Source organism: Phalacrocorax aristotelis, chromosome 1 (genome assembly GCF_949628215.1).
Source record: "Phalacrocorax aristotelis chromosome 1, bGulAri2.1, whole genome shotgun sequence".
In the NCBI taxonomy this organism is placed as follows: domain Eukaryota; kingdom Metazoa; phylum Chordata; class Aves; order Suliformes; family Phalacrocoracidae; genus Phalacrocorax; species Phalacrocorax aristotelis.
In genome coordinates, this window is record NC_134276.1 from 143,153,472 (window position 1) to 143,212,972 (window position 59,501).

General features: G+C 41.3%; 1 protein-coding gene across 2 annotated transcripts; it reads right to left on the reverse strand.

Moving 5' to 3' along the window:
* Window positions 1-3,220: 3,220 nt before the first annotated feature.
* Window positions 3,221-54,012, reverse strand: STK38L (serine/threonine kinase 38 like). Of its 2 annotated transcripts, none has more exons than XM_075113469.1 (14): window positions 53,859-54,012; window positions 25,008-25,152; window positions 23,147-23,198; window positions 21,716-21,838; window positions 21,039-21,122; window positions 18,256-18,379; window positions 17,554-17,708; window positions 16,596-16,698; window positions 15,778-15,839; window positions 13,965-14,082; window positions 13,422-13,545; window positions 10,636-10,731; window positions 8,896-8,987; window positions 3,221-7,389 (listed from the first exon to the last, which is right to left on the reverse strand). In XM_075113469.1, exons 2-14 carry the CDS (start codon window positions 25,139-25,141, stop codon window positions 7,262-7,264), a joined length of 1,395 nt encoding a protein of 464 aa, XP_074969570.1. In that variant the 5' UTR covers window positions 25,142-25,152; window positions 53,859-54,012; the 3' UTR covers window positions 3,221-7,261. The 2 variants fall into 2 exon arrangements, with proteins under 2 accessions (XP_074969570.1, XP_074969579.1); XM_075113478.1 differs by lacking the exon at window positions 53,859-54,012 and adding an exon at window positions 30,954-31,263.
* Window positions 54,013-59,501: the final 5,489 nt, after the last annotated feature.

Sequence of the window (59,501 nt, forward strand, 5' to 3'; positions counted from 1 at the left end):
TTTCTCCAAGGACACACCACCTTTTCCTGGGTTTGCACACAGCCAGCGTGTGAACCTCCAAGCTGCAATCAGCTCATCCGTCTTGCCTGCAAAGGGCCTGACAACACATTACATCACTGTCTGAAAGTCTTCTCCTTCATTAAAGCAGACTTGTGCACCCACACTACAGATTCCTGATCTTTGTATGTGTTAAGAGCCTCATGTTAAGCAGCTGGTATAGGAACAATGCAACGATACAGAAACACAAACCACCACCTTAAACCTGGGCTGGTAAGTTAAGTTGAGGCAGAGTTAACTGAAAAGAGAAACCAACCGACTGTTGCACAGAGTGGGCCCACGCGTGCGTCTAACGTCACTCAGCAGAACTGTGCCGACTGAATGCAACACGTGCGTTGTTCGCTGCCTGTGAACATCACAAATCAAGAAGCCGTGGTGATCTCTGCTTCCTAGAACGTGAGAAAGCCATACCGGGGCCCAGTTTGGGTCAAATCCCACAATGACGTACTATGCTATTTCAGAAAATTGCATTTAAACAAATTGTACATTTTGCAAAGCTTCCCTGAGGCATTAGTTTAATTTTATCAAACAAAATGGGTAATATTTTCTTCCTTAACAGCAGAAGCACCCTGCAAGTTTGTCACCTTTGCATTTGAAGCTGCACGACATCCTCTTCGCGTACTGCTTTTCAACCAACTGAATTCCACAAATAATAAAATCTTTTTGTCTCATTTGTAGCAAATGTAAAAGCACTGTGTCAGCAAGCAGCTTGCTTTTGAGACCACACTTATTGGCTGCTTTCTTTGGGCTTCAGATAGGGATCTTTTGCTGACGTCAGTGGGAGCTGGATGAGACCTCAAAGGCAGCCCGCTGGGCTGAAAATCTTGAGGTGTGTGTCTAGTTTACCAGTGATTCACTCCGTCGTGATCAAAAAGTCACTGGACTTCTTATCTGATAATTTTTATTGTTAAATAACTACGTTGAAGTCAGAAGTAGACTTTATAGGGAAATTAAGTGTCCAGTACTAGCAGAGCTATTGCAATTTTTGAGTACTAGAGAGATGTATGTTCAAACAAGTGCTCCCATTTTGAGTATCAAAGTTTTGCGGATGACCACATGTGCACGGACATGGCCCAAGGGAGTGTCTTGGCACCTGCTTCCCATTGGAACTCCATTACCTTCATATTCCAGCCGGTACATCCACACTGAGGGGCAGCTTCTGCCTAAATCCCTGGAAGGAGACATGGTGTTATATAGACTCGGTGTATATGTAAACTTGCGATCTGTTGCTGCCGCCTGTTTTGTCAAAATGTGGAGCAAAGGCTGTGGTAACGCTTTTACACAACAGCTTCAACATCACAGCTCTTACTCTGCTGATAAGCTGCCCTCTCAACATCATTTAGTTTCACAGGGAGGACATGTAGAGGCAAGAACACAGATTTTGTCTTTGGATGGGGGAGGACAGGCAGACACCAGTGGGGGAAGGAACTGCTACCGATGGAAGATCGACTGCCTGGGGACGGCACATATAAAGAGCACGTATTCCTAGAGGAGAGAGAAGCAGCAGCAGATGGTGGCTCACTAGAAACAGATTAAAGCAGCTGGTACAGAAACAAGATGTGGCATCAAGGGTCAGTTCAAATCAGAAACAAACTGTTCCTAGCAGAGTTCTAACTTGACTGGGAAATGAGAAGCCTGGGTTAGTTTCCCTCCTCAGCATGAGGAGGTTCAAGCCTACATGCCACATTTCCCCAGAGAAGAGTAACCTCCCCGCTATCAGATAATCTGAAGAGAGGTGGTAGGAGGAGTAGAGGGCGGAGAGACAAACATTCTCTGCATGTATAAAGATTCATTTCCCCTCACACCTACTGTAGAAGTGTTCCTGTCTGATAAAGTGTACAAATCCTGGTGCTGTTATTATTGACAGAAAACAAGCTCATTGTATTACATAGCCACTAGTTTGCCATCAACTGTCCAAATAGTTAACATACCCGGTATCTGTCAGACAACAACTTCTTTTAGGCAGAATGGCATTCTGTGGAGCAGAGCCTAGCACTGCTGAACCCAGCAGGGCTGACAGGTTGCAGTCTACTGGCACCCAGTTAAAACCTGCTTTCATCTTTGAAATTCAGCTATGGGATAGGGGTTTTAGAACCTCTCTGCTATTTAAAACTAACATGCATGTTAAATAAGATTACCTTAAGGAAGTACATTAAGCGCTGCCTGAACTGCAAATACATCCTTGTCTAGTCCAGAGCTGGGAACTGCTATTGTCATCACTCCCAACAGCCAGGGACAAACTCTTCCGAATACTCTTCCATCCTCTTTCATAGGAAAGATTGTCAGAAAAGTCATTTTATCATCCAAAGCATAGTTGTTTTGCTTAGGTACATGGCACACTTTGTACGAGAATAAAGACATGGAAAATGCACAACAGATATTTGTAGTATGCTTTATAAACACTAAACTATAGATAGTATTTTAAAGTGGTTGATTTAAAAAAAATTTTCTGCACATGCTGAAAGCATAGGCTTTATATTTGTCATTAAAGTGTTGTACTTTTGAGGAATACTGAATTTGGTAATGCAAAGAGATAAAGAACTAAGCCTGCATTTCCTTATGATATGTAGCTCTGAGGTATCATCTGGTTACTGGGAGAAAAGCATAATCCCATTAAATAGAATTTGTAAAATTCTGTTAAAGTTGTATAATTTACTGAGAGCAGCAGTTCTCAAGTGGAAGGCTGTTATTCTCTGGAGGGCTTCAGAGAAGGCCAGTCACCAGCTGCTAGCTCCTCTTTGCTTTCAGCTGCTCAACTCTGTAATAATTTCTTTACGTGACTATTTCACAACTGCATCTGCTGCCACTGCTCTAAACTCAGCAAGGAAGAGGGAACGGTAGGACAAAATTGTTTCTGTAGTGCATTGAAGGACACAACTGCCTGTGGAAGCCTTTCCTGAATAAATTATGGTCTAGAGGGAAGAAGGTAGTCTTTTGTGAAAAGCAATAACCCTTGTAGAAGTAGCTTCATGTGACTGCAGCTGGTACAAGTTGAGCAATTTTTGTGATCTCTATTTTCTGATTCAGAGTAGCGACCCCGGGGTTTTAACTGTCTATGGAATTCAAGATGAGAATACACAGAATAGTGTCTCAATTCCTTAGTGCCCCCCATTCTGGAAGAGAAAAATCCAGTACACTGGTGTGAAAAAATAAAAACAGCAACTTTACAAAAAGAATGCTACTTTTATTTTCAAATGCTGTAAAAAGCCTCATATAAATTTTTATAATGCTTCTATGTAACTTTCCCAACCACAGCTAATGAAACAGTCTAGGAAAAATATAGCAGTTGCCATTTCGACTCCGAGAACGAGCTGCTGTAATATCAATATTAAAAGGACACGGTACAGTATGTTACAATGCTTGTAATTGCTCGTATTATTGAAAAAGTGAGAGCACTTCCTAAGCATTAGAGTACAAGTGGGCTAAACTGCAGTATTCCCTACTTGCTGTTGCAGAGGAGGAAAGTCACCTCTTCAGAAGGAGCCGACACAACACCCTTTGTACTGCTTATGCCCATTTATCTTAGTCATGTGGAGAGCTTTCAGCAAGCCCCTTTGCACTTTGGTGAATTCACCCACGTCAGATGCTATTATTCCATACTGTATCCAGCGGCTCAGGTGTTTAACAATTGACCTATAAAAATAACACTTATATAACTCTCCAGCAAGGCAAATTTAACAGTGCAAATGCAGTATCAACAATATTTGATTTCTGAATGCTGGCAATTTTTTAAACTCCTTTTGCACATGAAACAACCTCTGCTGATGTCCTGTACCTAAGGCCACTCACTCACGCTGACTGGAGATGGAACAAAGTGCAAAAGCTCAGCTGCATTTCCCAATCCAAGCTTCCTTCCCCAGTTTCAGGGTATTCAGATCCAGAATTTGGATTCAGGCTCACCACTTCCATTGACACACTCAAGTTTTCCCTGCTGGAATAGGTTAACTTCCCAGCAAACCTCTGATAACAATTTGCATACACAATTCCACATTTTAACAAAAGTTAACAAAACATACTTCCAGAAAATAAATTTTCACATGGATGCAATCATCAAGCCATTTCAGGATCTTTGGTACTCCAAGAATAAGAAAAATAAATGGCACAGTGACAAACATCGCTGAAGGAAAACACAACTGTCCGAAGGAATAAAACAAAAACAAGACAAAAAGATATGTCGCACTTCCGTTTTTGAAAGCCAGTGTAGATTAACCTTCTTCTGTTCTCTTTAATCCATTACAGTGTCACAGTTTTACCTTTAAAAAAAATTCTATCATCCTAAAAGCAGTAGTTACTATTTTGTTTAACTTGACTTACTGATTAAAATAATGCTATGTTTAAAAAAACAAAAATCAACTACCACAATACAGGATTTTATGCTAAATAGGCTGCAGGCTGTTTCCCTATGGATATAACTCCTATGTGAGCACTGATATGATTAATCATCCGCAATTTTAAATGAGTATTATCTTTAGTGTTACAAATATAAGGGTTGAGCTTTTGCCCAAGTTTGTAAACCAGTGAGTATGTACAGACATAGTTGTTTGATAGTTTTAAATTAAGTGTATATTTCCCCTCCCCCAAACCCCCCAGGAAAAGAAAAAATTACCACTATTATTGAGCATTTGCAGTTTCCATGAAACTTATCTTGTCTTAGCAAGTTCAGGCAGAGACTTCTTTTTCTATTACACAAATAGGGTTACTGTGGTCTATTGAAATGTGTTGTTTGCAGGAATTCCACTTCTGGTGCACATAGTACCCCATGAATGAGACTGGAAATGAAAACTAATAGAAATTATCTTTTGAATAGCAGTGTCCTTTCAGGCCAAGTTTGCATCTTGGATATTTCCTACCCAAGCTAATCTGCCTCAGTAGAATGGATTGAGGGCCTCAGAAAAGGAATTTCCTTTCCTGAGGAGCCTCACAAGCTGCTAGGGCACTGGCAGAATGAAGTCTGAAAGCATAAAGGTGGATTTAAGTGAGTCACTGTTTTTGGACAGTCTTTGGAGGGATACAGGTTGAGCTTCACTACATTGACAGGAGTAAGAATAATATTGGAAAATTTCTGAGGGATCTTGCCCCAGCAGCAGTAAAAGGGTGTTAATTAGCATAAGGTCTGGGAAAAAAAAACCTAGGAGATCAAAATGAGCTGCTCCCACACAAGTCCAGCATTTGGGCAAATGTTTAGCTCAGCCATGTTCTGATATAACACTATAGATTGGGTGGGCCCTGAGGCACTGGCTACTCCTCTGCAATGAGCTGAAGGCTAAAATTTTTTGAAAAAATGCAGTATAAATATCAGATTAGATGCTTGAAGGGAGACAAAATATTTGAGGGAAAGACATCACTAAAGTCCTTGAGAAACCTAGTAGCTGTTGGATTGGGGAAGACTATGTGCACATCAGTAAGCCACTGAGGCACAGAAATCTTGCTGGTAAATGGTCTTTTATATAGCAGATGAACACCTCAGTGTGTTTGTTTTTAAAGCATACAAATAATTCAGCAGCTAATACCATGGTGCCTAACAGCAATAAATATTTCGGTAATGGCTTAATAAATAGTAACTTCCACTTTGCTGCAAAAGCCAGCCTAATGGAGTCTCTCCTACTGTATGCCAAAACATCCTGTGCTTCATTCCAATGGGCGTTGCAAAGGTTTTAGAGTGCCTTTCACTTGCATTCAGAGGAGGAAGACAGCCACAGTGACTCTGCTTGTTCAGTTACTGGGGAATTGTTCATTGCTGTAAACCCCTTTTGTAACCAGAAAATGACATCAAAGATCTCTATCGTAATAGATTCAAAGTACTGCAGATAATACGCTAGTACAGGCAGAGATACAGATAAATTTGCCAGCAATCAGATAATTGCAAACTGTTGGAGAAGTGCAGTTCAGTCCTGAACTGCTGCTGGGCTCAGAAGCAAAGCCATCCCTGCACACGGAAGGATTTCTGCTTTAGTTTCCTTGACCTAGGAGAAGGAGACCTGTCTCTGCTGTCAGTTAGTCGCCATCCTGCAGACTGGGGTGAATAGCGTTTAGATGCTCTGCCCAATTCAGTCATGGTTGGTTCCTGGAAACCAGGCTGCAAACTCAGCTGATCCTTTGTAATTCTGTGGTCCACATTAGATGGAGATACTAGAAGATGATGGAGCCCACAGAGGAGTAGGGCACTCCATTTCCTCTAGCTTGGCAGAGGCTGCTATGGGGTATTCTGGAAAGAAAAGGCTAAAGCACGATCCCTTCTGCATGGAATTTCTTAGGGGGACAAAAAAGAAAAAGCAGCAGTTTGATCACTTTTCTAGAATACATTTTGCACAGACATAAACGGCTATTTGAATTATAGCAAAAAGATGATCTGCTTTACAGCAGAGGCAGGACTGCAGTCCCGGAAACTCTGCCATCTCTTCAGACCTTGGTAACAGAAAGTTTCCCTTCCATTAAAAATCTTTATAATTTTTATTCATATTCGTTTTTTCTTCTGAAGTTGCCAACAGGCATCATCATCTTAAGCAGTAATACCCATCAACTATCATTTAAAGCAGAAATACCACTAAAAGGATCAGAGACTGTCTCGCCACCACACACAGTGGAAAAAGGAAGAAAGAAGGGATGATCAGCTGATAAAGCCCTCCAGTGGGGAGAAGCAAGGGTAGGCAGGGTACAAGTAGGCCCACAGGACACTGCTGTTTAAAATAGTTCAGTGTTGCCACACTCATGGGGTATCTGCAGACCACACATGGAACACCCTTGAGCAACTGCTCAGAGAATTTTGCAAGTGTGGGCAATGGTTTTTTTATACTGCGTATCTAAAACCCACCAGGTAAGCAGTAGAACAGCAATGCTGCATAAAATAGTATGTTTTACTCCTGGGTGGATTAGATGGTTTACAGTACAAACAAAGCCACAGTACAGAGAGGCATAATTAACCATTATACACACATAGGCAGTGCAGTTAAAGGGATGTACGTTCCTTTTATTCCAGTACCTTTGTATAATAAAGTTAACAAAAATATTCAAATATTAAAAAAAAAGCCAGCTGGCACTGCCAACTAATTCCTGTAGTAGTCTTAGAAATCCTAATCCTGTAGAATTTCCTTGTGAAATTGATGCGCACCAGAGTCAATGTATTGATAACTAATGCCAAGCGGGTCTGGTGATGCAGCTACCTGAGGTTTGTATTTTTATTTCTTTTGTGGGTTCGTGTTTTGTTTCACAGCTTCCCAGCTTTCATGTAGGAAGGGATTGAGCCACGCTGTGTGAGCCCTTCAAACCTCTTGTAGGTATAATTGAGGAAAACCCAGTCTTTGGATTTGTAGTCAGGTTCTGTTGTGTTTGGCACTAGAATTCGGAGACAAAAGAAAAAACAAACCAAAACAATTAAAACCAGCGCTGCTTCTGAGAGGACTTTTCACACAGCACTGACATAAACAGCCCTGAATTCTTATTTCCCTAGTCAGCAGAAATTCCTTGAAGAAATGCTGTTTCTAATCAGGTCAGCTGCCTTTTATCAATGGTCTGAGAAGAGTTACAGTTTCAACATATCTCTCTGAACCAGAAAAAAGGATATTTGTTGGTTTGGGATTTAGTATGTCTACACACACTAACAGGTTCCCATACCTTGACAGGAACCTCTAACACACCCACAGGATACAGAATTATAAAAAGCACAACATTTAGGATGTTCCATGCACAAATACATGTATGCCTATCATGTTATCCTCATCACAAACAGAAGAAAAAGATATATCCACATTCTCCCAAGAGAACTACACATATGACACACATTACTCTCCTGGGACTTCCTCCCTGCTTATAGCTTCAGCGAGGCTTGTACAGCCTCCTTATATTTTATGAACAGCCCACGTGGCTGGCGTGCTGCGCACAGACATTCACTGCAGTGAGCTTGTATATTTAGCTCTCTGGTTGCTGCTTTAGAGTTCTACAACAGAAATTTCAACTCAAGATGCCAAACACACCGATATCAAAGTTTGTATTCTGTTTTTGTATACTGTTTGTACAGTAGCATTTTCACTGGGTCTGAGATGCCAAAAGATATTCAAATGTACTTGACATTATCCAAATATGGACTCAAACAGCTTAACCTAGGCACTGGAGATCAATTGCTTTTGCATTAAAAGGACACACTTCCTTGCCATTAAATAAAAGGCATTTCATAACAAAACCCGCAGCTTTATGGTAATTCTGATGGTTGTTAGCACACCTACACTTATATGTCATAAATTAATCATTGCTGTATATCTGCTATCTTTAAGCCATTAATAATTACTTGAGAACAGTGGGAACTTGGAGAATTTGGCATGCCAGAGAATCAAGCCTTTTCCTTATAAAAATCTCCTACTACTTGTCAATAGAAATCAACAGTTTAAAAAAGCCTAAATGATTTGCAGGGCCACTCAGGTTCATAAATCACTATATTAAAATCATCTGTCTGAAAATTTTTTCCCACAAATACACTCACATTTATGTTTGGCATGAAACTCAAAAGTCATTACAGAACAAAAGCAAATCAGTGCAGAATTTAGTTAGACTGTGTGGTAGAAAAAGGAACTGTTTTCTGCTCTCGTTATATATGCAAACCATTTTTACTAATAGATTTAACTGTTAAAACCTGTGGGCTTTTTTTTTTTTTCTCCAAAGTTCTGAGGAAGTAGAAGCCATGAGGTGTCATAGGTTTACATTTATATTTTAAATAAACTCTCTAGGTCAGGTCTGTACATTACCTTGATATCAGAGAAATAAATATAAACAAAAACAACAAAAAAATCTGTGGAGTATTCTGGCATGTCATAGATGGAAATTTGGAATTTACAATGGCAGTGTTACCTGGCTGTAAGATATCAGATTCAGGAAATTCATCGAAGTTGGAAGTATCATCAATACTTTTGATTTCTATAGGGATTGCAGCTGGTCTTTCCCTGTAAATAGAAATAAATGGCAGAATAGTGAATACTATGAAAAGATACATTAAGTTCCAGTTTTGTTTAACTTAGCTTTTTAGTTACATCTCTGATGGACTCAGTGGAACCTTTATGCTTTAATTTAAAGGGATGTTGTATCTGACTCGCCTGTTTGCTGACATGACAGGGAAATTTATTGGTTTCCTATCTAGCATTAGTATCTTCTTGGCAAAGTTGGAGAAAACAATTTTCCCCATTAACTGAAATAGCATTCCAAGCTTATCTGCGGTATCGCTACGATCTTCGTTGTCACCAAGAACCACTGTGGTTACCTTCGTTTCATAAACCCAGTCAAGCAGGATTTTACTTGCATTTGGAGCCATCAAATGTGTTGCTTTACAGTTCCAGCGCTCATCAGCCTGGACTTCATCCAAATACCTTTCTACTGTAGCTCCTATTTCTGACACTCAGTCCCCAATATCTCTCATGCAAAATGAGTTGGCTCTGACATGTTAACTGCTGTAGTAGTTCAACAATTAGGCAGCCCTTTAAGAAGTTTTAAGGTGGCTTTCAAAGTTGCTTAAGTGATCTGTCCCACGAAAGCATTCAAACTGGAACACAGCACTGTGGGAAAGTCATTAATTTACACCTGTAAGCTTATTACAGCTGTAATTATTACAATTAAATCCACTTCTGGGTGGAACGGGGAAGCCATTCTGCCAGGTTACCAAATGTGGCATGAACAGATATGTTACTGCTCTTGCTGCTTATTAATGCCTCCCACACTGAAAAGATAAGTTAAATGAGGCTTTCTGCACCAGAGGAAATGAGATGTTCAAGAGCTGGACAGTCACACGCCCACACTATAAATTTTCATGTAGGAAACTGCAGTATTACTGAAAGGGCAGACTACCTCAAACCTTAAAGAGAGCTGAACAGCAACCATCATTTCAACTGAAAATATCTGTGGGGCCACCAAAGTCTGCTCTAAAGGTGTTACCACTTTGGGTACACGCAGATGCAACTTAGCATCTGCCAGCACAAGCTTGGGCTGGAACTGGTATGGCTGCATCGGCCAGGCCCTCTACCCAGGCTTTGCCCAGCAGAATTTGGCCACAGAGGCTGCGACTCTGAGTTGAGTCAGCGCCTCTGCCCAGTGCTCTGTAGACATACCGGTTCACTCAGGTATGGTATCTGCAGCGTGAAGTAAAGACATGCCCTGTGCTTTTCTTCTACTTGCTGCCTCTCCTCTTAATCCATCTATTTCCCCTGCAATTTTGGAATAGAGTTTGCTTTTCTCATACTCCTATTACCAAAAAAAGCCAATTATAGCAGTAGCTGCAGAGCCCATCACTACTGATGAGGAGCTCTCTGCTGATACCAAGGCATATACATCTGGAATAATGCAGCCACCCTACCACAATTTCTTTCCACCCTGGGCACTCTGGAGTAATCTGAGGCATCTGAAGACAAACTCTGATCAGATCTATGAATGTCAGCAAGGCCTGAAAACCTTCGCTGTCACCCACTTGCTCCCAGTAGCTGCTTTTCAAAATAAAAGATGAATTGGCAATAATTATCCTTGACATCATAGTACATAAAATTCTTGCTTTCAGGGCTTTCATTCTCTCTATGAAGTGTGTAAAATATATAGACACACACATACCTGATATGCCCCCAGTCCACTCCTTCAAAAAACGGATGACTTTTTATTTCCTCTACTCCATTACTACCAATTCTATTTTCTGAGTCTGTACAAAATCTGAAACGCGGAAAAAATAAAGGGAATGTTACAATAAATGCAGCAGAAGCAACAGCAAGTAAAACTGCTGTGTATCCTGTATCAGGAAGTTGAGGAAGTTCTTTCAAATTGTTCCATCATTTGGGGTAATGTAAAAGCAGTGCATACTGTTAGTCCCAAAACAAAAAGCTACAATGACAGTGGCTTAGACCTTTTCTAAACTGTTGCGTCCCCATCTTCAAGGTTTGTGAAAGTTGTTGCAAGTTCTAGCCCTGTAGGATTAGTTCGGAAAGGAGGCTGGAGTCCTCACCACTGAAAACTCCTCTGCATGTTCTCACCTATTTAAAATCCATGTTTCAAAGTCAGACTAAAAGGAACAGATACACTTGGTAAAATAGGACTACTCTCTGATGTCACATTTTGGAATGACAAGGAGTCAGACACATTCAAAACATGCCATGTCCCTATTCTCCCTATCACCCCCTCTTCCCTCTCTTTAAAGGTCCAGGTGCTGGTGGTACAAAGACCCAAGGCCTGTTTTTGATATGGCCCAGCTGCATAACCTCAGCTCAGACCCCAAAAGAAATTGTCAATTTATAAGAAGCAGCTGTGAGAAAGTCCATAGAGTCAAGTAAGAAGAAAAAGGTGAAATTGGAGACAGATGGGGACTATTACCTGCTCAAGTAGGCAGGAGGAAGAACACCAACAAGAAAAAGTATAAAATCCTAAAGAAAAAAAATAGGGAGGTAGAAGCTTTCTGACAGCAACTCAGTGACATCAAGGATTTGTTCCAGGGAGAAGGAGAGGCTGACCCTCTCCTCTGGACTGGCGCCTGCCTGGACTGATGCCTAGCTGGCTGGAAAAGACTCATCAAGGAGATGGTGAGCATATCAATGCTCAGCCTAGGAGCTCATTAAATCCTAGCCATCTTTTGTATGTGTTAGCAAAGATAGAGCTGGTTTATGTTTTTATGCAGTCCTTGCAGTCTCTTTGAGGATGGCAAAAGGTGTCAGCAGTGACGCAAAGAGGGAGGTTTGCAGCAACAGGAAAACACGCCCATGTCAAACAAAAAGCTTGGTCTTGCCAAGCATGGAGTCACCTGATGAACCCCTGGGAATGGGGAGTACTTGGTAGCATGGGGATGTGGGTCTCCTGTTGCTCTACGAGTCAGCTGGACATTGTTTAATGAAATCCTGTTTGCATAGATGAGCAAAGCCTCTGGTTGTTAATTTAGTTATCCTGAACTCAATCTCTCCACAAGGTCACATCATCCAGATTCACAAAGCACTTTGCATATCCACGCACTGCTATACAAAAAAGGTCACCTTCTCAATAGTTAGTGAAATTTTCAGCATGTAATTTAGTAGCATAGCAAGTTTATAGTTTAACTTTCTCCAATTATAGACTGCAATGTTCTTTTATTTGTAAGTTGAGCATCACTTCGGGGGTGGGGGGCGGGGGGGGGAAGCACAAACCTGCTTTTATTTTTACTGCAATCCAGCCAGTTGGTTGATGCCAAGTACTAATAATAGACCTCAAACCTTGCAACAACAGTTAGCCAAACCGGGTCTCGGGATTTGTCACGCTTTGTCTGAAATTGAGCTTATTTTAGTTTGGTTTTATCTATCTCCATAAAAATAAAGAAACTTCAGCTTTGTCTGCAACTTCCTTATAGTTGAAATATATGTTGTTTAACTTGTCCGAGCTGTAATGGACAGAGTACCCAATGGCCAGGTGTTTGTTGCCTAACCTATTGTTTTGACCTCAAGATGTTTTACCCTTATTTAACTCCTTTCGTATGTGGGGAAAAACTAATAAATTCAAGTAGTCATTGTATAAGTAAATTAATGAGCAAGACATGTTACAAAAACTGCCTGAAATACCTAAAAATGCCCCAAACATAGCCAAGACTGAGGAAGAAGAAATTCTCAGCAGCAACACTGCACTCTTTCCAGCAAAGAGCTCAGATGCTGACATACACAGGAGAGATTAAGCAGAACACTAGAGACAGATACTGAAAACTTAATAAAACTGTTATACACAAACTTATTAATGAGGATTAGCAATAATTAAATAATTTGAACTGTCAGTATCACTCTAAGTGGATTAAGAAAAACTGCTTGTTTTATTATGTTTGTGGTATGCTACTGGAGCACTGCTTGGACTCATAATAAATTCTAGTTCTTGGGTCTGCCTATGAAGTACGTTCCTCTTTTTGCTTGTAATAAAATTGTGTAAGCTTGCAATGGTATCTTTGTGGGAGGTGGAGGGGTGGGTGTATCAAAGCAAAAAAAAAAAAACCACAACACATCTCCCCCAAACCTTGCAGGACGAGAAAGCATTTCTGCCTAACATTGACACCAAAATCCCTCGCAAAAACTTCAGTGCAAACTGAATGGATTAAAAACTGTCATTTTGGAAAAAGTGAGTAAATCCAAAACATCTAAAGATTTCTGTTCCATGCATCAGATGCTGGAGAGTGGTTATTTTCTAGTTCCCTCTGAGAAGAGAGAAATGGTGTGTTATTCCTTCACATTAAACAAATGGCAATGGGAAAAAGACTAAAAAAAAAAAAACATCCATCAAGGATGGCAACTAAGAAACCAACTTCCCTTCCAATCTAAAGCTTCCTTCCTGCAGAATGAAAAGGTAACCTAATGGAAGATGACTATGCCTGAGTAAGCAGCCAGAAGTGCGCTTTTGTTACTGACCTTAGAATTAAATCCTTTGCTTTCTCTGAAATGGGCACCTCTGGAGGAAATACCAACGTTTCTTTCCAGTTCATAACTTTCCTGTAAGTCTCTTGTGGTGTTTCTGAGCAGAAAGGTGGATACCCTGCACAAACAAACAGAAAAATTAACAAGCTTTTCCCAGAAGAGGGAAGCGACCTGAGCCTCTGCTTTTGCCACTATGGCTCCCAAATCTAACAAGCAGTACTAGCCAGAAGTTCTCTCTTTTGTAGCGCAACAGTAAAAAGGTTCTTTTGTTACTTCCAAATAACGAGACTGGACCTCAAAAACATTTAACAGTCAATGGTTATTCACTGAAACAACTGAGGCATCATCTCTTTCTGTCTTCTTGGAAAGGTGGGAAGACTTCAGAGTTTTCTGGAAGCTGAATTTGGGGCTTACTTCAGGTAGAAGTGAATGAGATTCTGGTACCTCCACTATGCCAGGGATCAGACTTGGTTAACTAATGGACCCTATTACCTTTGAACTCTCTGAATTATTCCTAAGTTGGGGTCTTTATCATACCTATTAGCATTTCATACATAATCACTCCCAAAGACCACCAATCACACAGCTTGTTGTACCCAGTCTGCATAAATACTTCTGGTGCAATATAGTCTGGGGTTCCAACAGTAGAATATGCCTGGAAAAAAAAAAAGAATAAATGCTTTAAAAGATAAATACTATGTTTTTACACTTCACGAAACCTTTTCCTGGGCATTCACATATAGGATCTTGTTATTTGGATGGACAAGAATGCTTAATTTGAGAAGCCACAGCATCTAAACTCCCAAGAACATTATTCTTTTACATAACTAAGCACAGAGAGAACTTGGAAAGTAAATGGAAGTCATCCTCCTAAATGTGACAAAACCATAGAATATTCCCACTGCGATATCAGAAGGCCATCTTAGCTAAAGTTTCAGGTAGCTGCATTACTAAAATACCCAAGAAGTTCAGTTGTTGTTGTTGCTGTAGTTTTGGGCATTTGTTTGTTTTTGTTAAAAGGGATAACCAGTGGTACATTCCCATGTGTGACACTCGCGATACACTAACTGTTCCACGTATTACCTTGTCTTTAAGGCAAAATTAATTTGAGCTCTTACTGGACCCAGGCTTGATCCTTTTAACCTTTTAAACATGCAGCCTAGATAATTCTTGAGCTACTTTATGATGGAAAATTTTGCATGGGGCAGCAGGGGGAAGATAAAACACAACCCCACAAAACCAAGAAAAGTCCACCAGTACCATTTTTGCCAGAAAGATCTTTTACTTTCATTTGTCTCACCAGAAACAAATTACTTCATTTTATTGAAAAGATCAGAAACATTTTGTTTTGAACTAATGGAAACCAAGAATATGGCTCCTTTTCAAATATTGTTGATACAAGTTGTCATTTTGGCTTTTTATTCTCTCTGTTCTAGCTTCACCACTCAGTTCTTTTGTGTCAGTCTTTACTGACCTGGAGATGTAGCCTTTTTAGGGATCTAACACCAAGAGGGAGAAAGGGTGTGAAATACAGCCCCTATGAGGCAGGATGTTTGCATTTCAATCTCATTATGTTTCATAAGGAAACAAAAAACAACCCAAAAGCTTTTTGGCAATAGTGTAGCATATCACTTTTTAGAAGGGGAGTACAAAATAAAAACTTCCAAAATTTGAAAACTGAGGTTTTTGCAACTGCTGTTTCATGAAAATCACAAGCAGGGCTGAAATTCTGAAATACCTTGGCTAACAGATACTTTCCTTTGATTCAATTAATGCCAGAGCTCCCTTTATTACTTGACCACTTTTCATTATAAACCCAAGCTGCAGCACTCCAGTCCCAATACCCTCTACTGCCTTTCCATCATATTCCCGTTCAGAAGGACAAAGAAGTTTTCCCCCCAGTTCTCCGAAAAAGAACCAAGCAGCTATGCATCTTCTTATGACACTGAACTGCAGGAATTAAACCCAGGAGTTCACACACAGTGTCAACACCAGGTCCGTCTAGAAGACAAACTCAAGATACAGCTTTGCTAAGCAGTTGCTGACACCTGAGGTTAGTTAGTCCAGATGCTCATACAGGAAACACAGGCACAGAGAAGAGCAGGGTCTTCCTAGTCACAGTTCTGAAAACAGAACAAAGCAACCCTGATCTCTGAGCTATTCCACAACTGGAATCACTAGACCACCTTCTTTTTAGTTATTTGCCATTTGGGAGCTTCAAGAGAGCAACATCTGTAAGGGATGAGGGCCTTTCATTTTTTAAAGACCAGTAGCGCTAATGCCGAGTTTTTATTTAACATTTTCTATAACTAGTTTTTTAAAAAAAAAATACATAATTTTATTAACTCACCAGCTGTCGCCTGTTCTTCTTCCATGTTTCTGCTTTTCTCTTTGAGTTCATATTCTGAAATGCTAATTTACAAAATAGTTATTGGATAATAAATGCATTTGTGCGAATTAAAAGAAAAGACTGATAACATTCTGTTTTCAAAGAATAACTATTTTGTATCTTTAGAATGCTTTAGTCTAGAAACAAATACTTGATTATAACTGGAGATGTGAAAATGAATAACTACTGTCCAATTTGCAGCTGAAACTCATGCAAGTAGGACACATGATCAGCAATTCTAAATTAGAACTTGCTGAAAGTTTTACAGATTGATCTGAGATCAGCAGCACTTATTTTTGCAGCTGGCAATGTATATCCGGATGGGGCAATTCTTTTTTAAGCAACAAGTGAAGAATCCAAGAACTGCAGAGGGGTTTTACATTTGTAGGGTACAACAGAACATGGATGTGTCACCACGGCATGTTGATGGACAACTTTACCATTACGAAAAGCTTCATAAGATTGTCACTGACTTCAGTAAGTCAGCACATGAAACCTATGCCCGTGTTTCTGTGACTTGACTAACATTGTTATGAAAAATACAGTAATATTATGTGTATTTGTATCTATACTAATGTGCAAAATACATTAACACTGTGGAAATCATAATTTCTTTCCTGTGAAATGCTTCCATGTCCCAGGGAACACGCATTTCCAGCTTTCCAGCTAAATGCAATCAGCCTGACCAATCTTGCTTAATCCAGCAGAAATAAATTATGATGTGGCATAGCTGCAGCTCAAAACTATTTAAATATTTAGCTACAACACCTTATACTTACAGAAGTCACTTGGTGGGTTGTGTGTAAGGTTCCTGTAGAACTCTGTTCTGTGAGCCTTCTTTAAACCTGTGCATAGCCCAAAATCAGACAGTTTTACATGACCCTAAAAAAAAAAAATCAGAGAAGATAAAAACTAAATTGGGAAAGATAACGCTTGAAAAAAGAAACTTTTAATAACTGCACTTGCCTTCTCAGGCCATCATGGACTTGCACAGGACTACCTAATCCAGCAAAAGTAGACAAATAACAACTGGATCTTGATGCAATGTGCGAGTGTGTTTTCTCTCAAAAGGGTTATTGCCCCCTGGGAACGGTTACATCTATATTTCTGCAACAGCTGAGGGCAGGTAGTTTGCCTGGGTTTTCTTTTGAACTGGATACCACTGAGACTGAGAAAGCCACCGCGACAAAATTCCTTTGTTTTGATGGTAACCTGTTTTTAATCAGGTTTCCAGATACCAAAGCTAGACAGTCTACAGATTTGTGTATGATGCATACTGCACCCATTTTATGGCTTGCTATAGTCCATCTAACAGACAGTGTTTCCACTGGTGAGTGGGTAATGAAACAGATGAGATAACTGCAGGAATTGAACTGATTGTTTAGCATTGTCTGAACGTTTCATGCTTTCATTCATCTTAGAACTATGCATATCAGTTTTTAACGTGTACTAATATAAGCACCTGGACACCATAAGTGGGTATTCTCACTTAAAAGGCTTTCCTTAAAAGTCTTAAAAGGATTAAAAGGCTTTCCAACAAAAAACAAGGGCAGTTTTGCTTTAAGTACACTGGTGTTCTACAAGGGAAAGATAACAACTGCTTTCTGCCTTTACTCCAGCTAGTTTAAAGTCACCAGCATGGCACTACTCGTTCCTGCTGATTAGCACCACTATAAATGGCAGTATCTGCGGATTGAGGTGTTTAAAGCATAGGCAGTTTACATGCATATTACATGCCTTAGCATCGAGCAGAAGGTTATCTGGTTTAATATCTCTGTGGATGAATCCCAGCTGGTGAATAGCATCTATGGCCAGCACAGTTTCAGAAATGTAAAACTGTGTCTCCTCTTCTGATAAGGTGTCTTTCTTCATTAGTAAGGTCATCATGTCACCTGATCAAAGAGGAGAAAATGCAGCTTAGAAATCAGAACATTTTAAATCACAAAGCTAATTCTATGTGAAACCCCAGTAGAATCCAAATTTAACTTTGTAACTGGCCTTATAGCTACTAATTATAAAACTATTACTGCAAGGACCTACAAACCCAACATACTTTTTCAGTAAACTGGATGTAAAACTGTTGAAAATCCTAAATAGGAATTTTAATTGGATAGCCCAGGAAGATACAGTGGAGTTTCATGCATAATACAGGTATTGCATGTATTTACTAGCTTTGCGTATTTACTACCTTTCAGCAGTAGGAAGCAGAACATTCACTCAGAATTATTTAATCCAAGTCTATTTTAACATCCCTCCATAACCTTTCTCCTTCCCCTAAAAATCAGGAGTGGTTGCATTACTGGGATTTCATTTAAAACAACATTAAAGTTTTTATTATAACAAATACACAGCGTGCTTGTTTCTAACACTTTACAAAGCTGACAACAAAAGGTAAGGAATAAGTAGCACTACCATGTAACACCACAACATACAGCTTACCTCCAGGTAAGAACTCCATGATCAGGTAAAGGTTTCTTTTATCCTGAAAGCTGTAAAACATTTTGACTACCCAGGCTCCATCTGCTTCGACCAAAATATCTCTTTCTGCTCGGATATGGGCCACCTAAAATTAAAACAAAACAAAAACAAAAAAAACCAACCCAAACCCCAAAACAGAACTATTATTAAAGGACATTTTAAATAGTTCGACAAGGAATGCCATATTATATTCTTAGTCCTACAATAAGTTTTCATGATCTTTAATGAAGAAACTACTTTTCATACTATTTTCATACTCATTTTTCATATATTTTTACTAGATCCTACAAAGTCATTGCAAAATGCCCAGCAGAAAGCCACAGAAGTCAACTCAATGTTGAAAATAACCGTTCAGACAACTTTGCAGAAAGAGTCTCTATAAACACAAAGCATAGCTTGTTAAGTGGTTTCTGTTTGTTGGAAAGACCTGAAAAAGCTGGTGGAAAAGGGAAATTCCCTTTTTTACTCTACCCTAAAATGAAATAGGAGAATTTTAAAAAAAAAACTAGAGCTGACCACCACAGAACTTTAAATTTTTGACTGAGCTTGCAGTACCATATAATGTGCAACTCAAGGTGCAAATACTTACAAAATTATTGGAAAAGGTCAGAGCTTATCATAAAGAATGCCAGAACCAAGAGGTAAAATGGTAGATGCATTATGACTATAGTCAGAGTTACCAGATTTCTCGTATACATATACAAAGCTGCTTCTACACAGATCTCTCACAGGTTAAACTTGGCAAGAGAAGTCTGGGGAATTTTCTCTAGCAAAAGGGACAGAGTGCCTAAACTAATTACTTCCTGCAAAAACTGATTCCTTCATTGCTGTGAAAAGGGAGAAAAGCCTGATTTACATTACAGTGAACTACTGTCTAGTTCCCAAACCCACATTGTACACACTGCTGATGGTGCGTGAACCCCTTCCAGATGGTACACAGAGACTGCTGCTACGTGTGTACATGGAGAACCTTACTTGAACTGCAGGGCGACTGCCTTGGCCAAGTGGGAACAGGGCTGGGATGAGTTTGAGCCCTTACAGATGACAGCAGGTAGCAATGAGCTCAGTGGCCAGTATTAAAGCAGTGCAAAAATGGTAAGGGTCTTGGGCTATTAAAGGCGGGAGTGAGGTGAAAGGCAGAAGATAGAGCCATTCCTTCAAGTGATGTGCATGAAGCTGGCTCAGAACTAATATGACCACCACTGCTACTGATGTTGGTCCTGGACATGCGAGCAAGGTCAGACATTCCCAAACTCAGGATATTCCAGTCCCAGCTGAGGCTTTGAAAAAATATATGGAGAGCTGCTACCCCATGAATTCACTGGAAACTAAAAGTAATGGAGATTGGAGGAGAGGTGTGCATTTCACTAGAATGTTCACTTATCCTGAAGGAAAATGAAAGACATATGCATGGAAAAGTATTTCTCGACAGCTCTAAGATTTTAATTATTAATACACCAGAAAGCAACTTCTGGAGAGAAAAATATGTACCGCTATTCCAGCTTCAAGGGCTATTTCCAATAAGCAGCAGAGTCTTCTGCATCTCTTCCCCAGTTCTCCTGGCCAGAAGCATCTTTACATCTGTGTGTTCTTTTCACAGGGCAATGGGTTCTCTCTCTGTAGTAGGTACTCCAACTTCGATTTATCTAGCTCTATCCTCATTAGAAAAATACTTCTTTCTACCCTCCATTCCTCAATGTAGCTATAAAATATAATATTAAAACCTTGCTTAAAAAATAGCCAGGATATCTCCGGGGGGGGGGGGGGAATAATCTTAATTTTCTTGTATTTGTATCTTGTGTTGCCTTCCATTGAACAAACCAGGCAATGAAAATTATGGCAGATAAACACTCTCCAGGGACGATTACAGTCCCAAAGTAAATGGGGAGTGTGAGCTCAGCCTCCTTGCCACATCACGTTGTGAAACAGGGGCAGGGCTTCAACCAGAGGGCCATACACATCCTGGCTGCTGTGCAGAACACGCTGCTCCTCTGGTTGCCTATATTCAGGGCATGGACTTGAGGAGACAAAAAGTCTGCACCAGCAAAAAGAAAAATTAATTACAAATACCGCTGCAGGGAAATGCACTACAAAAGCAATGATGGGTAAGGTTTGGACAGGTAACGAAAGTCCTCTTTTATCTGCCCTTTTGCTTGAGACATCCACACTTGATTGCTTTGCTCTGTGCTGCTAGCGTACTCGCTGTGTCCTACCAGGAATTTGCAGTGAATTGTTAACTAAAAAGTAAAAGCAAAAACCAAACCAAGCTAACAAAAACAAAACAAGACAAGATCCAACTAAAAAGCAAAACAAAAGGAAACAAAGCCAATGAACATCGTGGTGTCTGTTGGTATCTAATCATCAAAAGAAAACACCAAGCACTCTCAGTTTTTACTTTGGCACAGCATTACTTTTCAAGAAGCATTTTCCTTGGAATGCAGTTTTACAAGATAAGTACTATAACATCTGCATTGATAAAGGGAGGAAAAAATAAAAATCTGTGTCACTATTCCAAATTGGTTGTAAATAAAACATCTTTTAAAATGCTGTTACTTGACCTTATATCCTAACTTCTGCTTATTCTTTTGTACTGTGGTGGCAGTTCCATAGATGCTTTGGACTGCTATACCATTGTTGGGGCTTTCAAAGTGGACAATATGACCAAGCAGTCTCTGCCACAAAGAACTTTGACAATTTTCTAGACAGTGTAAGTTTGAAATCTAGGGGGCTTATACAACACAAACCTGCTCTTTCTCCAGCATATCTGCTTTTCTTAGTATCTTCATCGCATAAATATGACCTGTATCCTTCTTCTGAACGAGGCGTACCTATAATGAGAAATAACCCAATCAATCTTCTCTACCTCAGAAACTAGACCCCAGCATGGAATCTAATGGAAGGCTCAAAATTGCTGGGCATGGAAAAGTTCTTTTGTTAAACATTTGAAAACACATGGAAAAAAAAGAAGAAATATTTCTATACCATGTACAACACTAACACTAGTGATGAACAGATATTTTGAAGTACTTATTATTTTAGGAAAAGTTAGTAGGCACACTAAATTCCAGGTAGCTGGGAGACTGTGTATGCTAAAATTCAGGAGTGGATACAGCTGTGATGTGACACAGGGCAGGGAGAATATTTATGGAGAGGAGCTGTGCAACTGCAAATCCACCAAGTCAGGGGGCAACATTGGTTTGGGTTAATAGGAAACTGCAGGAAATGAAGGGCCTTTCAAGGGGCCTTGAGAAATCGATGTATGCAATTCATTACTGGACTTATCACACTTGTACAGTTACTCGAATAGCTACTCTTCTGCAATAAAACTCCCCAACTGGAACTTTTTCTTCTGTAATTAAAATGTTTCATTTTAATGTTCATTCCAATTTTAATATCCTGTTCAAGCAAGAATGCCACAAACCTCCCCAAATGCTCCTCTTCCTATAACTTTCAAAGATTCAAAGTCATCCAAGCCAAGTCTAGTCCTTTTCAGTCGCAGAAACTCTGTTTCTTTGCGAGCGTGTTGTGACCTGCGCAATTTTTTCTAAGGAGACACATACGGAGAAGTTTATAAGTCATTAGACAGTAGAAAGTCAAGATACACAATTTCCCTTTCTGTGAAGTATTCTCCCTCCCATTAGGATTACAGAGAAAATGTAAAAGGAGAACTCTTCCTTAATTTCTCAAAGTATGAGCCACAAGCATGGTCTTTCATACAGAGGCCTCAGGCCCAGTTTCACTTCTGTGGGGTGGGAGGAATGTTTTGGTTTTTCTATTAGTTAGATATAAAGAAACAGTAATAAAAATGAATGGGAAAAATAATCATACTGGTTCAAACAAAGTACATCAGTCCAAAGGCCAAAGTCACTAGCTGAGGCAAGGACTCTTGGTTTTGGGCAGTGTGAAGGATCAATAAAAGCTGAAACTTGCACTCCACCGAAAAGAGTGACGACAGGCAACAAGGAGCCTAACAGGCAGCAGAGATCCAACTTACACTATCTATAGCAAAATCCATTTGGCTTAGGGCAGGCAAACACTGGTATCTGAAAGAAAAATCTGTCCAAATTCCATAATACATTTTGTTCTATAAAAGTGTCAATGGGATTCACCCCAAGAGAAGATGAATGCCGACCTATGCTCCCAAAGATGCCGATATCTCAGAGACTGCTAGTGAGACCCAGCGATCAGTCACCTGCCAGAGTTTGTACTAGGATGACAGTGTCATCTGAAACCACAAGATGGCATTACACACCCACACTCGCTTTTCCCTCTTCCCAGTAGTTACGGCAGCCACACAAACTCAGAAATGGCTGGGGCACTGTTCCTACTTATTTCCCTACCTATCCTGAAGGCAGTGCGGGCAGCCATGGCATGATAAACATCAGAAAAGCTACTTATTGACCAGAGTTCTGAGAGCTGCCAACTGGACAGAGATCCCTCTTCAACTGTACCCAAACAGAGCAAGGGAGGGCTCAGTTTGTTGTTTAAATAAAGAAAAAAAAATTCAGCGTTTTGCTTTCTACCCACTTCTTCCAACAACATCCCACCTTTTTTTCTTTCCAAACATAATGGCAAACAATTTTAATCTTTGAAAAGCATGCTAGATACTTGCTGCAGCCATATTTCTCATAAGAACTACAGGTGGCAGGAGAAGCCTTAGCTATTGCAAGTATCATTCAAGCACATTCACAGCTTCCCTAATAAACAAGTTACTTACAGGGGCAACATTCATTTACGAAATAAAACTTACTGTCATGCTAGCTAATAGTTTCGTAAGCTCCTCAAATGCCAATTTTAGCTACTGAGACAAAAGCAAAGCAGTCTCTTTAAAGGTTACTTGAGTAGCATTTACCTCCTCATCTGCAAGACCTTCTTCTTCCATAGCCACTTCTAGCTTCTTCTGCCTGTGAAGGGGAGAAACAGGAGGGTGTTTTATATTATTTATTAAAACCAAACATAACACTACAACAAGATAATGCCTTTACCTCATATATTCCAAATACCAAAGAATTTGCTTCAAATGGAAATTTGAGGACTTACTGCCCACTCCACCCATTCACTCGTTTGTGACCAAAGCTGTTGAAAACTTATAAGCAAATTTAAGCACATACTTGTATATTTGCAGAATTAGGCATTAAAGGTCCGAACATGCAATCACTAATGATGTATATTTCTTCATATAGTCTTGTTTTTGTCAATTAGGATTATGAATCAGAATAAACATCGGGTTTTCCGTTTCTATCTCAGCTCTACCTCCAACACCTCAGCTAGCTCCAGCTTTCACCCCCCAGTCTCAGCCTTGCTGACCAATCCCTGGTCACACACCTGGTCCTGCTCCCCTCACCCTCATGCCAACTAACTCTACCCCCCCGGATTCCCCATCATCTCCTCCCAGTGTCCTGTGTGTGCCAGGGCTCACTGGTCCCAGGGCTCCTCCAGCTGGTGCCATGCCAGGCTGGGAGGGTCTGGGCAGGGAGTGAAGCCTGGGGTTACCCCACAAATGGCAGCAGTCAACACATGTCTGCTGGACCCTCTTTTTCCACCTGTGCAATGGTTCTTTATGACTGTCAGGGTGCAGCTTTCAGAAAGCTGGTTACCTACTAGCAGCGGCCAAGAGTTTGAAGGCTGGATGCCAGGCTGCTGGTGCCTTTTTGCACTTTGGGAAGTACTGCAGGATCCCCTAAATTAAAGGCCCTCAGCAGACAGTCTATTCTCCTAACTAGAAGCAGCTCAATTACATGGGATAATGACTAAATGTGATGAAGAGAGAAACCCTGCTGCTCGGTTGAAAACCCCTCAATTAAAAACATATTACCAGGGGAATGATAATTTCACATGCTGATGACAATCTGAAACACCACATTCATTATAATCAAATGCTTGGTGCTTTGACACTTAATTCAAGTAGCACTTCACCACATTGGAGGCAGAATTAGGCACCAATGAGAGAAGTTAAAGCGGAGATGACTCCCACGCAAGGAGTGCCAGTCAACACCACCCAAGAAGAGTTTAGGAGTGGGTATTATCCCCAAAATTCTTCCTGCCAACCCAAGAGCTTATCAAACCCTCCATCACCAACCCTATGCTCTTTACTGCCCCTTATTTCCACCCCAGGCCACCCCCAGCTCTCTGCCTCCTTTCCTTACCCCATCACACTGTCGAACACCTCTCCTATTAGTCCTGTACCCTACCTCCTATACACTGCCTTCTGCAGCGTTTATGAGTCTTGGCACAAGCTCCATGCTGCAGAGCATGAACAGACACCACAAGCCACTGCCTTACACAAAACCAAGTTACCGCCCATCAGGAGCTCTGCAGCATCTACCTCTCTGTAGAGTTTATTCCCTGGGGCAGGTGCAGAGGCATCAGAGGTCATGCAGAAGTAGAAACCTCACACATGCTGCAAAATAAGATCCTGCACAGAGTGGTTTCTGCAAAGTAGTAATAATCTGATGAGGAGGTAAATTGTATGAGAACATCAAAAGCGGAGGTCCTTGGTCACTCAGTGGCTGCTCGGTGCAGTAGCAGGGGGTGTTCACATGTCTATCAGCACAGCCAGCAGCTAAAAGGCAGCCTGTGCCCTTCAGGGATTAGCTCCTTGCTACCAGGTACAGAAAAGCTTTGAGAACAGGGATCAAAGTGCCCTTGAACAAACACTGCCAAAAGCCAACCAAGAAAAGCTGAAGAGGAGTGAGAGGAAGCAGAGCCAGTACCTGGTTTCTCTTTCTTCGTGCTGTATAATTAGGTTGCTGTAGAAGTTCTCCAGCGTAAGTTTGGCCACTGTCACTCTCTCCCGGGTGTGGTTACTCATGGGAAAGGATGTTGTAGTCCCTGCAGTCATCGCCATGGTAACATGTACTGAAACAGAGCATGTCAAATCATTACTTGAAAAAAAATTTTTAAAATATTTTCCTCTTTCCCACTCTCCTTCTCCAAATTCTTAGATGCTATAGAATTCACAGGGTAGGCATTGTTTTTTAAACATAAGGAACTCCATTAAGAAACCATTATAAAATTATCCCGAAATAGCAGGAGGACTTGCTACCCACTCTCTAAAAAAAACAACAACATGTTGGCAAAACAAAGGGTGAATCATAGCAAAGAATTATGCAGGCTACGGGCAGCTCACCCAGCAGCACTTGTCCACAAATGAGGAAAATATACCTCCAGCTGACTTGAGTCCAATCTGGGGGAGGGAAGGGGTGGTGGATCACAGAAAGGAAGAGGGGAAAGCGAGAGTAGGACCAGGCAGCTCCCACAGCTGGACATGCCACAACTCTATGACAATTTCAGACTCCAGAAACACTGGGTACCACCAGAAGGACAGGAAAAAGTGAAAAAGTAAATGGACAAAACCCTAATCGCATCCAGGGGAGAAGCTGTTCAAGGATAGAAGATAACCATTAAATATCTTTGAATTTTAAAGCCGGTCAACAAAATTACATGTTGACAGTTGGGGGGATTTCTAGAAATCATTGCATGAAAATGAAATAATTGAATTGCCATATATGAAATGGAAAACTCTGTTGCTGGCTTGTTGTTTGGTTGGGTTTTTAAAGCAACAATCAACCACCAAGAATTGAACACCCTTCCCCACCACAAGGCCATTAGGGAACCAGTCTTTCTGTTTTCTTTCTGACCACCTCTGTGACATGCCACTGATGAAAACAAGCGTTTTCTGGAGTGGCTGTTCATTACATAGCTCCCTGTGTTTGGATTCTCAAACTTGGGGGGGGGGGGCGGGGGGGGAGGCGGAAGCAGACTCTTCTTATGCAGCTGTAAATATGTCACCCATGTAGATAAAGTACTTATAGGTCACTTATAGGTCAGGGCACATGGTCACTGAGCACTTAAAAACTAGGAAGAAAGAGTAAAGAAAGGCCACTCTCTTCAATAGCTTTCATCTTGAACCCAAAGAACTTGTATGTGCTAGAATGACACCTGTAACACTGGGAAAAGACATCTTAGGGCAGTCCTGAGTCCACTGCAGCCAGGGAAGATGAAAAAGGAAAAAAAAAAGGCACAGTTTGTCCTAGGACTCACAACCTAGCTGGAAGAGGATTGAGGCACTTTAGGAGAGCCTCATGGATGGAAGCCACAAATAGAAACATCTCAGCCCCACGCTCATTTGTTCAGGTTGTTTTGGGGTTGGTTTTGGAAAAATTACACATTACACAGAGCTACATACACTTCCTTTTGATTATTTACATAATCCTGTTTCACCAGAGGATTTTGAGGAAGACAAATGCCAAATTTGTTCAGGTTCATGATCTTCAAGCAGATCCTAATACCTTTTAAGGTAAACTGATTAAAAGTTTCACACAGCAGAAAACTTGTGCCTCCACACCAGACAGGAAGATCGCTTAATTCTGTTCTGGGTTTTTTTGTTTTAGATTTGCCTGCTACCCTTTGAGAAGACAGCATTTCATCTTGTGGATTTTTAATTGGATTTGGTACAACAATAAGATATTTGTTGCCAGAAATGTGACTGCTGTGTCACAAATAAAGGTGGTTTATATCATTATGTAGATATTATTTTAGCTCTGTATTTTGGAGCACACAAGACACCGGAGTTCTGAGAATAAAAATACCTCTCTCCATAGGTTTTAATAGCACTACAGCTGCTTCATGATGTCAATATTTCTATTTTTTAATCAATATTTTAACCCCTTTAATTTTCTAGTAAGGAAAGACAAGAGCTGTCAACTGTTAATAATCTTTACTAAAAATGAAGGGGTTTATTCTTCACACAAACACGTACCCCATACTGGACACTTCTTGAAAAATTGGAAAACTTGGCTCTGCTCTCTGTATTGAGTCTGTTATACAATATTACACTCTTTTTCCCTTGAGGTGGGAAAACATAAATATGAAACAGGTATCTGAGAACAAAACCTACAGCATGTTGACACACACAAATCTAGCAGAACAACTGCCAACGACATGCTAGCATCTGTGATTATTTCAAGAAATGACCTAATGGAGGAAAACCCAGCCTTCTGATGATTTTGGAGTGTCAGGATAGCATCACATTAACCCAGGCTTGAAATTGATCAACCTTTATTAAGGTACAATGAGTGCACTCACGCACCAGCAAGCAACAGGATATTCCATCCTTTGCATGTCTTGTATTCCTGGTAGGATAAAATAACACTGCAAGTTTGTTTCCAGTTAGTGTGTTGTGCCCATGCTCCTACAATCACAAATGCAGGTGTTACCAAATAGTAAATCTAAGCCACTTGATTTTTATTAAGCCTGTAAAAAGGAAACAATAATTCTGGCACTAGCACACCACACTATAAGTAGCAAGGCTGACCCTCACTGTGGTTTTATAGTAGGAAAACAAAGACCAGAGCCAAGCCGTAAGGCTAGCGAGCTCAGAGAAAGCTATTTAACAGAGAAGAAACTTGTATCGACTTCACGGTCAAACCTTGGTGTAGCCCCACCAAAGCAGGAGGGATACATTGCCAGAAGTATTTGCTTCCAGCATCCCACGAACCCTGTGCACACACCACCAGCCCTGCTGTCAGACCACACTGAAGGAAATGCTCTGCTGTGGTAGAGAGTTTACTTCACATTTGCTCAGTTTATAATAGGCGGCCCCAGGTCTGTTGTTGGGGGGGGCAGAATTCAACTTTGTAAAACCAAGACGTGCCCTGAGCTCTCCAGGTTCCCCAAAGTGGAAAAGAGCACACATCTGGCAGGAGACACAAGGCACTCTGCAAAATCCTGCATCAACTCACAGCGGAGAAAACCTCTTCATCCTTTTTCCGCCTGCCTCTCTGCTTCCACTAACAAACCCCCAAACCAAGCATAAATCCACTTCCCAGACAAGATATTCAGTTGGGAGTAACCAAGTAAAATACTTAAGTGTGACCTTTATAAACAAATTATGCCAGAGGGGATGGGGGCAGGAAGGAAGCAGCTGCAAAATGGGACTTTTTATTGACACCACACTACTACTGACCTCAGCACATTAACGGGAACATTTTGAAAAGGTGCCACCCATAGTTCTTGGAAATGCCCTCGAACAACTACCAAATTCATGCCATTTGCATAATGGAACCATTCTATTCCTGCTGAATCTCCGGCCTTCCACTAGGCTCCCTGGACCACGAAGGTGGTCATATTAGCCAGCCAGATGTATTTAGCCAAAACTCCTCTGGCTGATGAAGACCAGAGACCTTACTTTCCGAAGAGCCTGTTACTTTGGAAAAAACGATACACCACCGGCTGTGAATGAGAGAGTCATCAAACCGACCTAATCGACAGGAGACATTGAGCAGTGCGTAGCCTGCGGGACAACCTCTCGGAGCTGCCAGGAGCAGAGATGCCATATGTGCTGCTTGGCCCAGAAATCGAGCCTGTGCCTCCTGGACGGTTGGCTGAACTCACAGCACGAGCCCTTCTCCTGATGCCTGCTCTGCTCAGCAGCAAGCGTGTCTGGCGTGGGCACAGGAGAGAAGGGGATGAGGAGCTACAGGTGTGGGGTGACCAGGGACATCTTGCCCCAAGAGGCAGGTGGGACAGCAGCATAGCAGAGAGGAGATGAAGGATATTGCTGAAGGGCAAGGGAGAGCAGGGTACAGCAGCAGAAAGGGGACAGCAGGCCCAGTGATAACAAGCTGGAGTTGAGTCTCCTTTGAGCAAGTCTGTCCTGACTAACCCTCTCCTTTCTGGTAGGAAAATGCTGCCTGGTCCAAGTGTATGTCTGATCTTTTTATTCCCATATCTTTCCTGACTGGGAAGCAGAGAAACACCAAGCAGCGTTTACTACAACTTCAGTCTGTGCTCCCATCTATCACAACAGCTCTAAGTCAAACCCTTGACTGATTTTCCTGAAAGCATTTCCACTGTTGAAAATCCCACACCCAGCTTCTGCTACACAACTGGTAATCCAAAACTTACATCCCCTCCAGGGTGCTTCTTGGCAGCTCCCACAGCCCATTATTAACGTTTTCATATTAGACTATTGGATTCCGGCTCTGGTTAATCAGAGCAAAATCACTGAGGCATCCAATCCCACCTGCTACAACTCAGAAGAGGAGAGAGGAAAGAAATCAAGGCACCTGGAGAACCGTTCTCCCCTGAAAGAAACACTTAGCACCTCGCAGGATCATTTTCTAATCAGGAAGGGATGAGAGCACAAAATCCAAGCCTCCCGCATATCTCCTCCAGCCTCCACAGCTCCGCCTTGGGACATCCAGGATGTGTAAAGAAGAGAGTGAGCAGAGAGCTGTCACTTGGAAGGAAGAAGGTTTGACACCCTCAGTAATTTTAGAGCCTATTTCTACATATCCAGGTAGCTCTAGACTTTGAAGAGGAATGGATAATGAGGATGAAAGAGGATCCTGACACAGATGGGCTACAAGATCAAGAAATTTGCTTTATTACCCCATGGCATACTTTCCAGCCTGTAAAATGGAGCAACAGGACAGGGATGTGGAGTAGAAAGCATAATCATAGCACTTCAGAAAACATTTGAACTGTAGTAATGGTGAGGATTCAAATGCTTTGGTAGACAAAAGGAAAAAAAGAAACAAACAGAACACCAAAAAAACCAACACCCCTCCCAAACAGATACGTTCATCATTTCATACCCTTCCAACATATTCTTCCAACCTTTCACATTTACTTTTTTAATGATTTCTCACTTCAGTGAGACTATAAATATGTGAGAGTATGCTAGCAGCAGTGAAAACTGAAACCAATCTTTCTAGCTATCTTCCTTCTTAGAGGGTTTCATGTTTCTCAGGATACTGCAGTAACCTGTTTGATCAATTCTCGCTTTCTCTTACACAGATTGCCAGGAAAAGAGCAAGTCTGTGCCAGTTAGATAGCGGCGGGTATCACGACCAGGCTTTGCTTCTGTTAGAACAGGTCTGAAGGTGCCAGTCTCGTTACAGGCAAGTCTCCTGTACAACTGTGTTACATGTATAGCTCATTCTTAGTATCAAATAAGGCTGGATCTATACTATAAAATTAATCTGGACCCAAGACACACAACAGAAATACCATTCTTATTTTTGAAACCATGTGTGTAGTATAATTATACAGCAACCCCAAAATAAGTTTGTTCTGGAATCACTACTTAGTGCGTATTTAAGTTAGGTAGCAAACACCATGTACAGTTCTCTGAGAAAAAAAGCACCTTCCCCCCCCATGACAGAACAATGCTACTTACATCACGCTGCTGGGTCTCCGATTTGGATTTAAAATTTAAAGCTACACACACGTTCAGCAGGACAGGGAACACCAATCCTTCCTCCCAAAACAGCTACATCACCTCACAGAAAGGCTGATAGTAGTTTTCATTTGTACATCCAAGCATGCCCCTAAAGCCCAGCAGTTAGGAAGGCAGTTCGCTATTGCAGTAAAAAAAGGTAAAACTGCGAAGTTTATAAAGTTTCCATTTACATTCCAGGGGAATTTGGCTCTTGAGTGAAAGCCTCTGGGTAAGGCAGATACTGAAACATACTTCTGCCTTTCAAAGTTCCCATTTTCTCAGAATGAGATATTTTGTCATTCAACTTGCTCCTGAAATGAAGCATACAAATGGCATTTTTTCAAGAATTAGAAGGTAAAAGAGAAATGAGAGATAGGCTTTCAGTGCCAGACCTGTTCCAAGGTAAACGCATACAGCTCAATAGAGTGAGTACCTTCAGAGAAACGCCAGCTATCACCACTGTGCGTAGCGCCGGAGCTCTTCTGGGTGAGAAGCTAGTATGGACTTAGTAACACTGCTTGGCTCCTTACAGACAACACAGCAAAGCAACTTGCAAAACTGGGCACTAAAAACGACTGGCGACAAGGATTATATTTAAAAAATAAAGTGCTATCTAGGAAAGCAGCACAGATACAACAAGGCTTCAAGTATGAGCGCCAGCCCTGCTGTCTCCAAATTGTTTGGATTCTCTTAAAGAGAGACAGGAGATACAGATAAATATATATGAAAAAAACCCAACCCACCAAACACAAATAACAGCATGATTCACACCAAAAGGCAGTGGGCAGGGACAGATAAATGAAATAAGCAACCAAAGGCTCAGCAGGACGAGGTGGTGTGACATACCAGCAAGAGCGAGGGGGAGGAGCAGCAGCTGGAGCATGGAGCAGCAGCCGCCCAGGCACCCTGGGCAACTTCTGAAACATGCAACTGTACGTGGTATGAGCTGACACGCAAACAGAAGGCAAAGATAAAAATGTTGTACTACAGCTGATAGCTCCAATGATGAAACAGAATGAGAAAGTGGTCATATTGGGTATCAGCCCGGAGGGAAAATTACTTTCTGCACTACAGCTTCTGTTAGCACAAAATTGGCAACTGCACTGTGCATGTTTTTACCATCCAATTGTTTATACCAAACCTCCTCCTGGAGAGGTTCCCTGCCTTCTTTTTCTATAACCCACTTTAAATCCACTTCCAAAGCTTTTGAGAAACCTCCAGAAACAAACAAAACACTATAGGATACTGAAGTCTCTGAGCAGCAAGCAAATAAGAAAATCCCACTACTCCAATCTAGGTCAATTATGGGCCAATATTTTTCAACACTCAGAGCCTGATCTTAATGCTCGTATTATTACGAATAAATATTTCCATGTTCAGAACAGACCCTTGTTCAAAGGTCACTTATGTCAATTAAAAAACCCTTCAGCTACATAGGTTTTTGACCTAATACTCCTATTCTTGGCATCTGGATGATGGTAGCTGTGCTACTGCTCTTATTGAAGTTCACAGTTATCAGATCAGCATGTTTGTCATGTTTGCTCAGGGGTATGTTTCAGAAAGAAAAATAAATATTATGTTCCTACATAATTCATGTTTTCAGTAGTATCTCCATTCATAAGTCCCTATTTTATTTAATGTGCTACCTGAAGGAAGCAACATTCCCTGCCAAATACAGCAAATCAGATACTTCACACAGAGATTCTTCTTTGACGTTATTGCCAAGACCAGATCTCTCTGGCACCCTCCAGTTTTTACAACAGTCCCCATCTGAGAAGGGAAAACAACAAGACTGCAACGAGCTGTCACTGACACTTTAGCATTTCATTTACCTCATTTATATACTTCATTTCCTTTAGTTTGTTATTCATTCCCCAGTGTGTGTTATGTTCTAGTAAGTTTTGCTACTTTAAAGTCACAGAATGAATTACATTTGTTCTATTTAAAGTAGCACTAAGAAACCGAGTAAAATTAGCCCTGTTGGAACAGGCTTTGCTATTTAAAAGCAAAAGATGTTCAAATGTTTTAGCCATTTTAAGTCATTCTTGTGTTCCCCATGGAGCGTCTGGGTGAGTCGCCCGTTATAGTCACGGCTAAAAGCAGAGCATGCTCCATGGCTCACCCACCCCCAGCTCACAAACCAGAAAGAGCAGGCACTCCCAGTGCCCTGTCCCCACAACTGTGAGAAAACCTTGAGGAGACATTCACAGACACACGACTCCGGGATGGAAACGCTGCACGGATCCTGCAGCCTCGGTGGCTGTTGCCCTTCTGGGACTGCTGACACCAGGGAAACCCAGGGGGCTGCGAGGCCCAGAGAGCAACTCGGGGCATCAGTGTCTGGCTCCAGCATGTCCCCTAAACTCCAGAAGAGTTTTTCACCTGGTACACCCAAGAAAGAGATGCTTTCAAAGTGAAGAAAGTTACTTTCCTATCTTGGGGTAGACTCCTAAACCTATAAATACCCCAAAACATAAAGGAGGGGGCAAAAAAACCCTCCAAAACACACCCCACCCCCCCAGCAAAGGCCACAGTTGTACACACACTGTAAGGTGGCATTAGCCAGTACTGTTTCTGAAAGAAGCCATCCCACTTTCCATCAAACCATCTGTTTGCTTCTCTCCCGCTGCCACTCGATGCTTTGTGTCAGCACCAGAAGCTGTGTAACCCACATTTAGGAACCGCACTGAGCTAAAACAATTTCTTTTAAAACAGTTTTGCTGAGGCTGGTTTCACCTGCATTGACTGAAAATGGTCACCCCTGCCCAGGCTGAGCCTCTTCATTCCACCCCATGATGTTTGTCGGAAATCCAGAAGTAAGCAACAGGGCCTTGTCTTTGAATTTGGCTCACAGAAATTAATCTCACAAATTATTCCAACACACCCGCAGTAATGATAAGGAAATATTTCCTAATATGGAATAAAAACTGAATATTGGAGTTGTGCTGCACTCCAGGATTTCCTGCTATTCAACGAAGCCAAGCAGCAGAAGTCTCCCATGAATAGCAGCTGTGATTCAGTTCTCTGCTACTTTCAATGGCAGCAAGCACAGCCGGCAAACACAAATTTGTCTCCCTGATGGTAAAAGTTACAAGCTGGGTGAAATGTATGCATATACAAAATAAATATACGTTTACAGGCTTATATATATAAATTATGTATATCTATGCCTCTATAAAATATATGCATTTTGTTTTCTTCCTTTTAGAGCTAATCTTTTGTCCACTTCAAGTAGCAAAGAAACTTTTGATCCAAACAGTATAACCTTTGCTTTCACTAACAATGGGAGACTGATGACCTAAAGTTTAGAAATACAAACTGACTAGTAAGGTCACTTCCATCTCTGCTCCACTTGCCTCAACCTTTGGCGATACAATTACATTCTTTATGCTCCACTATCAATAGCTCTGTCCTAAAGTTAAGAGTACATTTTGAGACATCCTGTACTTAGAACACTCAGTGTTGAATGACTTGCAATGACATACCAAAATCTTCTTGAGCTCGGTCCTTTCAAATAACTATTTTCTTTACAGGAGGGCTTTTTAAGACAATCCAGTCACTGGGGTTTTAGCAGTACCTACTCAAATTGCTTTACTGTGCATGCATGCATAGCTGCAAGACAGGACTCCTCCACCCACCCCATTAACTTCATCTGGAGACAGAGGAGGAAACAGAGAGGTTTACTTCTGTGCCATCAGCAAGAACGGAGGGCTGGAGCTAGGAACAGGAAGGGAATAGAGGTGCTGGTGTATCCACACACTGCTCTGTCTTCCAAGTAGTGCTCCAAATGGGAGGTCAGCTCAGGACAACACCTGGGGCAACTAAACAAAGCACAAGACATGAGGAGGAAACTAGACTTGCAGTCGCATGCAGCCACCCCTCTCTTCCAGGGTTTATCACAGCATCTGAATTGATGCATTTTAATTTATTGGCAACAAGATAAATTGGTAGCTTGCTGAGATGCTAGCAGTGCTGTGCAGTGAAATGATCTTTCATAGTTTGCTTTAGCTTACTTATGTCTTCCCTTTCTCGTGGCTCTCCCCAGGTTTCAGAGTGCTGCAAATCTTTGTCCTCTTAGAAGTGTCTAAAAACAGGAAACTCTTCTATCTACTGAAGTAATTGCATTCCTGTGCACTTAAGTGTTTTCTCAGCTTTCAGGAGACATTTGCATCAAGGCATATTCAAGAGAAAACATTGTTTAAGATCTGCTAAATTAACAGGCATTAAAAAGCTCACGCTAAGTATTTTGCTGCAATGTTTTGGATCGTGAAATAATTACCAACAGAGCAAGGTCAATGATCAGAAGTCTGCTTCCTCCTCAGTTACTGGTTTTCTGGATAAAATTACACTCAGGTCTGTGAAAGATACGTCCCACTCCAAAACATGTACAGCTGTCTAAGAGTAAAATTCAGTCACAGTTGATTTCTCTCCATCTGGCTCTTTCATGACCAAGAGACACAACTTCGGACAGAAGTAAAGAATAAGAGAAGCTTCTAACATGGCACCTGCATAAAGTTTCCTTGAAATTGTATGACATTTTCAGCTTTGATCCAAGAAACTCTACTCCCAGATTTCAGGGACGCTGTAAAGCCTTTTATTTTCTAAGGAGCCTAGGGAGGCAGGAGCAGAGCAGGGCTTCACCTTTGGGAACTAGGAGGGACTTTTGCATTGGAGAATGCTGGAAGAGAAGAGGGCACTAAGTTTGTTTTTCTTTTTACTGATATAAGTTCAAATCCCTGACTCTTTCTAGGCTCTTTTTAAGATCACAGCAATCAAATTAAGTATAGTAATTACACATGATAAGCCTGTGCCAGCAAAGGAGCTGACTGCTAAATGAGATGTGGAACACCAGTGACAGGCTATGGCCTGTGCAATGCCTGTCGTCAGGGTTAATGAGCACAACAGATCCCTCTGGCCTTAAAAAGCAGCAGAAGCAGGTAGGGCATCTTGTTAGTCTATGCAATACTGAAGAGCAGATGTTTGCCCGTTCAAATCCCACTACAACAGTTCATTTCTTTAACTATGATTTTTGGAGCAGGAGACAACTGTTGGCACATAAAGCAGACTACCTTGATGAGGCCCAGGATACACACAGCTGAGAAGATGTGTGGAGTCTCTTGATGTAAGAGAGGAATACATGGTACCATCTTCCTAGTGCCTGAAGCTGGGAAGCAGGTTTGGAACGGTGGGGATGCAGCTGTGCCATACTCTTACCACCAAATCATCAAGAGCTCTAGCCACGCAAAGGTGGAGAAAGAAATATTATTTCATGAAGGAACCATGATGGCAACATCTGATCCCTAGAGTGATAACAAGGACATCTGAAAAGAGAAAATATTCTGCCTTATTATCAGACTGGTTTAGGGGACAACAGTCAATACAAGTGTTTTTCCATTTCAACATCTATATCACTTTCAGAAGAAAAATACACTGTAAGTGGGTAGCTGGAGCTTATGCTTCTGAGATTTAGAGGTTTAGGAATAGAGGAAAACATCACTTTCAGTGGCAAACTCACAGAGCCTTGCTTTCATGCAATCTGAGAGTCTTCCGGCAGCCTATTGCTTAATGTCCCAACTGCTCATTTCCTCTAGGGCTGAAAAGTGACCAGAGGAGTGCTTTGTTATGGATATGCATATATAGATATAATCCCTCCAACACAATCACATATCCACCCTTCTAGGAAGATAAGAGAAAGGCAAAAAGGAAATAAAAGATTTGCACCTAGGTGTAAGATGATGAGGTTTGTGATGGGCGTTAGCTCCCTGTGGAAGGTAATTCTCCAGTCTTGGCCTGGGAATGCTCACTCAAAATGGGTGGTGTTTTCCTCTAAATTAATCTCAGAGATTTGATTCAATTATCTGTTTTCCTAGTCAAAGGACAAGAGAGGCAAAAGCAGGGTGTGGACAAAAGCTCTGGCTATATCCAGCTGCAAGAGAAAGTGAGAGGGAAAAGGAACAGAGGATATCTGCTTAAGTTTCTAAAAGATACTAAGGCTGTATGTAGCTGCTATGCTACAGTTAAGCATGCAAGAATGGATAAATTTCCAAATTAAAAAAAAATCTTAGAGGCTAGTTTCAAATGATTTCAAGATGAAATCATTTATGGCAAGACTAAGAGAACAAGACAACCACCTCTCTAGGAGCAAACCTCTCCCACCAAGAAAGCCTTCATAACAGTCTTGTAGCATGTCCTGAGGGCTAAGCATGCTCTTGACTGAGAAAAGGAGCAAGACTTATCAGTAAGAAGGACTATTCATGGAACACAGGTCACCTCATACAAAGATATGGGCTTTACAGGGAAGTAGAATGAAAAGCAACACTTAATGTTCCTGCAGAATGGCTCTCACTGTTCCTTTTCAAGGTGCAAGTCTCTGTTGCCCTGTAAGGTAACTAAGCGTCATTGTGCCTCCATTTCTGTATCTGTCAAGCGGAGACAAAGACAAGCGGAGGTACCTGCAGGAAATTCAAACGGAAATACCAGTTTAGTGCAAACAATGTGTAAAGATGGAGACTGGTGGAGTGGCGAATAAAAAAGTCCTTCAGGCAGCAGCCTGAATTGCTTGACAAGTTGGATACAACCAGCTATTTCCCATAAATAGTAACCAGAGAAAAACCCAAACAAGCTGTAGGAAGAATGAGATCATTTCCATTTTTGAAATATTATTTAACATTAACATTTCCTTACGGGGATGGGCCCCATGCACAAGGCCCTTACACAGAAAGGATAGACATTGCTGCCGAGGTCTGTTTCAAGGAGTGCCAATGCAGGTCTATGAATCACTTGTTAGAGAGACCTCCCTCTCACTTTGCTGACCCCCCCCAGTCCTGGCCATGCATTCCTACAGTTTTCCCAATAATACAGCCACAGCCACAGGCAAGTTGGGTAAACTCATCAGCCTGACAAACCTAAGCTACCAACCACTCCCATCCCCTTGTAAAAAGGAGACCATTCTTCCATAAAATCAGAAGGTTGGTTTGTCCCACCCTCCAGCTACACAACTGCTAAGTTCCGTGAAAGAAGCATAATGAAACATGGATAGGCACAGAGGACAAGGGGGATAACAGCACTGTCCCTTTTGCAGGCATCCAAATTTGGACTACATCCAAGCAGGTTTGGATAAACTTCTGGTGATGGGAGGACAGGACCGTCCCTTTTCACAGTGGCCAGTAATTCAGATTGGGTACAACCTAAAACCCAGAGCCCAACCATGACAACAGTTAAAGAGATGCTCTCACCAATGAGTAACATTTTTCTTGCACCAACTTTTGCTGGCTCCATTTGGAAATGGGCTGATGGAGAGGAGAGCTTTACAAAGCTTCAAAAGACAGTCTGTGACTACTTTCTCAGATCCCCTTTACTTTAAGCTGCAACGCTAGGGAACTCATCAATATCAAATTAATTGTGAACGGTTATGGTGAGGCTGATCATGATGAACAGCTGAACACCGGTCCCCTAGATGGTGTATCATACTCTTTGTAGATAGGGTCATAAAGACCAGGAACGGTTTGTACTATGTGCTGCTCACCCAAAGAATGCCAAGAGGAAAACCTGGTATTTGACCTACAGTAACATACCAGCAACATCCACCTTAAGGCCCACCTAATTTCTCACTCATTCCTTAATGCAACTCCTCTCATTCTACCCGACGACTCTACCAAAAGAGTTTCCAGTGAAGGTATGCCTAACACAACCTCTAGTGGTGACAAATCTTTCTGCAAGATAAAACCATATTAAATTCCTGGTATTTGACAATGATACAAGTGCTGAAGTAATGAATATTTTGAGTTTTCTTTTTCTAATTGCATATGATGTATGTACAGAGGAAGGACGCTCTTGTGGCTACCACACAGGAAACTGCATTAAGTAACGAATCCAGTAATGATCTGGATTCTGTTTCCCATGTGCAAAAACAAACTGTACAAAAAAAAAAAGAAAAAAAATGCACTCAGGGTGCCTCAGCTACCCTACATGAAAACAAACATAACATTCCTGTACCTAGCAGGTCATGTTAGGAGGCTTAATGAGTTCATATGCACAAAGAACCTGGGCTCTTAAGAGAAAAGATGCTAAAGAAGTATTTAACAATTACATAACTCATTCTGAAAATTCATTATTTAACCTGGCCCCAAAACTTGAGGCAGGCACATGGCTGCTTCTTTGTCATTGCACTTCTAAGCTACCCATTCAATCAGACTGGACCACCAGTTAACTACTATAGTCAACTGCAGAAGAGGCATTAATCTGTATACTGTGGATTTGGAAGGGTGTGTGGCAAGATAAGCAACTGAGATGTTTTTCACTGTTCCAAGGATAGGGCTGAAGTCTCCATTCTGATTTCAGAAAGCAGAGGAAATATATGGGTAAAGGCAATAGAAAGGACAGTTAAATATTAATACGCTGCAAGTGGCCAGGTTTGGTGATAAAGTCTCCAAGTTGAGCTACACTCAGGCTTGGCAAAATGTTGCTATTGTGAATCCAGCTGAAAGCATTCATTTGACTCCCCAGTCAATGTTTACACATTCTGTTGCTCATATGCAAATAACATTAATCAGCTATCTTTTAAAGTCCTGATAAATGGGCAACATTTGGAAAGTTTTACCAGTTTCCCAGGAAAGCCACCCATAATATCCGGCATGTAGTTTGTCTCATTGATATAGCACAGAGTAAGAGAGAATGCTTCCCCATGTCATGAATCACTAGGAAGCAGCTGCTGTGCTATATTCCCTTCACTTCTTACAAAAATATAAAAAGCACTAACAAAATAGGGAGTCTAATAATGCAGAATTAGTACAGAATCAAAAACATTTACATTTGTGGCTCCTCAGAAAATTATTGCTTCAGTTGAGTCTTAAAATACACTTCAACTTGCATTCATTTACAAGTAGAAAACCGAGTGAAATCCCTTATTTTAGAACTACCCTGGCAGTCAGAAAAGGTGTGTGCAAAAACCAGCACTTTTTACTTCGCAGATCATGCCCTGATTGATATTGAGCCCTACCTACCTCCCTAGCCCAGTTGCATAAGAGAAATTTCATTATTCTCCCCAGGTCTAAGATGATAACACAGGGATGGAAGCAAGATCTAGAGGCTAGTCTGTCTTTTCTGTGCATCCCCTTGAGTGAAATCTTGCTAAATATATCAGTAATAAAATAAACTACGGAAATTTCAGCAAATCCTAAAAGCACAGGGAAGCTGCTGTGCTGGTAGCCTCCAGAAAAGAAGGTATGCCCTCCCTGTTCCCAGCATGCCCGAAGTTGCAAAGATTTCTTGGGGTTGCTACTAAGCCTCAAGCTGCTTTCCTCTCCTTTGGGTTATTACTCATGTTAATAATGCCAGAGAGCATCTTCATCTTCCAGTGGACTAGAGCTCCAAGCTTTATTCTGCTTCCCCATTTGATATATCTGCCTCCCAGCTTGCAAGCAAATTATGTTTTGCCCTTTTAAATTATTTTCCATTCAGGTCTCAAGGTACTTTGCAAAACTAAGACATAAAGCATATCACCTTAGTAAAGCAACTCAGCAACTGTATCACAGCTGACTATGAAGTAAACAAACCCAGGCCCAAGAAGAATTTGACCAGAGAACCCTTCCTTGTAACAAGTGTCTATAGGGAGCAGACCCCTTTCCATCTCTACCCATTTGTTAGCAGGAATATATCCAAGGTAACATATAGGCTTATATAGCACTCTCCACATATAGCTTTCAAAATATGATGACAATTTCAATCTGATTTTAGAGATGGGGAACAGTAAGGTACAAACAATTAATCAGATCTGCCAAAATAAAAAATAATATAAAAAACTCAACTATGCAGTGCCACACCAGCATCTGAAGCACAAAGTGTAACTTGTAGGAGCTGCCAGAAACCTGAAGGAAGAGCTGAGACACAGAATTGCTGCATTAGTTCTGACTCTTACCTTGAGCTTAGTATTACAGTCAGATCAGGTCAGCACTGGGGAAAGGCAAGCTGTTTCTCAGGCAAGCCTTCACACAGATATGTTTGAAAAATAAAATGTGTGCACTTAAGGAATATAAAAATGTTTTATGGAATCCTATTTTTAACACTAAGTGGCGCAACGAACTATGGGAAAAACCAGAATTACAGCAGGAAACAGAAAAGCTCGGTTGACCAGAGCCCGGTGTTTTTCAGAGGTGCAACGGCAGACAAGCTCTGCCTACTTACACTGGTGTTTACACCAGGCTCCGGGGCTTTTGCAGCTGCTATTGAGGAAGCACATTCTTCACACTCTACTGGAGAAAAACAAATGGATTCTAACTATGCTGTTGGCAAAACAAAAGGAGTCTGTGAGTTCACAGGTTTTTGCATGCACCTGCAGGGATATTCTACTAAGGTGAAGCCAGCAGGATTTTATTATTGTTGAAATTTCAACTGCCATAAGAAACTACTCAGAAGTCACACAGCAGCATCACAGCATATATGCACATTTGAAGCTGCACAACTGGAAGTCCACCCAGGCCTTGCCTGTTCCAATCTTTTTCTCCTGAAAAACGTGTTAACCTCTGTTGTACCAGCTGTAGTAGCAGAGTCCTAAAATAGCTGCCCGCGCAGAAGGTAGAAGCAAACATCATCTACTGCTTTTTCATCTCCACTGACTACAGAGGATGGTTAAGACGAATAACTGGCTTGGATGTGCAACTGGAATTAATCTTTGGATTTCGCAGTTTGCTTCTCCCGATCATCTCAAAAGCCTGTAACTCTTGGCCGTGTCTGTAACAGCCTTCTCAAGCACTTTTAGAAACCCAGCCTCACCAAATAGTAGTCTTCCAGCAAATGGCTGTGAATTACAGTTAAAATATGTTTCAAGGGCCAAATGAAGCAAGCAAAACAGGTGACATCCCTCCCCCATCCCCATCTGCAACACAGACCACTGGACTCTCCAGCAAAGGAGGACCAGGCAACTGTCTGTAATAAGGATAGACCCAGCTCCCTGACTTAGAATTTGAATCCAACTGTGGTTTGAGCATCTTGTCATTTTCACATCCTTTCATTCTGGGCACCTCACAGACAGTAAAAATATTCTCCACATAAAGAAACGAGATGAAGCTCTGAAGCTCTATATATAATGTTTGCTAAAAATACCTCTTTGGAGGCATCCTTTGCCAAATAAGTGCCAAAACTTCAAAGGCTGAAGTATAATGTTGAAATATTTGCAACGCAAGTTTGTTATGTTTCTTGTGAAGCATGGCTGGCTGTAGGAGATCACATCTTTCAGCTGAAAGATCTGGTCCAGGCAATAACTGGAAATAGCTCCTTGGTGGCTTACGTGAAATGAGTCAATGGATCTCAGTCCAGTTCTCAATAAGTTAGGAATCACATCACAAAAGCATCTGTTAGAGTCACTTCCTGTGTTGATACCATTCTAAAGGCCAAGGACTGAATAAGGTGGGGAAAATTCATTACCCCCCCTCAGAACAGCACGTTCAAAACGTGAATTGCTTTTACCCAGCATCTTTGGTGAAAGCATCCCAGTGTGTTTTTACAAAATATGAACTAATCTACATATTTAAGTAATATATGTAACCCCTCACTTTCTCAGTAGGAAAAACCAAGACCTGCTGACTTTCAACATGCCAGAGCCATGCAAAAGGAGAGCAGCCAACAGCAATATTCGCATCCCACATGCTAACTAAATTTCTGCTTACCAGAGCCAATAAAAGTTTAAGAGCTCCCAAGAGTTCTTCTTTAAGAAAATTTAGCATACAAACGTAGGCTTATCTTGAACGAACCACTCAATTTCAAGGACTCACATCATTAGGAATATTTGCCTTGCCTCTTGCTAGTAAAGGGGCATGAAGCAAGTAATACAAACTAAGAAAAAGTAACAATATTTTAAACTCTGATTTAGGAATACAGAGTAATTTTAAGAGGGTATGGATAACATGGGATCAAAATCTTTGATCATGAACATCAGTCTTCATTTCTCATAGTAAATCCTCACACCCACAGAAAGTGTCATAGATCTCAGTGAATTAACTTTGCTAGAAAGCAAAGCCATACGTGTCATAAACACAGTTCAGAGCAAGTTCTAAAAAAACCAGTCAATTATATCAATTAATTTGAAATTTTTTGCATTTGAATGGCACACAGTAACTGAATGTAAACAGACTTAAACTTAGGGGACTGGGGCTGCTCAGTAAAATTAGAGATGCCAAGTCGAGTGAAAAGAACGTGTTTCATTCAAATAAGCTGAAGGTCTTCTGAATTTTTGTGCTTGTTAAACAGCTGCTAAACTGCTTGAACAACGCCTGTGAAGCATGCAGTGTCAAATGTGGTCAGTACCTCAAAAAGCACCAGATCTTTCAATATTGAAAAGCACTTACAAAAAGATCTTGGTATATTCATACATTCTCTCTCTCTGCCTATCACATCAAAAAGTGTCTCAGGTATCCACAGCAGAGGCTGGATTATCCTTTGTCAGTCCCTTCTCCCTCAAAGTCAATGAGGATTATACCACCAAAATCAATATGGGTAGTAGATTTAGCTTTGTATCAATGAAAGAGGCTTCTTGCTTAGAGACAGCATGGACTGAGGTACCTAAGGAAGCCAAAAATTACAAAGAAATTCTTAAGTGTTTATTTTATTCCTACATTAGTCATTGGCAAATATTAATTTAGATCCCATTAATCTGGAAAGCCATTAGAATGCATTCAGTGCAGCTTCCTTGTAAAAAGTAGGGATAGCCAAATTTTGTTTCCGTTAAAAACCCTACACTCTTGGTCAAACACAAACTACATTCTTGATCTGCCCAAAGAAAACAGAAGGAAAAAGCATAAGCAGGTGCACCGCTTGTTATACCACAAGCAAAAAAGCCCCAATTTCCATCCCTAGATGTACGTATGTGATGGGAGCCTACTTCTGTAAGTGACTTCATCTTGTAAATCAGATGCTTTGCTGACAAGATGATCACCACCCTTTAACAGAAGGAAGCTGCACCCAAAGCACCGATTCAGATGTTCCAGACAGAAGTCTGGCCTTCCATCCAAGACAAATACAGAGCTTAAACTGCACGGGTGTTTATTAGTTTGCAATATCTGGAGAGAATTTACTTTACGATTCAAAGAGAAGGGGGGTGGGGTGGACCTTACTTAACCAACATCTTTGCAGTAAAATCCAGCCTTGCCTTGGCAGGCAGGAGAGGGGATGGAAAGCACTTAGATTCCACAATGGCAGAAGAAAATATCATCACGCAACTGCATTCTTCAACTGCACACAGGCAGATGCAGATTTGCTATCACTCTCTAATGTCCTAAGTAAGAATACAGAAGCTTTTATCCTCTCAGTCAGTATGGCAACGTATCTTTAAAGATGACACTACTGCTTCAGAGCACTTAGGCAAAAGAACCAAGAAAATACATTTACACTGTGTTTCTCAGACTGAGAAAATTACAGTCAAGTAGAAGAAACATACTGTCAAGACCAGTTTCAAAAGTGAGATTCTACATGGAAAATATACAAAGAACACTAACAGGTTCCAGGTTTGTTTGTGCATTTTTTTTCTTTTTTGAAAGAAAAATAGCATAACCAAAATTGTCGTCATAACTCTTCTCTTGCAGCCTTTGCTCCCTAAACAATGCAGGCTCATCCCATGCCTTGGGGTCAAAATCTGAAATGGAGATTGGACCATAAACAAAACCGAAATTGGCTTTCTAAATATTACTGCTTGCTTAATAAAAAGGGCAGAGGGAAAACTAAATTTAGGGAAAACTAAAATTACTTATCTTTATTAGAGTATAACAATTTCCCCCAATTACCTTATAATTACTTCCTTTTTCATTTTTTACTTTCCACTATTCTTTCAATCTTTTCAAACAGTGGTCCAAAGTATGCATGAAAAATGGATGTGTATCTATTAATTTTTTTTCTAAATGTTGCTTTTGATAATAAAGATTATCTTGCAAAGCAGAATGTTATTTTGCTTATTTAAACAGATAATAGGCAAGCTATTTCTTCATTGTACCCTCACCATGACCAGAGTTTTGCATATTAGTGATGAGCAAAGGTGAAGGGAACAGCATTTTTGGCAGGCTCTAAGGAACTTCTTTGCTAGCTTCCAGCAAAGGTGTTCAGCAAAGTTATTCTGCCAGCCACCAGGCTGCCACATAAGCTGTGAGCAGCAGCTGAAACCAGTGGTGTAGGTCAGAGTATATTCAGACATGTGAAATTCTCTTATCTCAGGTCTGGGTGATATAACAGTCATCTATTTTTCCTGAACACTGAAAGGGATTTGTTCTTTTTCATTTCCCACTACAAAATTGGCTTATACATCTGTGAGCAAAAGCCAACAGTTAACATGAATCAGGTGCCTTCTGGGACTAAACTGGGTTTAAAGATACCCAAGTGCGAGCCTAAGACTCTGGTGGTATGAATGAGCCACAGCTGTCAAGAGACAATGCTTTCAGTATGAACTTAGAGCAAATGGCACTGTGGTAACAGGGAACATGGCAGGTTGTACTCGGATACCTCCTGAAAAACCAAGTGGGAAGTTCCTTTAGATCACCCTACAGTAACATCAGCACCACTGACATTGACTGAAGGAGTTGGGATAGAGCTGCAACATATTAAGTCAACTTGAATATCCGCATATTTGTTAGCCCACTAAGACATTCACCATCTGAGATTCAGAGCTCTGCCAGGAGGATTGATTGTTATCAGTATGGCATTCATTTCACACTCCTCGTCATGACAAAGCCCAGAGCAGTATGTCTGGGAAGGCAAGACAACACCTCGCCATGCCTGTCACAAGAAACTTTGATACAAGTTCACTTGCATCTAAATCACATCCCAGATGTAACCAACCCTCTGGAAATGTCAAGATTTACACACTCAAACTGATTAGCTGGTAAACATATTAAAATCCTCACCTGGACAGCTCCATCCTTCTATATATTACTACCATGCAAACACAGCTGAAATCCAAGCTACATGGCCTCAAACCTTTGGAGACAGCTTTGCATTTCCTTGTGCACCTGGGGCTCACAGTGACTTCAGTGTGTTCCTTCCTGTAGAAGGAATGGATGGATGTTGCCCATATACACTGCTAACTACTGAGAACTAGAGCTGGTCCAGAAGTGGTGCACGCTGCGACATAAGCTAAAAAATTTTCAGATTTCCTTGAAGGTTTGCCAGCAAAGCTTGAAAATCTAAAGCATTCCACTTTGTTCTTTTCCCTTTATCACTGGCTCATGAAAAACAAAGACAGGGAGAGAAAAGGAAGGAGAGGAAAGAGATTTAACAGGGAGGAAGGAATCCCCTTCTCTACTCCCTTTGTCTTCCAAAACAAAACAACTGGGTTTGTTTTTCCAGATCTTTACCTCTCTTCATCTAAAAGCTGTACTTCTCAAAATTGTATAATAAATTACCTGCAATTGATCTTCTTACCTGAAGCTATTTCTGAAGATGATTGTTCCTAATACCACAGCTCATCATAACTTTGTCATTCCCAGCCTGTGGTCCACAGACACTGTCAGCAGCATGCGGCTGGTCAATGAGACGTAAGCGTTTTTGTTCAAAGGTGTATGGTAGTCTGGGAGCGCATTGTGGCTTGACAGTAGCCTGTGGTTCACTGGACTCGAGAACCACAGCCTCAACTTCTGTTGCTGTCTAACCACTCCATGGCTTGTATAACTCAACCTTAGAGACAGCTGCAACACTCGGATTCAGCCAAGAATACAAGGGGAAGCTTTTTATTCAACTTCAGTTCCACGTGTATTTCTTTAAGCAGATACTAAAGGTCAATTATATTCATGCTTTATACTACACACACATTTCTATTTCCCCCATCACAATCCCCCTACCTTCTCATCACTAAATGTTTGACGTAATGTCTCTATTCTGCGCTTCAGGCTTTTCAAATACTTTAAAACAGTCTCTGCTCTATGGATTTTTATTTGTCTTATTGTCATTTTGCCTGACTTCAAGTTCAATTTCTAGTTGGAACAATTTAAAGCATAAGCAGTTTACAGGAGATTATTCCAGGTGTTCTTAACATAATTGTTTTTTTTATAAAGGAGAAGAACAAAAACCCACAGAAGTTTCTAATTGCTACTTAGGCAACTGAGCAGTGAGGTCACCAGATCCAGAGTACAAGTGAGCTAACATGCTCACATGATAGATATTTTATGTGAACTCTCCTTCTCTGTTAAATGAAACTCCCTGAGAAGACAAACAGGACAGCATAGGGAAAAAGTCTCCATACAATAATTAACTATAAGAGAATCTATTTAATACCTCTCAGTATAAACTAGTCATCTATATACTTTGCTTACAAAAAATTTGAGCGCTAAATTCACAGAGGACTCCTGTTTTAATAACCCTTGCTTCTCTGTCCTTAGTCATTACTTCGTAAGATGCTGCCTATGCCTGTTAAGATTGGGGAAAGACGAAAAAATAGGAGTTTACTAGAAATTTTATTTACAATATAATCAGGGTTGTTTTGTTTGGCATCTCCCCCCCACAACTTGAATGTGAATATTTACTTTCCTACAGCGTTTGCAGAAACCAAGATTCATACTGTAACTAATTCTACGAAGTAAATGAAATAAGTGATCTTAAACTGTAAGCAGGTAGCTTAATTTAGTAAGAGAAATTTTCTTTAGGCACAACAAAACTTTTGATTTACAGAAGTGAAATAGGGCAAGTCAGTCATGAAGAATATCAACTCACCTGCTCCGAGTTCTTTACCACTTTAGTGGACTAACCAAGCACAAACAAACCAACAAAACCCAGTGACAAAGATGCACATTAATGACACCAGAAGTGATAACATGCCTTTCTTTCACCTTATCTCGACAGTCAGAATTTGCTATGATGCACTTAACTGCTTTCCGAGACACGCCACTATTACGATCTGCACCATCAGACGACCTTACTTGGTTAAGCAAGTCTCACCCAGTGTATTTGCTACACAGATATCCGTTAACCAAAAGCCATTACTCCACTAAACAGGAATGCGCTTTTAACAGTTGGCTGTTACGTGTTTGTAACAGCCATGTCTTTCATTGTCTTTCATCACCTTATAGTTCCAGATGTTAGAGCTTGTTAAATTACACTTTTACACTTATACACTTTTAATTATTGTTAATCATATTTCATTCCCCATATTCAGTTTCTACAGTTTGTAGAGACAGGTACTGCCATTAAATCCTTACCTTGTGACTGAATATGTTCTACTTTCCTGCTCGGCCAATTACTAAATACCACAAAGCACAAGAATCCAGTTAAAGATAACTTCAAGAAAAAACAACTGCCTCTAAACAATGCAGTACAATGGTTTTGTCTGCAGAGCTACTAATATAAGCTTTCCTCTTCATACAGGACTCAGCACGCTAAAAATTAGTGACATTTTAAGCGGAACAATTCTTTCATCATCAGGCTGAATTTGGCTGGCGTTCTGGTTACCTCCCTTATAAGGCACCAGCAAGAGGGAAGGGCTGGGAACACATTACACAACTATTCATTGCAAAAAAGAAAAAATTAAAACCAATTTTAAGAAATGTCTGTGATAAACACTTTTCCAATATACAAAGCAAGACAAAAGGAGCCTAATGCCATTGGACTCCAGGTCTACCAGGTAGAAATAGCAGACTTGGAAAAAGGGAGTTTTTCCTAAAAGAAAAGATTTTTCCCAGTTTTTATGGGAAGAAATAGAACACACAAGCCTGTGAGATCCTCCTGCCTTCTCCACATTTTGGTTCAGCTAATCAGCCAAAGAGGTAGCTCTGCAGTGGAAAATAAAGGGGAGATAGCAGACCACACCCATGTCCCATCACCATCTCCTCTGTGCTCAGTTGTGACACATGGAAACCAAACATGGCAAATCATAATTTCAAACAATGGTAAGGGGGTTCTGTGGCTAGGTAATCCGCATATTGGCTGGCTTGTACAAAACGGTCCTCCTGCAGACAATGAAATATCACTTGGAATTTAACTATCAGTTCAGCTATAAGTAGGTTCTATTTTTCCTAGCGCACTCACAATAACACTGAGGCTTTCTACCAAGTGAAGCTATAGCTATTCTGCTGTTACATGGCAGCTGAGTCAGGCCTCAGCTCTACTCATTCGGGAAAAAACAAGATAGAAAACAGGGATCTGTGGGAAAGGTCCACTTTATCAAGTGATCCCCCACAAGCGACTGAGATCAGATTGGTAGCAGTGCTGGCATATCGAAGGTCTGCATACGTGGCAGAAGCGACTCTACCTTGGAAATGAATGCTGTCCCTGGAAACCCCTTTTCCCACAGAGCAGACCCAAGGGTCTCCAAACTAGCAGTGGTCTGGCAGGAAGAGGACATGTCTGTCCTCTGCAGGGGTTCTCAGAGATGCTGACAGAAGCTCATGGTAGAGCACAAATGTGCTAGATAAGCTGCCTCGCTCTCCATTGTATGAAAGACAGGGAGATGGAGCCTAACACTGCACAACCAGGAGAGCCCCTACGCATACACAAGTCCCCACTTGTAGCAAGCCACTTCTGTCAAGCAACTTTCTTTTTAGTTTGCATCCTTAGCAGTAGCTTCAGGGCAGTCACATGTCTCACTGAAGTTATGGCTTGCATTCCCCCCCCCTCCCCCAGTTTAAATCCCTGTGTATGGAAGCTGACTGTGTATGTAACTCCTATGGATCAGCACAACCTAATATCTTCATTTTAATTGCCCCCAATAAGGACAACTGTATTTCTCATAAGCATTATTCTACTATAGTGGCTCATAAAAAGGGCCCTAACCCAAGGACTTCTTTCTGGTAAGGTACCCACTTGACTCAGGTTTTGTAACTGGGGGTTTGACCTGGGAGGTGGTTTCCTTGATTTTGTTTTACTACAAGGAGATTTAATTGCTAAAATTTCTTGGCATATTTTATAAATGTGCTAGCAGTGCCTTACTGAATGCGACATTACACACGGTACTTGCAGAGAACTGTAAACTTCTATCTTTATTAGACATACCAGAAAAAAGGTCTCATGACCTTTCTTCTCTTCAAGATTTTAACAAAAAGGTTTTTTGTTTCCATTTCTGTGGAGGGAAATTTAATAAATTCCAAGATGCCAAGATATTGGTTAAATCTGCAGCTCCTCTACAGCGTGTCAGCAGTCACAGGCTCAAACTCTGGAACCTAAGAGACACAGCTAATATAAGTTGCAATACAATAAACACTTCCTCTAAACACAGTTCCTCTCCCCATATAGATCCAAGTTATCCCCTTGCTTACTCCCTCCCATTCATTCTACCACCTACAATAAACTCAATTTGTTTTTCCTCAACCTGTTCGTACCAAACTATTACTTCATATTGTTTGTTTGTTGTTACTAAAAGGTCAATAGTTGTCTCTTTTTACTGTTTCACAAGAGTAAGAATCTCCTGAAATCCCAAAAGCCCAGACTACCATTTTAATCAACCATTGTTCCCCTTTACTGCTAAAAATATAACAGTCCACTGTTCCTTTGATAATCAAAGCCTCATATAAGTAGTCTTCGGAAGCAAGTTTATTACATTAAAATTTTAGGTATCTGCTTTCTTCATATTCTATTCAGCTACAACTCTCATAAAACCATATGTCAGCCAACAAATTGCAAGTTTCCAGGTATAAATATTAAAGACATACATCACAAATTAAGTTCCAAATCTACTGTTCAAACCAGAATGCAAAATCCAGTGCCAAAACTAGTGAGAAAACAGAAAACCAGGTATGTGAAGCATAAAGATTAATATTCTTTCCTGATCCACTGTTCTCCTTTGCTTTTTTAATCTCTACACAGTACTGAGGTATTAATGCAAGCCTCACAAAATTACGTGATTTCACAAGTAAAAGACAGTATTAACTATGACAACTGCCCATTTTAATGCTTCCCACGCTGATCAAATTATTTGTGACAAGGAAAATAATTTTTTCCTGATAAATTCATTCACACACACCCCCAGTCCCTGTTTTGTTTTTATTGTTGTCAAAGAAAAATGTTCTATTGTTTCCTCAGGCAGATGCAGGAGCAGTGAGACTGCCAAAAGTTATTCTGTAGTTGTAGACTATGGAGCTGCAGGACTTTTCATTCCAACCAAATGTTGAAGCCTACTCTTCTGCGTTTGACGACGACTAAGTTCTGATCCCCCAAGAAAAGATTCCCCCACCTTAAACACAGTTCACCATTTAAATTCACACCATGCACTAAATAACTCTTCTCTGAGTTCATACCCCACAACAGTAGATTGGGTTACCCTCGCTGTTACTCCTTTTCACGCAAGAAAAGATGTTATTTAGTCACCAGACTTTGAAAAACCCTGCATCAACCCATCCCAAAGAATTAGGCTTCAGTCAGTTATTTATCAAACCCACATTTTCATGCTACAGGAATGCAATTACCACTGATGGCAAGTCTGGTCTAAGTGCAGCTATACATTGAAATGAGCTGCAAACAAGAGAAGATTAAATGATTTTGTGGACAGTAGTATGTTTGATTTATGTCAACTGCCATTATCCTAAGACACATAAAGCCTCTTTCTGGGGAACTAAAAGCAAACCATTTACCATCTAATATCAGCTTAGTAGTCTTTGTGCTGATGAATACTGTATTCAGAGAAGTAATTCTTTTAATTGTAATTTACATGTCTGCCCTGCATCTCCTAGAACACAAATATCAAAGTTTATCAGTTGGCTTTATGTTTTAACTAACTCTCGGCTTAAACTTGGTGGGAAGATGAACATTTTTGTTAGAATAAACATGGGCTGAGCGAAAATTGAGTTTTTAGGGAGAAGATAAGCTTTTAATAAAAAAGACAAACCCATTGCCTAGACAGATATAGCAGGCAAAACCAGCACTTGCCAAACTGTGACTGAGCCCCTTTTGGCAACTAAAGGATTCAAGAGAGATCCGAAGGCACACCAGGTGACTTAAATGATTAAAAATTTCTACCCACCATTCAAGCTTCAAGGGCATACAGATAGATGAGCCAGAAGGAGGCTACGCAGAAGTTCTGAGGAACAACAGCTAGGCAAACCTCACCAGCGTGCATGAGAAGCTGTGCATATGCTGAACCCCATTCAGCACACCATCCCATAGCATTCCAACCCACCAGCAGCCCACCAGCGACTCCACTAAGCACAGGATCAGACCCTCAGAGGTCGGCACAAGCAGCTCCACAGTGGCTCATCTGACAGAAACCCAAAACTTCTGTTCTTCTGGGAACATTCCCTCATTGCACACTGAGAGCACAGGGGCCTTGTCTAAGTCCACTGCAAGTTAGCAATAGGCTGTGGGGCTTTTTGGGTTTGTTTTATTTTTAAAAAGACTATCTGCAAAAAAAAAAAGGCAGAAACAAAGCATGATACCTGCCCACTGTAAATCATTGCTTCTGAATTCTGTTTAGCTAGTGTTATGGGGTTTCTTTTCCCATGAAATGTTTGAGAAAGAAAATGTTTAATTTCAGAATTTTAAGCTCTGTTAACCAATAAAATTTAAATTGAACTATGCCATGTACAATGTGAAAAACAGCTGAGTTCCAGTTTCAGAGAGCTACGAAAATTTGACTCTTTAATCCAAGACACCTTTTAAGAAAAGCAGAAAAACATGTCTACATATAGCACAGAAGATAAGACTGCATCAATTCTATTAGATACAGTAACAGATTTCTCATATGCAATGAGTGTGGCCACAGCTCATCACCTCTCAGGTTAGTAGTCTATGGGCTAGTATTTCAGTTAACTGCTCAGAGTAAAATTAAGACGGATACTCTTTCATCCCCAAATTCCTAAATGATAAGGAATGAAAGCAAGTTTGTATGATTTCTATATATATTATCTTTTATGGAACATGCACAACAATTTAGTAAGGCTTATTAGTGTCATACATGCTCACAAACAAGACCCCTCTACTTCAAGTGACTTCAAAAAACTATAATCAAAACCCTGAATCAGCACACGTGACAAAACCCAGCATCTGCCATCTCCAAAATAAATTTCACTGCTCTTCAGCAAAGAGCAAGAGCAAAACAACATGAATGTATCCTACCAAATAGGCTAGAAAAAACTTTTTTTAAAGTCAAACTTCAGCATTGATTTTTATTCAGAAGCGACATCAAGACTCATTTGTTCCTATTCTGGATTTTGCAATAGGAAATCAGGTACACAACATCACTGGAGGTAGCCTTTTAGCATGCATGTGAACTCTATTACTCTAACCCAAGACGTTCCAAATTAATTAAAACCAAACAAAACCAGGAGACATCTCAGTTCTTAGGATTTAACTTTTATCTTAGTCACTGTAATTTGCCTAAAAATACCAGAGGACGAGCTAGACTGACAAATTACGGGCCCAATCCAAAACTCCTTTGGCTGAGGGAAAGGTTACAAAAGCGGGTTTCGGGTTTGCTCATCTGAGAGTGGAAACTTGTGATGGTTTTATTTGTCTGTTTGATTTTTAAGCTCATTACAGAGATAATTTTGTCCCTTTGATTAGGTATTTTTATTTAGGTATTTTTAAAAGAGGGCAGGACACGCTTAAGACCGACGACAGCCGCGGGTACACCCACCACCACCTCACGACTGCCAGCCGCGGCTGAGCCCGACCCTCGGTAACCGCACACAGCCCGGTAACCGCACGCGCCCGACTTCGCCTCCCACCCCGCCAAACGCCGGACCTGCCCACCGAGCTCCCCTCTCTCGCCGCCGCCCACCCCCCCAGGCGGGGCGCCCCCGTCTGTACCCCGCCATCCCCTCAGCGCTCCCTCAGCCCGCCGCGCCCAACGGCTAACGGCCGGCGACGCGCGGGGCAGGCGGCGCGGCGCGAGCTAGCCCAACCGCCGCTCCCCTCCCGGTGAATGGGTTGGGGATGGAGCGGCCGACGGCGGGGACCGTGGCGGGACAGCCCAACGCCTCAGTGGCTGGCGGCACCCCCCCGGGGAGAGCGACGAACTCGGGCCAACTTATGCCGCTGGCGGGGGCCGGCAGCTCCTGCTCGCCCACCGGGGGCAGGAGGCGAGGTCACCTGAGGGGGGGCGGGGGGTTGGGGAGTGAGCCGGAGGCAGGCGAGCAAACCGCCCTGGCGGCTCCCAAGCCGTGAGCCACCCCCGGTCCTCCCGCCTCCTCCCCGGGCTGAGACTGTCCTCCCTCAGACTCCGCGGCTATGGCTGCTCCTGCTGCCTCACGTTAGGGGGGTGGGGGGGGTGTGTGGAAGGAAGGACGAGAGGGAAGGCAGAGGGAGATTTCCAGTCTCCAATGACAGAGTCCCTTCTCCCCTCGCACCACACCGGGAGAAGACTGCTTCCCCGCCAGGGAGAGGGCCGGGCCGTGGGGCGCCCCCAGGGCGGAGAGCTGCGCCGGCTCTCCGCAGCACTCACCTCGCCGCGCCGCCCTCCCGCCACCTCCTCGCTCGCCGCCTGCAGCCGGCGCCTCTGCGAGCGCTGCCCCCTCCTCCGCGCTAATGGCAGGAGGAGGAGGAGGAGGAGAAGGAGGACGGCAGGAGGGCCTCGGCGGAGGGATGTTTACCCGGCGGCTCTCGCGAGAGCCCGGCGCTGCCGAACTGGGCCGTGATTGGCTGCTCCCGCCGCCCGCCGGCCTCTGCGCCCCGCCCACCGCGCCGCGCCCAGCCCCTCAGGCAGGTGCCACAGGAGCCCGGGCGGCTCCTTCTCTATTCTCTTCTTCCTCCTCCTCAGCCGAAAGTTCCTCGGGAGCGGCAGCCGGGAGAGAGCGGCCTCGCCTCCGGCTCTTTCCGGAGCGCAGCCGCTGCCTGGGGCCGCCCGTCTGCCCCGGCTCGCCACAGGGCCGAAGGGATTTGCCTTTCTCTTCAGTCTGAGCAGACAGCTTATACCTTCGTTCTTAACACGCTCTGGTGGTAGAGGTTCACTGAAGGGCTTGTAGTTGTGAAGAGATCTCATAGTCAGGAAGGTACTGTTAAACTTGCCTTGAGCATGCGTAGGTGCCCAGGTGCTTGAACGAGGAGACAGCAGAATTAACTGGAAATAGTGCGTTTGCAGGCCATTTGTTTTTATATCCTTCTGTCCCACCACTGAAGTACAAAGGTAAGGATGTGAACTCAGGCAGAAGATAAGTGAAACCCTGCTTTGGTTTTAGTACTACCTGATCACAAAATGAGGCAGCAGCACTTAATGGGGACAGCTGTTATCCCAAGGATGTAGTGATACAGATTTCTTACAAAGCCAGCTATGTAGAAGGCAAATCTCTGAGCTCGGATTGGAAGAATCACAAAGTACAACCATCTTGCTTCTGTCACAACATACAATGTGTGGAAGCTAGTGAAAGTTTGTCCTACTGTCATCACTTGACTTGAGGATAGGTGCTGACGAAGAGGACAGCTGCATTTGATTTCTTTTATCTTATTAGTCTTTATATAGACTCAAGGGTCTTAGGAGCTCTGTACACTAAAGCAGATTTCCTGCCCAGAGATCTTGCAGTCTCAGGACCTGTGAGCACATCTACATGTCACCTTTTCCCGCAGACAGAGCCAGGAAATTCTCCATAGACCTCCCTGAGCACTGTGGACCTACCTGCTGAGGCAGGCTTTCAGAAGCATTAGATTTGGTAGGTTTGAAATAACAAAAGCAAAAAATTAGCACGTTTTAACTTGAATGAGATGCAGGAGTGCTTCTAGGAGGGCCTGGCCTTTGTCATAGCTGAACTCAGTTTCCACATTTGGAGCCTGCAGTAATGAAGTTGTGCACTCCCATTTACCATGTTGAAGTGTTGAAAGCACAGACATGTAACCCAGAAAAAGAATTAGCGAAAGGGGAAAAGACATGTTACACTATGATAAGTAAATTCAAAATAAACTGGTTACCGATCCAGAAAAGTGGTATTTCACTAAAGCACTCTTCCCAGAGCAAACGTCTTAAAAATCTTTATAAATAACAATGGTAAATGGGAGTGACAGACATCCCTGCACTCCCCAACAGGAATGGGGACTGATTTTGGTTGGGAATTTCTGGTGTTTGAGAGTTTTGATTTCAATGTCCTGCTTCTGCCTGCTCCCTTGCTCTAAAGCTGTCAAAGGGAAGTTGGGGGAGGCAAGGTCAATCTCGGAGATGATGAGGACCAGCTGTGACAATGAAAATTGAATGAATATTCACAACGTGACGTTATAGTTCCTGACTTGCTGCTACTCCTCTTGTGGGTCCTGCCAGCACAGCAGATGGCAGACACTGAAAGACTTTTGTGCCAGTGGAAAATTACTGAGTTTTGTTGATCCTGTGTATGTGCATGTGTGATGGGGGGAAGTGGGGCAAACTTCTATTAATTTAACTATTTTCATGAGAGGAAAGGAAAATGAATGATTCCTAAGACTGCAAAAATTACTGGCACGTAAAGAACAGTCTCTTATTTTAGACAAATGATACATATCTGTTTACATAATGAGTTTTCTTTGTAATTCCATATAACTTTCCCCATAAGCCAAAATTGTGAGTTTTCCTAAATAGCAAGGCAATTAAAAAGAGAACAACATTGTAACAATAGCACTGGGTGTTACTTAAGAGACTTATGGAAAAACTAAGGGTTCATGTTTCTATTTTTATGTGGCTGTAAAGTATTTATATTAGTGGATTTTCCATTGCAAAACAGACATGGTTTTTGTGTTTTGGTTTTGTGTTTTTTTTTGGGGGTGTTGTTTTTTGTTGTGTTGTTGTTGTTGTTGTTGTTGTTATTTTTAACATCGCTGTAGACATAGAAGGTTATCTTACTTGATCTTGCAATGGGATCACCACTGTTGCAGCTGAAGTCAATGGGACACCTAATGTGTGTACAGTTAAGCATGTCTGCAATCTTTGAAGGTCTGCACACTTAAAGAAAGTTACAACCAAATGCTCATCCTAAAATGAACCATGGCAGAACCAAACCTGCATATAATTTCTGTGCAGTCAAATGAAGTGTGGAGATTTGACAGAAATACATGAGGTTTTAATGAAAACTGTGATGTAACTTAACAGTTATAAACAGCAGTGTCTGCCCTGTAACTTCTATTTGTGTATATTTGCAGAGTTAGCCCTTAACTTAGAGGTATAAGAACCTATTCACTATGTAGAAGGGCATCTCTTTAAGTTGCCAGGCATAGGACTTAGAAAAACATTTTGAAACAAAATCTTTTTTCTAAATGTGCATGCTTCTGCAGACTGTATAATGTTCTGGTCGTGCAAGTTGTGACAAGCAGCAAAAGGTTCTGCACCCTCTGCTCAGACAGTTCCAGCTGCAGCATCAGGATACACCCTGGTGTACAGCAATTAAAGGCAAATACAAAAGCCTAAATACCTCTTGTCAAATTCCACTGAACATCTGAAGCCTTCAAAAAACTTAGGGGAAGGTCTGTAGCAAACTAAAACAATGTTGTCATTACTGTAATTCAAAAGAGGGATATCTTGTCTCTGAAGGGACATGTGTCTAAGGTCAACTGGTATAACAAATATAAATTACTATATCTGAGTCATGCTGGAGATGTCTCTTGGAAAAGTTCTGGGGGTTTTTTTGTTTTTGTTGTTTTTTATGTGTGTTTGTTTTTTCCTTTAACCATGAAAGGTCCTTCTCAGCACCAAAAATAACCTATAAATATTTAATTCACAGGAGGCATTACAAGTAATTTGCAACTAACTACTTAATCAATGTAATATTTAGGAATCAATTCTGACTTTCTTTTCTTGCTTTCTTACTGTTTTTCCATACAATATAAACCAGTTGTATTTCTGCAAAATAGGCCAAAAATACCAAAACTTTTAAGACTGGTCAAGAAAAAATGTGAGGCTAGGTAAGCATAGTGCAAGTCATACAGAAACATTCACACAGATTTTCCAGTGTCATCTTATGATTTTTTTTAGCCGCTGTTGACACAACTTTTAATCCAAATTTTACTTGTAACTCCCTGATCTGCCTAAATAACAAAAGTACATGTTTTTATTGTTTATTATGTAGAAAGCCAGGAAAAAACGCTAATCTTTTAATCTGTTTTATGATACTTACCATGCTATTATATGAGATTTCACACCTGCTGAATGTACTGTAGATCTTTAGTTGCTTGATTCCTGTGGGGCACGCTAGTGAATCAAAGACTTAGAAAATGCTGCAGCATAGAAGAAAATGTAATTTCTTAGTAGGCAGAATGCAAGCTTAGAAGGAGGCACATATGGTTGTACTTTGTATGCAATGCTTCACAGTTCAATTAAACAACTAAGAAGATCTTGGGCCTGCAAACTCTTGAAGACTTAGGTAACACTGAAATGGATTTGGTTTACTTCTGTGAGACTATTCACAGAAGTAACATTGCTCACCTGGTTGTTTCCTAGGTTGGGCTCCATGTTTTGGAAGCTGTCATCAATATTTAAAAAGATGTAACGACGTAGGAATGTCTGCACTGGTTCAGACCCAGGCTTTGCCTAGGTCACGTTTCTGTCTTCCTGGTGGTCATGGGCAGGTACATAGGGAAAAGGAAAAACAGAACAAATTCATGAGGGATTCCTTTAAAAGCCCCCCACCCTCCACCTATCCTGAGCCTGATGTGGTCTGTCTAAAGAGTAACTCCAAGGGACTGCTCTTCCAAGTGCTTGTGTTGTCTCCTTGTAAAACCTTGTAAACATCTTGCATTTGCAGAACATAGGAGTTCCACAGTCTGTTGTGTGAAAATCACCTCCTTTTCCTTGTCCTGAGCCTGGTTCCTGAGAGCATCTTGGTGTGGCTCCTGGTTTGGGTATCAGCATAGACAGTGAACTATCCATCCATGTCCATTCTGGCAGTGCTAGTCCTTTTTTTTTATATCCTGTACCTTCTCAGTTGTCTTTATTCCAGACTAAAAAGTCCTAGCCTGGAAGCCATTCCACACTTTTCATCATCCTGTTTCCCATCTCTGAGCCTTTTCCATTTCTATTATATTTTTGGAAGTAAAGAGACCAGAACTTCACTATTCAAGGTGTGGATGAACCATGAATTTATTCAGGGACATACACTTTCTGTCTCAGATCTTAATTTGAAGGCAGAACACACCATTTGCTATGCCGCTTAAAAATAGTACCAAAGTTAAGCAATGTCAGCAAGTAAGTAACATTAGTTAAGTTTTTAAATGAGGCACCTTTTGAAGACATTTGCAACTGTCGGCTCTGTTCCTTACAGACAATTACAGAGTGTTGGTATCTCCGCACCCCTTCTTAGAAAGTTCTAGATTACACTTTCCTGAAAGCAAAGATAATTTTCTTTATATTAATAGCATCTGTGTTACTGGGAAGCCATTTGTGTTTCCATATGCATAGTCTAAGGAACAAAGCAATTCATTCAAGCTATACAAAATCAAGGAAATTACTATAGTCACCTTACAGACTGACAACTTGTACCCTGAATGTCTTAGCAAATCACAACTATCTTTCCAAAACCAGTAGTTTGCCAGTTTTCAATACCATTTAAATAGCTTTTTTTTCCCTATGTAAGTATTATTAATTTTTAGTATGAACTTCTGTCTTGGCTATGACTTCTGCAGGCAATTTGGAACCCACAGCATGGTTCTTCCCGGCACAGAGATACCAAATTCCTCATGCAGGAGTTAAGGATGTGGCAAATTTGATTCATTTTGTAAGCAATTAAAATATTTATAGCTGAGTTCACTTAAACAACGTCATCTTTTAAAATATTATTCCTGGATTCTCTTTGGAGAGAATCCTTGGTGGACTTGCGAAAGACATATTTAGTACATGATCTTTTTCCATAAACAAAGGAACACCAAAGGTCTGGAACAAAAAATTTAGCAGAAACACTAACTAATAATAACTTTTTAATTATTAAGGAAGCTCAATATCCTTTGTCAGTTAGCATAGTCAGCACTGTCCTTTCTTTAAAATTCCAGAGAAAAATGAAGTTGACAATCTTTCCAGTCAACCCCAGGAACACAAAATGATATATTTAACAAAATTCTGCTATTCTTCAGGTATTTTGTTCTTCGTTAATATATTTGATCTGTTCTTGCACTGTTGCTGGACTGATCATATGCCTTTTTCCTC

Excerpts from the sequence above, each read along its gene's own strand:
- STK38L (XM_075113469.1), bottom strand. The coding sequence starts at position 25,141 with ATGGCGATGACTGCAGGGACTACAACATCCTTTCCCATGAGTAACCAC. Across the intron at positions 21,839-23,146 it reads AAGGTCTTGCAGATGAGGAG|AAAAAATTGCGCAGGTCACA; the intron begins GTAAATGCTACT and ends GTGTCTCCTTAG. Across the intron at positions 7,390-8,895 it reads ATCTGATATCTTACAGCCAG|TGCCAAACACAACAGAACCT; the intron begins GTAACACTGCCA and ends TCCGAATTCTAG.